Source organism: Beta vulgaris, chromosome 7 (genome assembly GCF_026745355.1).
Source record: "Beta vulgaris subsp. vulgaris cultivar EL10 chromosome 7, EL10.2, whole genome shotgun sequence".
Taxonomy (NCBI): domain Eukaryota; kingdom Viridiplantae; phylum Streptophyta; class Magnoliopsida; order Caryophyllales; family Amaranthaceae; genus Beta; species Beta vulgaris.
In genome coordinates, this window is record NC_079208.1 from 54704346 (window position 1) to 54755496 (window position 51151).

A 51151-nucleotide genomic window follows, 5' to 3' on the forward strand; every position below is an offset into this window, starting at 1 on the left:
TTATAAAAGCCTTTTTAATAAATAATAAGCCTTTTTAGTAAATAAAACCGTTTTAAAAACTAAAACTTTTTATAAAAATATAAATATTAACTTACTAAAACTACGAAGTATTACACATACAATCTATGCTGTCGATCATACCCGAAAATTCACGTTGTTCACCGAATCTGAGTAGTCTAGCTAAATCATCGGGAGTAGGGCATTTCATGTACTCATCACCAAATTGGTTGATATATAACCCCCTTTGTGAATTTCATTGATGCTATTCGAGTTGTGCTTTCACTAATTCGCATATACTCGTCAAGCGAGTCCGTCGCTACCCCGTACGGAAGCATCCAAATAGCAGTTGTACACTTTTGTAGGAGCGACAAACCTAAATGTCCCGTACAATCTCTTTTTTGAGTGAACCATACATCATTTGCAACGACACTTTCCATAATCCGAAGAAACACACTTCTCAAAATATTGTATCTACTTCATTTTTTATTATTATTTTTTTTTACTATTTTATCCTCAATTTTTACACAAACTTTCCAAAGTATTCCTACCTTCTTTTAAAAAATGTATGCTCCTATTTATTGCTTTGCACCATTCCAAGAAAACTTTATGCTTTTTTATTTTTTTGAAGGAAAAGGAAAATAAAGGGAGTAGTTTCAAGAAAAAAGTACTTTATAATTATAATTTTTTTTTTTTTTTTGAGAATTCTACTTGTACTACTCCATCTAATCTCCTTAATTCTCGTGAAAAAAAAGTAGGCACTATATTATGGGACAGAGGGAGTAGAAAACTAGGTTGTTGGTAGTAAGAGATACGTTATTGTAGAAGATAACTTATCTAAAAGAGACTTAGGGCGTGGGCGTGTTTGGCACAAGGTTTTTTAAGTAGCTTTAAGTGTCTCGACTAGGTCAAAACGCTAATTAAAAAAAATAGTAGTGTTTGGTAAGGTAGTGGTGTAAATAGCTTTTAGTGGTACAAGTAGTGTTTTAGCAGTGTTTGTCAAAAGTTACAAGTTGTAGCTTTTCGGCTAACATTTAATGGTGTATAATCTATATATTCAAGTTTTGTTTGATTTTTTTAACTAGTTATATGTGAACAAGTACTTTAACGACTTCTTTTACCGAACATCAATATCTTATAACGCTACTTGGACAGATAACAACTACACACCAACCATTGACATTTACCAGTTGCTCTCATAGTTAAAAGCTACCACCACAATTGCGGTTATCAAACACGCCTTTAAGAGAATGATCTTCTTTCAAGCAATCATGAAGTCTACTTTAAAGATATACACAGTTTGTGACGCTTTGAGTTATGCAAAATGACTCCAACTTTGACCTTAAAGCCGATCAAATAGTGTCCTTTGCAACTTCATGAAAAATTTCATTAGTAAGACGAAGCCTTTGAATATTCATGATACACATGTCACATGTACAGATGTACTCCACATTAGTGTATGATATTATAATTCGCAAGGTGCCAGGGTCAAGTCAAAGACCTAATAGAAGTAGCATGCATGCATGTGGTCTGTGGACTAAATGCATATATACTCCTTTGATTTCATGCATGCATTATATTGCATAGCGACATGGTAAATTGGGTATTTTGCTAAATGTAAGTCTATTTTTTCCTACTCATCCTCTCTCTATATATTTCTTATGTATTTATATTCATATACATTTTCTTACTCTCTCTCACTCTCCCACTCTCATACATCCTCACTCTGTCACTCTCCCACTCTCATACTTTCTCACACTATCTCATCATCCAAGGATTTCTCCGACCTCTTTTTCAGTCACTCTCTCTCATTACATATTGAAGGAGGTTGAATGACATCATCACACCGCCACTCCTTCGACAACTTCTCCTACATCCTTTCCGTTTACAATACGTGCAACTTTCCGAAAATTGAAAATGCTAAAAATTGAAAATGCCGAAAAAGTGGTAAGACGCCTAAAATAGGTGCCCAACCACAGATACATGCATTTGACCACAGGTACAGGCGTCTGACCACAAGAACAGGCGCCTAAAATAGATGCTTGTATCTGTGGTTGGGCGCCTATTTTAGGCGTCTGACCACAGGTTCGTGCGCCTATTTTAGGCGCCTATTCTTGTGGTTGGGAGTCTATTTTAGACACCTAGGTGCTTTTTCGGCATTTTGAAGTCAATTTCTTGTAAATTTTACTCTACTATGAGATGTTCTATAAAGCTAAATAAAATCGGCCAAAAGGGAGAGTGAAATAAAAAAGATTACACTAAACCCCATGTATCGTAAGTTTCCACTTTTGCCCCTAGACCCCGACTCGCTGACCGGTCAGCGAGACCCCCGTGCTAAGTTTTTCGAAGCTGTTTAAGACATTCTACCAATTTTATTTGAAATTTTTATAGCTACATTAGTATTTTCCCGTTATATAACGAGATGGTAAAAAAAAAGTTGAAGTCGTTGGAAAATGTGAACTTATCGGAAATTTTTTAAATCTCGTAGTCCTTCAATGGAGGAAATGGAAGGGATGAGAGAGAGAGAGAGTGAAAGATGAGAGGGAATGGAAGAGGTGAGGAGGAATGGAGGGAGGGATGGAAAAGGTAATGAGTGAGGAAATGGGGAATGAAGGGGAAAGATAAAGAAAGACCCTTGTATTTATATACAAAAATATAGGGCGTTAGTAGAAAAAAAAACAAGACGGTATTTAGCAATCTAATAAATTGGTGATGCACTGATGATGCATGCACTGTAAGTCTGTAACCATTCTTTTTACGATTTCACGCACTAGTTGTCTAGTTGAGTACCAAGTGAATTCCAGTTAATCATGGACAAAACTTTATTCCAATCACTCATTTCTTATTAAAATCCTATAAGAAAAAAAAAATTAAGACTAAAAATAACTGAATTTTATTATATCAACTATACATGTGGAACTGCAAATTTTATAAATCCGGATGTACTGTGTGCATGGTACACCTAAAGTTATTTTTTTTTACTCAATACTCATTTAAAATGATTCAAATTAACAAAATGTATTAAAAAGAAGAGTACAAAATGTATCAAATGAGCAAAAAATAATCTTGGGGTGTATCATGTACATGGTACGCCCAAATATGTGATGAATGAATTCTATGTAGAGCTAATCGAGACACTACATGCACATAATTATACCTAATAAACTCCTTTCTTATGTATAAGCTTGATAAATTGAGCAAGCAACTTTAGTGAATTTACCATTTCTGATTTAGTGAATCATATGTTCATATTGTAGTCATTACATGTTCTCATATGTCTTCTAAGCATAAGTCAAGTATTTTACTGTGCTACACCAAATGATCTCGGCATTCCAATTTCATTTCAATTTGTCCGTTATTATTCATGGTTACCTTTATGTGAATAAGTTTGCTAGTGACTAAAGATACCCCTGTAATTTGTTGATTAATTTTAATAAATATAACTCGGGATTTATTTGGTTCATCATATGAAATTAAAAAATCTCATACATTTTGAATATAGATATGAATTAGGTTCCTCTATTAAATTCATGGAAATTGAATAACTGTACAATTTTGGCCAAATCCCAAAGGCCAACCAAGTCCAACTTGGCCAAGAACTGATTGAAAATTATCATAAGCTTTATGCTAAACTTTCCTAACACTAGGCATCGTTTGGTTCACATGGGAAGTAATTTCCCATGGGAATTTATATTTCATGGGAAATTCTTTCCCTTGTTAATTTCCTAGGAATTAGACAAAATTGTTTGGTTGACACCATAGGAAATTGCATTTCCTAGGAAATTACTCACCAAGGGGGGCTTGGTGAGTTATTTCCCATGTTTCATAGGAAATTCTATTTCCCTTGGAATTTGTATTTCCTATGCTTTTCTCATTTCCCTCCAACCAAACACAACACCCATAATGTATTTCCTAGGAATTTGTATTTCCAAGGAAAATAGCTTCCAACCAAACAACACCTAGGAAACTTATAGTTCACTAGAATTCCCAACACGGTAAGTGAACTATATGTTAAACATATATAATTGGGCTATGGACCAAAACATCTATATCAAGCCCACAATTGAAGCTTTATGCTAAACTTTCCCAACACTAAGAAACTTTCTTACACTAGAACTCTAAATACACTAGAATTCTAAATACTTTATTATAAGAGTGGACTGTGGTAGCTGGGTACCACCTCTAAGGCTGTTCAGATTGCGGTATAGATCACCAAACCGCAACGGCGCAACTCAATTACTCAAACATTTTTTTCGCAGTTTGGGTTGGTTTGCGGTTTCAAAATTGCAGTTTGGGTTATGATTTCAAGCACACCGCAGTTTGCGGTTTGGATTGGGTTTTAATTATTGTAGACTAAAACCGGCTGTAAACCGCAATTTTATATGTTTTTTTAAAAATTATTTTTTAAATATACTTGATAAGGTGGTATATAAGTACACAACTAAAAAAAGAAGTTTGAGGTAAAGAATTTGTACAATTTTGATAAATTATTATTTATGTTTAATTTTGAAATCAACTTCATATTTTATTTGGACTCTTTATATTTATTAACAATTTTTTTTACTCTTAGATTACAAAGCTCATGTCGCGGAGGAAAAAATGGTTAAACCGCAAACAAAATTGCACCAAACTGTTTTACGCGTTTGGGTTGGTTTGGGCAAAAGTGTGGTGCGATTTGGGTTGGAAAAATATCAAACCGTATATTTGCGGTTTGGGTTATGAGTTACATCCCAAACCGCGAACACCCTAACCACCTCTACCACGCACCCTTGATTTCTTCTAGGAGCATATAGTACTTCGTCTGTGTTTGAGATGTAATATTTGTCTTGTAAGTGATTACCACATGTTGGGGATTAAATTTCAGAGGTAGTATTAATATTTCCTCCATAACATAAGAACGGTAATAAATAAGTATCATTTGTGAAGTATAAATTATACATTTGCTGTGTTTATTTTGTCAGGGACGAAGTATATATCCCTGGTTAGTTGGTTTTACAAGTTCACAAACATGTCATTAAACACAGATTGTAATCCCGATGGGCGATCCCATAACACTTTGAATGAGCGGAATGTAAAAGAGGATCGTATTTGATGAGCAAAATAAGGCTATGTTCAGTTCACCTTATTTTTGCTGATTTCAGATCTAATCAGATCAGATCAGATCAGAAAAAATTAGTTCAGATCAGATCAGTTCAGATAATGTTTGTATTTAAAAATCATTATATCTTTCATTACATATTAGTAAAAATTATAGTAATTGAATATTAATAAAGTACTCATTGAGATGAATCAAACAAGACCCCACATGACTATATTTTTTCTTATATATTGAGAAAAATCTAAAAGATAAGATCTTGTTATCAGATCAGATCAGATCAGATCAGAAAAGATAAGTTCAGATCAGATCAGATAAGTTCAGATCAGAAAATTTCAGGTGAACTAAAAATAGCCTAAAAGGTGGATAAAAGTTAAATGGAAAACGAAGTATATATTTGTGATCCAGAAAAATAAATTGATGCGAGTCCAAATCTGATTAAATTTATTTCCGTCAAAAAGAAAAAATACATTATTGTACATTTGTACTCATTTTACAAGTTGACTAGCAAACTGTTCTTCTTCGTATAAGTATCAACTTAACGGTAAAAGCATGATCACTTAGGTTGAAACATGGCAAGTGGAGAGTGGGAAACTGAAAAGGACTTATGCATGGAGGACGAGGAGAAAAAGATAGCAGTCCACCTAACTCCAATAATTTCAGTTATGTGGTAACACCTTTTGTGCCCATAGTCCTTACAACATACAACCACTTCATACATTGAATTCGAATCATTTGTCATCACATCTAGTCTGGGGATGGACATGAAGGGTCTGGGCCGGGTTCGGCCTGACTCTAAACCCGGATTTTGATTTTTTTGTTGGATTTAGATCCAAACTCGGACCCTAAGGGTCTAAAAAACAAGATCCAAACTCTTAGGATCTTCAAGGTCTAGTGTTTGAGTCTAGAATCTAGCGTATTTCTTTTATTTTTTGTCCAATTTACAATATCATTTATATTTCTTACTTTTTCGATAGTGCCTATGATTTGTAGGGTTTAGGGTCCAAATGACATTGAAATTTTAGGTTAAATATGAATGTTTTTCTCTAAAACACAATAGACAAAAAGAATATTAAATAATTTTAAGGTCCAAGTGTAGGGTCTGAGTAGGGTGTGGGTATAGAATATTAAATATATAAAACCACTGATCCATATGGTTTGGTGTTTTCTTTCTTACAAACAATTGATATAAATATATTTAGGGGTCCTTGTATTTTGGAGGTCCTATTCTGTCGCTCATACTACATGCCAAGAACCGCTCCTGGATCTCACACACAACAGATCAATCTCACAAGGACCTCCTTATTATTTTATTATATTTCCCTAATCTATGCTATTTATATGCATGCACCGATGAAAGAAAGATCATGTGAGAAGGGAAAACTTAGGAGGAGATCGAAAGAAAGAAAATGAAGAAGCAAAATAATTATATGAGATATGTATTAAATCGATGTATATATATTAAAACTGATAATATATGCCCATAGCACATTCCCATAATCTTATTCCATAAAATGATAAATTATGCAAGTTTTTGTCTATAAACTAATAAGTTTTTGCCATAAATTGATAAATATATGCCTATAAACTAATACAAAAATGTTATAAACTAAGTCTCGTAATAATCATTAAAATTAATGACTTGAACCTATCTCAGCCGAGACGCTTTGTTAGGCTATGTTCAGTTCACCTTATTTTTGCTTATTTCAAATCTAATCAGATCAGATCAGATCAGATCAGAAAAAATAAGTTCAGATCAGATCAGATCAGAAAAAATAAGTTCAGATCAGATCAGATCAGAAAAAATAAGTTCAGATCAGATCAGATCAGTTCAGATCATATCATGCTTATATTTAAAAACTCATTATTATTAAATATCTTTCACTACATATTAATAAAAATTATAATAATTGAATATTAATAAAGTACTCATTGAGACGAATCAAACAAGACCCCACATGACTATATTTTTTCTTATATATTGAGAAAAATCTAAAAGATTATCTCTAATTGTGAATAGTGTCAAGATTCTAAGTGAGAAAGATAAAAAAATACAAAGGGAGTATTATTATTTACTAGTACATTTGTTCAAAAGAATTATTATTGTTGTTGTACTTATTAATTATTAATATTGGTAATTATTATTAATCTTGTTGTTACCATTATAAATGTCATTGTTTATTATACCAAGTTATTTTGTTGTTATTAAATAATAGAAAATTAAAAGCCACGTGTTAAGAACATAAGATTGATGCAAAAATAAGAAATATATAAAATATGATATCTCAAATTCATGACAACGAAACTACTAAGTTCAGATTACATTTCAAAATAAGCTAAGTGTGAGATACAAATTGTAAATTTAGATTCGGTATACCTCTTCCTACCGAATTTCAAATCTCTCTAGCTATTTGAAGTTGCACGATATTTATTTATTTTTTGCTCAAGTCATAGTTGTTTGTATATCTTATTCTATTTTATATGGAAAAAAAAGAGTTGAGTTTGCCGACTTCTCAAGTGTGAAACTTTTTTTTAAGGGAAAGTGTGAAATAACATTGTATAAGTGCTCTTATAAAATAATGACTTGAGTTATATAATTATTTTTAGTAATAATAATATATTATGATTATAATTATTATTGCTGTGCTTATAATAATGATAATAATAATTATTATTATTAATAAAAGTTGTGTAAAAGTTGTAATAGAAATAAAATGATAATAATAGTAATACTATAAAGAAGATCTTATAATGTATTGCATAATAATGATTTACAAAGTAATATATATAGTAATAATATATTTTATATAAGATAAGATCTTGTAAATCAGATCAGTTCAGATCAGATCAGATCAGATCAGATCAGATCAGATCAGAAAAAATAAGTTCAGATCAGATCAGAAAAAATAAGTTCAGATCAGATCAGATCAGATAAGTTCAGGTGAATCAAACATAGCCTTAGTTTATTCTTTGTGTCATTAATTATGAAAATTAAAGTTTAAATATTGTTTAATTCTTTATTAAAGTAACCTCTAAATTTCAACATTCTTTCCTTCGCCTCTTTTTCACCAGAAAGAAAAGTATGAACGCCTTGAGATTTGAATTTGGCACACCAAACCAACCTCTAAAAGGGTACGTTGTGTGACTTGTGTCACCCATGTGGGATGAAGTTACACAACACCTAATATTGCTTACATTTTCAACATCTTTGCAAGTAATTCATATAGCTAGGACTCCATAAGCAGAATTTGGAACATGTTTCCTTTTTTTTTAACATTAGGAAAATTTGCATACAGCCTAATGCTAATACAATCAAACAGACATAAACTAACAATAACAAAAGCTCTACCAACTCTTACATACTCTAGGAAGAAAAAACTAACTACTCCATATCCAGTCCAAAAGTAGTTTGTCTTGAGCGATGACGGGTGAGGTTGGATGATATGTCTTAATGAAAAAGACCTGATATGAGAGCGAGGGAGCCTGTTGTGATATGAAACTCTGATGATTTTCTGAGAGAGACTGTTGCACTAGAGCCAGTGGACCCAATGTCCACTAGACGCTAAATCCCAAGGTCCATGAAGAGAAACAACCTCTTGGAATTCTATGGAATCAACGAACAAGGAAGTCACGTCCATTGGTGACTTCTGATCCTGCTGCGAGGGTAGTACCCAGAGTTTAGTCGCATTAGACTGAAACTCGAAAGAGGTGGAGGTTTTAACGTGCTCCAAATCAAAATGGAGGGTCTCCCACAAGATGCATTTTTTAGGTGTGATGGCACATGAAGTCATCACGAGAAATTGGGGCGAGTTAGATTTATGAACCTCGCCCCACTTATAAATCCAAAGATATATCCAACTTCACAATCTCCAACCTAGAAGAACGGCGCACAACAGATCTAAATTGAGAACCTCTTCTCATCTTAACCAACAATGAAAATCCTAAAGCGGCATCACTAGTGGAAAAAAGCCCATTTGATGCGGTCAAAAATTGGAATTACCGATGCGGTTTGGGCCGCATCAGATGGACCCGCAACAGCTAACAAAAAAACTGATGTTGTCCAAAATCGCATCAATATGTTAATAATTTGATGGCGGTTTTCAAGAATGACCGTATCAGATTTTTTTACTTTTTGAAAAAAAAAAAGTTCAGCAGCGAAATTAAACTACAGCAACGAAAATCTAAAATAAAGTAAATGAAATTATACAAACGTCACACCAGAAACTAATTAAATGAAATTAAATGAATTTTATACAAACAAAGTTAGTGGTTTTAATTTATACAAACGAAATTAAATGAAAAAAAGAAAGTAATTAATCAAATCTAAAAATACAGAGTATAACTAATTAACAGAAAAACAAGAAACGAAAAATGAGAATTAAACGAAATTAAACCTAGGTCTAGAATTATATGTAATTACATGATAATAATCACCACAAAAAGTAACAAAATCAACTAAAAAACGAAAAAAAATCGTGATGTGTGGGTGGTGGTTGGCGTTTCGAGGAGGTGAAGACTAGATCTGGGCGCCGTTGAAGACTAGGACACGGTCGTTTCCCTTCGTGGTTGGTGGCGTTGGCGGTGTGTCGTTAGGGTTTCGTGGCTTGGCATTGGCGGTGGCGTTGGCGTTAGTGTTTCAGAACGACAGAGGAGAGAGGAGGATGTGTGGTGGTGGTGTTTGAGAACGAGGGAACGAAAGAGGAGAGAGGATAGAGGAGAGAAGAGTGAGGAGTGAGGGAGAGGAGTGAGGCACCGTCAATGAGAGAGAGGAGGTTTAGCGTTGAGTGAGGATGAGGGTTGAGTGAGGAGGGTTATGTGGGCTAGGGTTGTAAGGGAGGGAAATGGGTCGCGTTTTTTTAAGAAAATCTGATGCGGTCTTAAGAACCGCATTAGATTATTAAAAACCGCATCAAGTTTATTAATTTGATGCGGTCCACAAGAGGACCGCATAAGATTTTCCTTCCAGCTTTCCTTCCCATTTTTTAATTTGATTTTCTGATGCGGTTTTATGCAAATCACATCTGTTACTAAGTGACAGATCAGATGAGGTTTTTTCTACTAGTGCATAAACCTCACAACCAACTCCAGGATCATTAGCTCTATTCACAAGTTTTCCTAGATCCTTCTTTGTCATAGAAAACCAAAAGCCTTGCACTACCCAGCAATCACTACTGACGAACATCCAAGCACATCCAAACACAAAAAAGGCAAGGAATATTGGATATGGAAGTTATCGAAATAACACTAAAACATAAAACGAACAGCAAACAAACTAAAAACTAAAATAATAAATTCATAGTAGCACTCGACACCGACGCGGGGAAGGGGAAAAGTGACCGCACAGGGGACAAACGTAACAGGGGAGGGGTGGCTAAGCCCGACGCGGAACACAACGGGAAAAGGGGGAGGGAATCCCTACTAACTAACCAGGAGAGGGGGGAGGGATGCCCGACGAAGAACACAACAGGGGAGGGGAAACTGTAGACCTTGTCTGCGACGAGGAAAGCAAGACCAAGCAGACAATGAAGGAACACGCTAACTTCCACAACCTCCAAATGCTGCACACTCAGCTCACAAGGGAAGGGAAGGGGTAAAACTAACATGGGGAGGCGAAGCTCTGCCAGGAGCAGCCTTGCAACGACGAACTAAAGAATGACAACGACAGAAAAAACAATAACACAAACACTATACTACAAGGAAAACGACAGAAACTACAACAAACTAAACGAAGAAAGAGCCTGAAGTAGGCTCGCCGACAATCTTAGCGGCCATCAGCGAGCCTGCGACGGGAGAAGTTAGAGTTTGTTTTAGGGTTTTGGTGATGGGTGGCGAGAGATAGTAGGCGTCAAGTTTCTTTATCAAGCTCATCAACTTTTTGGCATTCTTGGAACAGGTTTCTTGTTACCACTTAAATGTATGCTTGTTTAATTATATTTGAGACAACAACATATTTAGGGCTTAAACTATTCAATAACATTATTTTTTGAGAGTGTTAGATTTTATTTTTGTTGAACTAAACTTATTTGAACTTATAAGATCTTATCAGTCTTTATGAGACCTTATCTAGACTTATTTTTTCTGATAAGGATTGAAAATAAGGTGAACATAACATGCCCTTAATCTCGTTTTACTTAAACTCCCTCCATCCCATAGTATACTATACAATGTTTGTTTCTCAATTTTTATGGAAATTAAGGTAAGTGTAATATGAAATGATAAGCAATTGATGTTGAAGGAAAAAAAGCTAATTTTAAGAGAGAATAATGGGTGAAATAACATTAAATTATATATATGATTAATTCAACCCTTAGATCGGATAAACAAAGAAAACAACTGATTCCAAGAGCAAGTAAATAATGGTCGCACGATTTTTATGAAAATCAAGGAAATAAACGTAAATTTTTTTTAAAAAACATTGTAAAACTCTTAAAAAGAAATACAAACACTGTACTATGGGAAAGAGGGATATAAGAATTACCCCATCTCTTCCAAAAGAAAAAAAGCCTACCCCATCCTGCTGAGAACCAATGACTAATTTGCATTTAATGTTCTTTTCATTTTCTTTTATTTTTTAATCCAATCTATTTTTTTAAATGTCATGTGTAAAAGTACTTGAAATGATAAATAGTCCTCCATGTTTAATTTTTTGTACCAAAATTTTATTAATGTTGTAGGGTTTTGTACTTAATAGTCATTAAATGAGAAAGAGAAGGTGTGGTTCACATAAAATTAAGACCAACGTACATTAAGGTAAACATCGTCAAGCAACAACTAACAATCTCAATAAATAAAATAAAAGTTCAATAACAATAAACGTATGCTAATGAGTCGATCACTCAATTTCATAACCCCAAATAGAGATGGCCAACAGTGTGGGCTAATCCAACCCATTCAGCTCAGCCCACCTCGTGGGTCGTGTGGGCCGGACAAGTAAAAAGCCCGGTCCAGCCCAGCTCGAACCGTGAAATTGGTGGGTGGGCCGTGAGACAGATTTCTTGAGCCCAGCCCACTATTAAAACCGTCCAGCCCGGACCATGAAACCGGTCCATCCCGACCCATGAACCAGACCAACCCAATCCAAGTAAATATTGAACCAAATTGTGTATATTTTAATCAAATTGTATATATTTTAATCAAATTGCATATATTATAATTCAATCAAATTTAAAAATAATGAAATTATTCAATAATATTAATATTTGTATATATTTTTAATTCATTTTAAAGATTTTATGTAACAATAATGAATAATTTCAATGATTAAATAATTTTGAAAAAAAAATTATCATGCCGGCCCGTTAGCCCGGTCCAGCCCATCAGACACACGAACCGTGAAAACCGGTAACAAACCGGTGTGGGCCAAGATTTTTTAGCCCGCGGACTAGCCCGTCCAACCCATGAATTTCACGGTCTGGTCCTGGGCCGTGAAATCTCAGCCCGGCCCACGGTTCGGCCCGCGCAGCCCGCACCAGTGGCCATCACTAACCCCAAATTACTGATCACGAAATTTCAAATATAAATAAATGTATGCTGATAGTTAGTCTAGTACTCGATTTCACAACTCCAAATTACCAATCCCAAAACTTATTACAGTTATGTTAAACTAAAAATCTTGGAGACCCAAATATCGTTTGCTATGATTGTGAAGACAAAAAGGAACATGATCCCATGGATACGGAACGATTTACCATGTTCTCATTTCATTTTGAGGACTTTTTTTGTTTTCGTGTACTTCTCTACCTTACTAGCGTTTTTTTGCCCAGGCGTCAATAATTTATTCATTTCGAGTAGGTCTTAAAACACTTGAAATAATCTTTGTTTAAGTTTAACAAAGTAAAAAGATGGGGGCTATGAATCACAGGATCGAGTAGAAATATAAAATTGTAGAAGCACATGAACACATGCACTAATTATAGGACCAGCTTGACTTGAGTAATTGTTACTGCAAGGAAGCTTCACCTAATTATTAGCGCAGTATCTCCTCAACAACTAACGTTACAGATTGCCGACACTCCAAGCCAAGGTTAGATAATTATGAACAATCTGACATACACATTTTTTAGGTGTACTACTAATAATCAATTGCATAGAGTAAGGTTTTTTTTTTTTAAGGCTGAACTGAATATGCAAATGAAATAGGTTGGGAGATTGGATGAATTGAATCGAATTGAACGAAAGTAAACTGATTGTGAGATGAAAATAGCTAAACTAAGCTAAGCCGAATTGAGTTGGGATAAATTGAAATTGTACCCCAAAAAAATAGAGTCTAAAAAACTAAGATAAATAGAGTAACTTTATTTATTTAATTTATTTAATTTATTTTAGAACGAAGGTGATATTCTTAGATTCATGGTTGATTTTCGTTCCTAGATATATAAGTATCATTTTGCAATTCCAAAATGATATTGACAGTTTCTATTGCATTAGCATTATGTCATGACGACACAACGAAGCCTTATGAAAGTCAGTGGTACCAATAAAAAGTTCAATGTCCACTTAATGATGTATGGAGCCCGAGTTTTATGACTTTTATTTTGATAATTCATCTTTATGGACTGTCCAAAATTTCAGTGCCCAAAAAACAAAATAAAAGAAAGAAAGTAATACTATCATACTCTCAAGTCCTAAGCCATATCATATTTTCTTATATGTACTCGATCCACAAATGATATACTCCATAAACCTAATATGGATCCATTATTTCTAAAGAATTATTAGTTGATCCTCAAGAAATTGGGATGATGCGGTCCATCCTTTCTTTCTCTCGGTCTCACCCAACAAGATACGGCTCAGCCAAAAAACGTGAGCGCCCTTGCACGAGCAAGGCGGGATGGAACCGCAGTCCTTTTTCGTATATCTTGATCTTCTTTAAATAAATTAACCAAGATGTTCTAATTGAAAAGTTAGTTTTAGTACTTACATAAATATGTACATTTTTGTTGATTAGCAATTTGTTTTAAAAGATATATTTTCTCTGTTCCATAATAAGTGAAACATTTCTCTAAAAAAACTCTCACATACAAAAGAGAGAAGTATTTCACTTATTATAAAGCAGAGGAAGTATATAATTCAATGATATGGAGTAATTCGTGTTCCACCAAAAGCCAAAAATCTATACCTAATCTGCATCAACGGCTCAATGCATGCATATCTACTTTAGGCATAGAAAAAGGAATCAAACAAATACAGAAATACTTATATTTATATGAAAAGGCACGCTCATTTATATAAATGATAATATTTTTCTTTTTCTAGCTAGCATCCATATATAAATGCTTCAATAATTTAGATAGTAGTTTATCTTTTCTTCTTTTCCCCCCACCTTTTTTAGCCTTTTCATTGACAATAAAAAAAATTATAAAGGACGATAGAGATGAATGAGTGGCTCACATGCAACCCAAACGCAACCCTATCCAATCAAAAGCCAAATTAAAGCAAATTTAATCCATTACGTCTTTCCTTTTTTTCCTCGCACTATTATTACTTTGATCAGTTTGCTTTTTCATAATCTTTAACGCACATAGGATTCTGCTTTCTCCGTTTCATAATACTTCCTATACTTTACATTATGGGAAATTTCGTATTACTTGTTATACTTTCTTTTTTGGATAATAAATTCTCTCTATCTCTCCTCTCACATGGGTCATTTATCTTTTTACTCTCTACCTCTCTCTTCTCCAAAACTTGCCTAAGAGTCCGTGAATTAAAAAGTGTAGGTATAACATGTGTATGGTTCCTCTGTTTTGTTAGATGAAATGTTTGCCTTAATAGTAGATTTAAATAATCAAATATTGTATATAAAGAACAGCAATAGTACTTCATCTGTTTCGTTTTAAATGCAATAAAGTAATATTTTATACTTTACAAAAATACCCTTTTGTTGTATTTAAAAGGGAATAAAAGAAGTATTAGATAAGTTAAAAAAAATTAATAACATACATTAAGAAAATTATATAAAAAGGAAGAAGCAGAAGACAATGAGTGGGTATAGTATAGTATTATTATCTTCAATAAGAATTTACAAATTATTCAAAAAGTGCAACCCACTATTTACCTCTAATAAGCAATAACGCAAAAAAAAAGATAATGGTATAAGAATAATGAAAGAGCGAGTAAAAATTACAGGTAACTAGCTAGACTATGAAATTATGAATAAAGCAAAAGAAGTGGGCAGTACAAACTATAAAGTATTTAGAGGAGATTAATCTATCCACCTATTAGAAAATAGACGAATTATTAATATCTATTTCTAATAGATAGATTACCCGTTGAGTAGACAAAGTTTTTTCCGTATTTAAGGAGCGATGGTAATAGCTAATAATGAATTACTTCATATAGCAACATCAACTTGACAGCTACTAGATTGCTGTATTTTAACAGCAGCAGCACCAAAATTAAAGGCATTAGGATTATTACTATTACCTTTATTACCAAAAGTAATATAAGAAGGACAATTAGCATTAAAATGATATTTACCAGAGATCCAAGTTCCAACCTTCCATTTAACTCTACCATTAATCTTAATATTCATAAGAACCAATCCAGCATTTTGATCTTGTTGTAAAGACATGCCTAAATAAGGTGCAATAGGAACAGAATTACCATAAAGAAAAGGTGACCAAATGGTAATATCTTTATGACCTTGGTAAGTGAATGGTAATCTTGTTGGTAAAGTAATTTGTTGGTTATGGTAAGAAGCATACACATCAAGACGTTCGTAGTAAACACCTATACGACCATTTGGGTTGCGAGAGGAAAGTGTGACTTGAAATGTTGCGGTTAAGAGATTTGGTGCTGTTACGTTGAAAGCATAGATGGTTGTGTCTTGAAGAATGAAGCGTGGTTTGGTTGGACGGAGGACTAGCCATATGATGAATATTGCTAAGAGAACTAGCACTATTAAGGTTAAGATGCCGCCGATTATACATCGGAATCCGTCTTTACGATCGTCGTCGTCGTGGCCGCAATCTTTTGAGGTCATTTTTGAGGAGGAGGAGGAGGAGAAGGAGGAGGAGAAGAAGGTTTTGTGGGAGGTGGGGAGGATGGAGATATATAACAGATGGGAGATGAGATGAGAGTAGTTTGTGTTGTGGAGTAGGGTGGAGTGGGCTAAAGAGTGTTATTATGCGTTAGGTGAAGTGAATGCCTCATTCATATTGCTTTTTGGGGAATGTGGATATCACTATATGATCTATATCAAGGCATGTGAGGGATAAAAATGAGGTTGGGATTTTGGTGCTATCATAAAAAAAAAATATCATCTACTCTATTCGTTCTTTTAATTTTTGGGTAAGAAGAAGTGGCCCAGACTTTGCTCAGGTCTTAATGGGTCAGATACTTGAGAGTAAGGGGAAGGGTAAAAGAAATCCCTACCCTCAAAGTGTCTTTAGTGGGGATTGAACCCCCAACCTTGAGGTTGAAAGTATACTCTTTTTCCCACTAGACCAAGTAAAAATGTAAGATTTTAACCACAAAGTATCATCTACTCTATTCGTTCTTTTAACATTTTGATAAGTGCATAAAAATAATCACGTGTTGTAATTAAAAAAAAAAAAAGGTAGTATATAGGGGTGTGTTTCTAATATTTGGTCTAGGAGAAAGAGCTTTATTTTTAGATTATGAATTTAATTAGTATGTTAAATTGGTGATATGCGTATTTTATAATGACTTATTTTTATTTGGTAAAGAGAGATGTGTTAATAAAACTTTTTTTTGCATAGATTAAATCGTCGACCTAACTTGACTTTGTGTTTGGAGGGATTGCTTTGCAAATAAAATTGTTACCTAATTAATAAAACTAACTACAAACCACATAGTAGAAGAGAGGAGGATGTGCTTGTTGAAGCTAATTCATCGAAGTGAGCTAACTAGCCTCACCGGTTTTAACAAAAGTAATAATATATAATGAAGTATATATAATTAAGGATTGTAACGTGTAAAGTGATGTTGCTTGAAACACTTGAGGTAGTAATAACTATCAATTAAGGTTTGATCTACTGATAAAGATTTGGTCTTATAATTTGAGGTCTCCCTTATCATCCCCCTCTCTTCAAGGAATCTGACTTGCAAACTTAGCTGATTGTACTAGTGCGAGATGCCAATTTAATAGAGTTTCTTTATCTTATCAACTTTTTTTAAAAAAATGCTAGGGTAATTAGTAATTAGCCGACAATAATAGAAACGCGTTTATATAGAAATCAAATTAGTAGTGATTAGTGAGTGAAGGTATAATTAGTCATTCAAGTCTAGATGTCACCATGTGAGTGCGGAGGTGGAAGATGTTAGGCATGTGGACATGACCTTATTAACATCCAAGCTTATTTTGTCATACTATATTCGTCTTACATCTATATGTAATATGTGTATGACAATACAAGTGACAAGTGGATGCGGGCCGGGTTATATTTCATATTTTAATATCTCTAATAAACGACATTAGTCCCTTCTATTAATTGAGTTTTTGTTGACAAAATGTTTACACCGCCCATCAACTTTTGTGGGCCGCTCCTTATGCTTTGCCAATGGTTGAGTGTTTTGAGTGCGAGGTGACTCTGCCTAATATCATCTACTTTCAACGAATATTACCATTTTATTGTCTTCAGTGTCTTTTTTTTTCCCCTAATACAAAGCCAGGAAGTTAATTAATTTAAAAAAAATTATTTAGGGGGTATCACCTACTGTCTCTCCTATCACGATGTCTTGGTGTAGTGGTTAAAATTGAGGTGTTGTGAACGAAGGTCACAGGTTCAAATCTTCCCTTTTCTTCTTTATATTTTATACTGCCATATGACTACAAAGGAAGTGACTCTTTGCCTTATATAGTCGCTGATTCATTCGGAGAGGCTGGTGAGTTTTTATTTTAAATTGTCTGCTTTCAAGATTCAACGGAAAGCAAGGAGAAAAGAAGGAACATGACGTAGGAAGGTTGGCGGATAAGTTCGATAAGGAAGCGCGACAAAAAAGCCTGAAATGATTTGCACTAAACTGGCCAACGGAGTCCGATTGCTTATTGTGATATCTTTTCGGAAGCGGAACGGCCCAACGAGTCAAACTCACCGCTATGCTGTGATCTATAGGCTTTTTAAGCCATCCGAATTCGTTTAAGGCCCGAAATCAGCCTTTTAATTATTTTCGAATTTTATTATTTCCTTAATGTATTAGGGTTTTGTTTTACGTATTTAAACATTATTAGGTCAATGTTTGGAGACAGTTTTTGACTTTTAATAATATCACAGAGTTCATACTCTTTTATGGTGGATTCCGGAGTTTTTACATATTTATCGCCTGTAAATAATCTGTCTGTTCTTGATCGAGATTAGCGCTTGCTTTTCTCCATAATTTCCGACTGCGTCAGAACAACTAAGTTGGTGCAAGATTTATAAGACTAGTGTTGAATTAGAGTGAGATGGAATGTGGTTGCCAGGAAAATTTAAACTTGGGTTTGTCTATCGCCTATTTCAATAATTTGTGTTCTTGATATTGTTAATTGATTTTAGTATGATACCTCCTTTAAATTTATAGGTAGATTGAACTCTCTCCTTACTGGTTGATCAAACCCTTTTTTAGTTCTAATGCCATCTTCATCCCATAAAAGAAAAGAACCAAAACCAATAGTGAATGAAAGATTCGAATTTGATAAAGAATGGTGAATATAGCGGAAGAAGTAAGGCAAACATTAACGCAGTTTTTTTTTTACCACCTGACTTTGCCGTTAGATAAAAAAACGCTATAGGTGCATTTTCTTATGCTGCAAACCATAAATGCTTGCAATAATCTCAAAAAAAGAAAAGAATATAAACAAAAGTTGGATGACATCGTCCTTTAACTTAGTTGTTATCTCTCTGTAAAAACTCAGTTCTAAAATAGCTGTTCCATATTTTTGCTATATTTTATGGCCATATTTGGTTAATGGTTTTTTCATTGACTTATGGCTTTTCGCTTTTCGCTTTTTAATTTAGTCAAACAACCAAAAGAAGTGTGTGGTTAGCTTTTCAGCCAAAATGAAAGCTGCCTGAAACAGCTTTTTGGATTGGCTTTTGGCTTATTGTCCCGCAAACTTTCTAATAAACAACCAATAACCACAATTAATTTTGCCAAACACTACTTTTGCAAACAACTGGCTTAAACAACCAACTTAAAAAGCCAATACATACAGTCAATACTTCCAACCAGTCAAACAAGCTAACTAAACCAGCCAATAATCGATTGCCAAACAACTCCTTTAACTAATAAGGGTTAAAAATGGATGAGCGAGTGCGGTCTCCAAATCAAGTCTTTGTTTGGTTGACAAGCAAATTTTTGGAAGGGAAAGCTCTTTGGAAGTGAAAAATTGCAAAATTATTTAGTTGACAAGCAAATTTTTGGAAGTGAAAAATTGCAAAATTATCTAGTTGACAAGCAAATTTTTGGAAGTGAAAGTTCTTTGGAAGTGAAAAATTGCAAAATTATTTAGTTGACATAACATGTAAACCGACACTTAGATCCTGTTTGGCAAAACATTTAAGTCACCTTAAATGTGTAGGTGTTAAAAGTTTAAATCACCTAAGATAAATAATCGTATTTCGGTAAGAGGCTAAATTTTATTTAAGCTCAAAAATTGACTGAAATTGAGTTGCTATCATATATATCATCTCAATTTAAGGTACTGAAATTTTTAGCTATTTTATCCGTTTAGCTTTTTTCAACTACCTTATCAGTTTCAGCTCTATTTCAACTTATATTCTCAGCCTTAATATCCACAAATTTACATACATTAACTTACCTATTCCTTTAGGCAATTAGAACTTGTCATATTCAATTAATTAGGCAACATTTTGCACTTGTCATATAAAATTTTCTTGACCTTGAAATTCCTAAGAATTTATACTTCCTACATTAAGCCAAACACCCACTTACAAGGATGCAACAAAGATTGTGGGACAGATAAAAGAAAATGAAGCAATGATTTTAGTGTAGAACGACTGAACGAGTATATATAATTCTATTCTATAACGTCGGAGTTCGCAGCATTCACTAAAAAAAGTTGCTTAGATAAATGGTAGAGATGAGATGATAAAGCAGAGATATAGTTAAGATAATTAAAAAAAGTAAAGCACTTAAAAGAAAAGTTCTACACTGGTGTAGTGGTGTTTCTAAAAGCCGGGCAAATGGGAATTTACAAATGCCTAATGTCTAACATGCATAACAAGTCAATGATCCCACTTGTTTAATGGTATCATTGGATGATTAGTGAGTTGTATGTGGTGAGTCTTGACTCTTTAGGAGTGAGTGCATTTGATTAGCAATAATGAAGTGGAGATCTATAATTAGAAGACGTTACTAATGAGTATCATAATACTTCTAGTACTACTACTACTATAGAATATAGATGACTATCAGTGTATCAAATACGTAATGTAAGACAGACATGGATGATGAGATGATGTTGCACTCAATCTTCACTTTTCCTCATTATTTATATACCTATTCATGATCATTCATTATATTGGTAGAATCGTGTGGAATTGGAAGAAATTATTGTCTACCCAAACTATCCACTACATAAAATATTAGTGAGATAAAGTGAAATTTAACCCAACTACTTTTTTTCTGTTATTTTTTTGTCTTGAGGAATTTTGTTTTCGACGAGTGGACTAATCTTCTATGAGAGTTTGTATGGGTATCTCAAAGGGCAACATCTTTCTCAGTTGAGATTTTTTTCACACCCAAGATTCGAACCCGAGATCTTGGTTAAGAAGCGAGAGGGCCTTAACCACTCACATCAACCCCAGTTGGTTATTACTCCTCTGAGTAAATGTATCAACCTTGAAGTTAACTAAGATGAATGATTGGGTTCTCCCTCATATCAATTACTCTCTCCGTCCCATAATATAGTGTCTACTTCATTTTTAATGGGTCAAACTTTAAATTTTTTTTACTGAATATTCTCATTTGTATATATAAAAAACATATTCATGTGGGATCTTGTTAGATTCGTCTCAATGTGTAGTTTCATAATATCAACTTTTTATATTTTTTATTAATACGGAATAGAAAATATTAAAGGTCAAAGTTACATTTTGAAAACCGTGTAAAAAAAACAAAGACTATATTATAGGACGGAGGAAGTAATATGAAGCACTTTTTAAAGGGATGTAAAGCTCTTAACATCATGCATAAATACAGGGAAATTTAAATAAAAAAATATATCAACCAATTGTGGGTAATATACCCCGATACTTGGTGAATTCCAACTCAGTAGTACAAAAATAATTTTTCAATTATCTATATATAGTAGGTAGATTATCCACTGGGTAGATGTAGGTATGTAGCATTCTCCTAAAGGTCGAGGCCAGAGAAAATTTCTATTCTACAATACTAGAAACTATAAGGGGGTTGATTGATTTCCATACCAGTTCTCATAGACCGATAAGAATCATCATAGCCCGTGCTGCTAAAGAACCGTTGACTGAGTCATGCTGGTTCTATCAGGATACCTTAATGGTACTCCTACCCTGGGCTATTCTCATATAGGCCTTGGGCTGATCCAGTTACTATCTAATGCGCCTATGAGCCTAAAGATAAGTATTTTGAAATAGGATAGAATTGTATCAAACCAATAGGAGCAGAGTCCTACCTCTGCTAGGACACTGCCAGCTAGCTCCTATAAATACCTCATGAACTGAGTCATAAGGTACGTTTACAATCATTATTATACTCCACTTGAGAGATTCCGATTTACCCATTACTGACTTAGGCATCAGAGGGGCGTTCCTCGAATCAACCCCCGAGATTAGTTTATGTGCTCTGTTTTGCAGGATGTCCGGCTTACATATGCAGAGGATACCGGTTCACCACCTACTATTTATTCCATACCGGAACAGAAACAAATCAAATTTTGTTCGGATCAAGGAGTTCTTAAGAATTAAGGGAAAGATAGTGTGGTGTATGGAAAGTGTAAAAACTATGGGGATAGTATAGAAAAACTTTGTCAAGGGTTTTGTTCTAACTGCTTAGTGCTTATAATTAGCATTTTTGAGGTCGTCTAGAGAGTTTATTATCAACTTCGCTAAAGATAATCTGTAAATCATATTCAGCTAATTATTCATGTGGTTTCTGTTATTCAATGATTGATAGATACTATACTCTGTATGTATATTTATGTGATTTTATAATCGCACAACAGAATGCAGCTGAACAAAAACTCAATCTCACTTCTCACACCACTCACAGCGCCAAAGTCAGCAATGCATGCTAGACTGCTAGCTAACAACACGCACAATATGTTTCTGGCTTTGATTGAGTATCCCTTAATACAGAAATGAAGGAAGAATTTTGCTAAGCACTTAAAAATGGCAAGAAAAGAAATGTATTGTGTACAGTAAATTGAATGATGTCAAAAGAAATGCCAGTACTCTTAAATTTCTTAGGCGCCTTCCTTTATTTTCATGCTTAGAATATACATTATGGAAATTATTTATACATGATCAAGACTATATTAAGGTTCATTGCCCTTTGATAATGGTCATTCGCGATGCAGGATCTGTAAGTTCAGTGACCCATACTAGCTGAATTGTAACCACTATCCCCACAAATCATCATCATCATCATCATCATCATCACTTGTTGTTGTGCTTCTCGAACTTTCAGATTCGTCTCCAAGAGTCAAAACATCATCTTCATGTTGTTGTGTAGGTTCAGATTCGTCTCCAATAATAGTCAATACATCATCTTCATGTTGTTGTGTAGGTTCAGAATCGTTACTATAGATGTCTACCTCATCAGTAGCTTCCTTAGAGATATCTAATTCTTCTGATTTTTCGATGCTAGACAGTACCTCAGAATTAATAGAATGAAGATAATCTGATAATGTTTGCATTTCTTTCTTGCCAAGGCTATATTCATTACTTAGCTCCTCCACCTTCTTCTTTGAGGATTCCAACAAGATTTGTGTGGATTGTAACTCATCCTTCGCCATACAAAGTTGATGTTCTACCGTTTGTAGCTTCATCAATTGTGTTACCTTCTCATTTGGAGATTCCAATTGACTCTTAGTTAACTCCAACTCGAGTTTGATGGAAGAATATTCGTCTTCTACCTTTCCTTTGTCAATGATTATAGCTTCATTCTCCTTCATACAAGAGGAAATCTCATGCTCGAGCTCTTCTATGTTGTTCTTTGAGGATTCTAGCTCGACCTTAATGGATTCTAACTCCGATTTTACTCCATAAATATGATCCTCCACACCTTGGTATGTTCTTTGCAACTCTTCACTTTCCTTCTTGCATGTAGAAAATTCTTCCTCGAGCTCAATGGCTCTTTCTTTGGAAAGATCCAATGTGATTATGGTAGATTGTAGCTCCAAGCTACTCAAAGAAATTTGATCTCGTACCTTACCTTCTTCTTCTTCCATGCTTTCAATATCCTTTATACAAGCGGAAATTTGATCTTGGATCACTTGCAAATCTTTCTTAGATAGCTCTAATTGGAACTTGTTAGATTGTAGTATAGACTCCATTGAAGAAAGTTGGCCACACGCTTCCTGCAACTTCATTTCAGTATCCTGTTGGACTGTTTTACAATCCACAAGTTGTTGTTTGAGGTCCACGACCTCCGTTTTCGATACTTCAAGACTAGCCTTGGCAGATAAAGCCTCAGCCTGGGTAGAAACAAGTTGTTTCTCGAGTTCCCTTACCTTGCATAATTTCAGTTCCATGTCTCGTCTGATATTTTCACGAGCTGAAATTTGTTCTTTGAGCCTCTCTATCTCCTTTTTCGAGGCTTCTAAACTGGATTTTCGAAATGATACCTCTTGTTTGGTAGAAGACAGTTGATCCTCGAGTTCTTTAATTTTTTCGTCAATTGCATTGGATCTGTCTGTGGATAGATCTGATCCCATGTTGACGATGTTCTTCGTATAAACAAAAAGATTTCTTACCCTTCTTTTTAACAGAGTGTAATTGGTAACAAGTAAAAATAGATCAAAGTTTGAAGGTGAATTCAATAACAACACTAAAAGGTTGAAATTTAGGCTATAATTAATAGGTTAAATTGTAGCATGTAGGTCTGTTGAGGACAATGGAAATAGAGTAATTTATGTAGAGATAGATGTAAAGTTAATTACAACATTGAGGAGAAGAGATTAACCACTTCTAAAGTTACCCAGCCACATGCATTATTCTTTCTGATAACGTAACTAGTTTGAAATGCCAAAGAATAAATTTTGTACTACAGACTTGCATGATAGGAATTAGGAAACTTGATCATATGGAAGCTTAGCACCTGAGGAAATGTGATTAAACATATTCCTAACTTCATCAGAGAGAGAAGTCCCTAACTATTTTCTATAGTTATGGTTACTGCTAATTGTTTCCTTTCTCGTATGCTTGTAAATGGCTATGCACGCAGGCGGTACACTGTACACTACCTTGTTTTTCTGATCAAATCTTCTAACTAACGAAAGCATTTTCATAGAGTTTTGTGTTTGTCTAATCATATTACTGTTTACTTACTAAGAATGTCTTGGCCTAATGGTTAAGATTGAGTTGTTGTGAACGATAGGTCACAACTTCGAATTTCCCCTTCGAATCTTTGTACTTTGTACGACCTTCGTGGCGCATATGGATAAAAAAAATATATTACTGTTTACTTGGGATGTAAAGATTAACTTCATGGTGTACACATCATTGCTGCCTGAATAGTGTTCCATGGTTCGCCTCCACGAGCAAGGCAGCAGGAACTTTTATCTGCAAGCAGGCCAGTATACTGTATAAGGAGTTTGTGTAGATTGAGTATTTGTCAAGCGAAGGAAAATGCAATTTTCTGTCTAAAAAAGAGAAATATATTTCCACCGGGTCCCTTCAGTTGTTAATAGACTCTAATAGACATAACAATCACACCACTTAAGGTTTCATGAACTTGATATTTAACAAGAGCTGCATAATATGATGAGAGGCATCCTCCATTGCATCTATTTGAAATCATGGAAAGTGAAGTTAAAACAAGGCATATAACATATTGGAAATCCTTCATTATTATCAAGTCGTACTTGGTCTAGTGGTTTGGTTTTGAATAGGTACACACTAGAGGCACTTTGAGTGTAAGAATTTCCCTTTACCATTCCCCCTTACCGAGTTGACCTGTGCAAGGTTCCGGTTCAGTTAAGGCGTCTTCTCTCTTACCTTTTAATTAAAAATACCCTTCATTATTATTAAAAAAAAACCTACAGATTAGTGTCATGAAGTTACCATTCCTTTATTTACGCTTCTAATATGGAACATTTTACTTCAGCATCTAGTAAGAGGAAAAAGGTAGTGATATCACATATCAGTGAACCACTACTACTTTTTTCCCAAGTTTATTTTTTCATCTTTCGCTTGTATATTTTCTTGCTTTGGCTATTAAAAATGTTTGCCGACTTTTGAGCAAAATTGGCGTTTAGAGATTGAACAGTCACAGGAATGCTCCTAATTTCAATTAGGGTTTTGTGTTGCAATTGCATGTGGGGGTCTTGGGGAATTTTGTCTTCCGTTACATGTGCGATTTATGTGTGAGATAGATCTTCAGTTACATGTAACATTCCTGTGTATTATCCGTGGGATGATTGATGGACTGCTGAGTGCTGACTACTTACTGGTATAAGTTCAACTGAAATGAGGATGAAAGATGGGGGTAGTTATTGGACAGGGTAGCCCAATGGTTAAAGGATTAGGGTCAATTTTACAGGATTTTATTAGACAAGGTTTTATCGGACAGTGTCATTATTGGATAGAGTCATTATAGGGTCAACAAAGAAACCTAATAATTTTAAAAAATAAAATAAGTTTTGTAAAAATAATTACATATTCGGATTCACATTCATTTATACTTACTTTTGGCTTTCTTTGTTCCTTGTTTTTCTTGCTCGTTTACCGACCCGTCCATTATCGGCCCTCTACCCATTTGGCCCAGCCCGCTACCGACCTTTTATGAAGCGACCCTCTTATGACCCTCCCCACTTCCGACCCGCACTGACCCTAACCCGACCCACCCAATAACCAGGTCTAGGAATTAGTAGACAGAGGAATGTGATCTTAGGGACATTGTAGAGATTTGAGGGATTACTTTAGCAAGTAAAGGTTATATATAGGCTTCTTTTCGATCTTACTGCTTCATCGCCATTCTCTTACATTTCGCGTTGTTCAACTCCAACAAAATCAAACCAGAAGTATGACTTCAAAATTCAACAAAACCCGATTAGGCAGATTCGACATCAATGTTCCATTTTCATCCCTTGAACATGATAACTAAAATGATAACTAAAATGGAACGAACCGACGGAGGGAGTACATGCTGGCTTATGCCTAAAATATGCTTGATCCCGCTGATTCAACAAAGAATTTGTTTTGAAGGAAGAAGACATAAATAAACAACACTCAGAATGATTCCACCTAAAAGACCCCCTAATGTTTAAGACAAGTCCGTTAATTTGACAGGCTGACACCACAAATTTTCCATTAATAACTCAAAACTCAGAAGTACTTGATAGCACTGAGATCAATTTACACACATATTGACCGTAGAAGGAAGTGGGAAACCATCACTAGGATTAACTTAACCGCCACTTGCACACTCATCCAGCTTAGTTGACATGAACAGTGTAAAGAGCCCTAATTATCAATTCTAGCTCTTTCCAGCTACTTCAGCACTCACCAGAGCATTACCAAGCATCCTCATTCTTCTCATCAAGCAATAACAAAATCCCCCAAATTCCAATACGAACAATAAGCAACGCAAGGGACTCGACAGTCGACTATTCTCATTTGCTAACGACCTAACATGAAAGTTATACGATACAAATACAGACTAGCAGAGAAACTCATCCAACTTGAGCAAATTATTTCCTTCATACATGATCCAAAATTCACAATTGCTTCACACTTTACACATAACATTCCAACCCAAGAGACAGGCACGCACAAACACAAAAACCAGCTTCTAACAAAGAGAACACTGGTAAATCTTACATTTTAGGAAGGTGGGAACAGAGTAGGTGTCGTTACCAAACAAAAGCTGAAGGGGAGCATCGTAGAAGGCAGAACATATGTGTGCTTAACATCCAGTTCATCCATGAATCATGATTAGCAGCTAATTGCCTCAATATTCTCCCTCGGAGCCTATTTGCATTAGTTATATTCGGATAACCTATTCCATACATTCAGTAGGTATGTGATTAATTGTTCCATAAAGTTTCCAGGACATCGTGAAATGTGTACTCTGACCACTTATTCCATACAGTTCACTAGGTATGTGATTAATTGTTCCATAAAGTTTCCAAGACATCAGGATACCACTACCAAGTCCACTAATACCATAAAGTTTGAGGCTCACAATCAAAACCTCAAAGGCAACATTTTCGAAGGCAAGACAAATGTTGGCAAAACCTCCAGTTTTACCCATAAAGCATGCTTAGTGTTACCAGCTAGCTAGTTGCATCACAATTCCTACCAGACACTAATTGCTTCAAAGAAATTCTATACAATTCACTAGTATGTAATTTTTTTTTTTGAGGGGATCACTAGTATGTAATTGATTCTTCCATAAAGTTTCCAAGACATCAGGACATGTAAAAACTCCTCTACCAAGTCTGAGATATTAGTGCCACGATAACCCTAGGCACATTGAAGCACCCACCTTCAAATTCGCTGTTGTACGTGACGTTGCTAATTCTGTCCCATCCCTCCAACGCTCCAATTTTGGTTTATCTATTCTATACTCTCTTGTTCTCACCCTATACATCCCCTCTCTACTGTAATTTGTATCTCTTTCATTTCTCATGAGCTAGTGTGTCCTGCCTCTCCCATTCCCTACACCGCTACACGAAACTAGAACTTAAGGAAAATCAAACTTTTCCCAAAAACAACATACTCCACTAATCAGACTAATGTCAAGGCCCACACACTACAATGTAAAACAAAACATAATCACTCGACTCGAGCTTAATTCTTTCATTTCGAGGGAGAAAAAAACAAATTCCTATAATAGTTAAGGTATCAAATAAAATATTAACTATTTCATCATCCCTAACTATTCCACTGCAAATGGAAGCGTATTAACTATTCCATTATCCCTGCAAATGAAAATGTATTGCCTGAGTATACAATGATCTGTACTCCACCAAAGAAGGACTATTGCTATGCAACTCATCCAGCATAACAAAAGGAGGTAAAAGCAGATTCATCTAGCAACATAATTGTGACACTCACATCACTAAGAATCAAATTAAATGAACAAGTTACAATAATTCACCAACATGAAGCCGCCATTGCCAATTCCCACTAAGAAACAAAAAACATGATCGAGAAATCAAATTCTTTTAACTCTTGAAAACTAAAAAATGCGCTTCATTTTCCGATTCCAAGGTACATTATACAATCCTTTATTTTTACTTCACATCCCAAATTCTCCAGCCAACAAACAATGACAACACCATGATAACTTCAAACACTGTGTTACTTACGACGAGTCACGCAAATGAAAAACTAAAACTAATTGAGCCACAAATTAGGGTTTTTCTTCTTTTTCTGGGATTTCGGAGGCATAACATAACCAATTAACCATAATCTATACATTTCATAAAAAAAAGTTCTCTAATTATATCTACAGAAAGATTAACAGCATTAACAACATAACACGAAAAACAATCAAAATGTTCTCTCTTTCTGTGACCATAAAGAAATCACCTGGAAAACAGAATATCAGATTCCAACAGCACATCGCCTAGGCCCATTAGATAAACTTCCTCTCGAAGAATTCGACAAAAATCCAACACTCAAATCGTCGCAAAAAACCCTAAGAAATCGTCGTCTAGCTCTCCAACCCCCAGCTTTAAACCTAACCAACGCAATCACTTGAACATCGAAATTCACACTACCTCTAGAACGATCTCCATTAATTCTACTGACTAAATTAGAATCAATATAAGCAGACGACGCAACAAGATGAGCATCCATAGAAGTGAGATTCTTCGTCCCTTGATCAAACGGCGGAAGTTGATTTTGAGTAATCAACGAGTTTCTATAAAACAAACGAGCGTCGATTTCGTCGTAGTAAACATGGAGTTTGTGATTAGGGTTTGACACAGAGAATCGAAGAGTCCACGAACCAGAGATCTGAGAAGGAGAATTGGAGACGTTGAGGGAGGAGAGAGAAAGTGAGTCGACAGTGAAAGAAGGGATACGAGGGCGGAGTACGAGCCATACGATTAAGAGAATGACGCCGAAGATGATAAAAACAGCGATAAGTGCGGCGAAGAAACGACGGAAGAAGGTGGCGCGTGGTGGTGGTGGATAGTAAGGTGGTGGCGCGTTGTAGTTGTAAGGGTTGTGGTTTGGGTAATAGTAGTTTGATTGTTGTGGTGGTGGTTGTTGGTGTTGTGGGTAACCGTTTTGTGGTGGGGCTGGGTAACCGGTGGCAGGACGAGATGGGTCGGTCATCGGGAAAAAAGTGACGGTTTGTGTGTTATAGTAAGAGTGAGAAGATTTTGATGTATATGAAATCTAAGGTTTATACTGTGTTGTTTGTTGATTCTTTTTTAGGAGTAGTTTTCTTCTATGCGAAGATGCTAGACTATATACTTTGCTTGGGATTTATTCTAAATCTGTCGTTTTTTAAGTTAACTTAAAAAGAGAAATACGCGGATTTCATTGGACTGAACTCATGGGCCTTAAAGTAAAACACAACTTGTTCTTCCACTCACTTTCTTGCTAAAATATGTCAACTAACCTTTACCTTCACCTTTTAGATTTAGGCCATGTTTAATTCACATTTTTGTATTTGTTAGAAAAGATAAGTTTTTCCTTTTAAAAAAAGAAAAGATAAGTTTTGATGAGTATTAATAAGATCTAGTAAGTTCTAATAAAAATCGGATGAATTCAGTTTAGCAAAAATAAAATATGACTTTTTCGCAAAATAAAGTCTAATAAATTTATATAAGCTTAGATAAGGTCTAATACGTTCGGATTAACTAAAATAAGTTGAATAGAAGACACCTCTTAGACCTTAAAGGATAATTATTGTTGTAGATGTCATATGATGATTTAAGTTTGACATTATTATTTAGTAACCCAACAATACATAAATTCCTTGTTCATTTGAATTTTCTTGATGGTTGTTTGATGAGCTTGTCGTCATCAGAAAATCGCTAAAAGAAGAGGCTTAACCAAGTTGTGCCTCGCATGCATTTTATTACTTAAAACAACCACCATGGCATATTATATGCCCATATATCACCACTCTCCCCAAAATTTCAGCTCTTGTCACTGAATACAACAATACCCCTCAACCTTAACCAAAAGGAATACTACATACAATCTCTGCACTCCTAGCTTTGGCCTCAATATCTCTTTGTGCATTGGCAACCCTTTACCAGGACGCCAATGTCTTCATTTACTACCATCAATTTCTCATCTCTTCTTCTTCTGTCGACTTCTTTTGCCCTCATTTATCTAGATGAGCAAAAGCTGATCCTGAGAGCTAGGTATCTGTTACCATCAACGCATCATTGCCTTTCAGATGGCTCGGATATCGAGATTCAAGCATCATGAAGTCAGGCTTCCTATCAAGATCACAGGGGATTATAGGTGGAAACACAATTCACATACCTTGCGATGACATGTAATTTTGTCGGGGTTAATGTTCCGGCTAATCTTACCGTGGGTGGCCCAACACCATGCAAGGTGCACTGAGATAGCAATCTCAGGAATTAGGTGTTTTCAATAAGCTTAAAAACCTATGACATCAATAAGGTTGTTCCAATGAACCAATTAAAGCAAGACCCTATATAGTTGAATACTGAAACAATAATTTTGATTTCTCATTAAGTCTTAAGAGAAGAAGGAATGACAACGTTTCCAAGGAGAATAATTCAGGCGCTCATATATGTGCTATACAGTACAGCATACTGGTACAATTGACAGAAACAAAAAAAAATAACCTTATTGAATCCGTGTCACCACTATGTACAACAACATGCTGCATCCAAAGAATGGTAAAAAAGAAGCAGGGTTTTTTTTTTTTTGGTTTCTCTTCAAAAAATCCACAAAGAGGACCACGTATTTGTTTTCCTAGAGGAGAAAAATAAAAGACCAAGAAGAATGATAGCTATGGAGTATGGACAGAATACTGCTGAACACGATATCGGTAATTTACCAGCACAAACGTGGAACTAAATCATGAACCACGAGAAGAGTCCTCAATCATCATGCCTTTAAGACTTCGAGCCAACCAAATGGCCGTTTCCCTTGGCGAAACCTTATCTTTGCCAAAGGGCTTCAATACAACGGCAAGCTCATCTAGTCTACTTTGCTCCAATAACTCAGCGGAAAGTTCAAGTAGTCCTTCAAGGGCCTCTGCCCTCTGTCTAAAAGACTTAACATCCATAACTTCCTTAAATGGGGAGTCCCCCTCTTTCGGACCAGACTGAGGCTTCACTTGCAGTGAAGTATCAGAGATTGCCACAGTTGCCTCCGAGCTTTTAACATCACTTCTCGAGGATTCATAACCCTCAGAAAAGCCAGATCTCATAGGAGAATCTGATCTTGGAGTCATAGTCCGTGAGCAATTTGAGGGTTTTGAAGAAATCGGAGCATTCATGTTGCTCTCATCCCTCTCATCTCTGATTACATTAACGAGCGTGCCAACATCCATCTTTCTCTCAACAGTATCACTGAATTGCTGCTCACTTCCATCCCGGAAACTACTACGCCGAGGGACATGTACAACCTCCTCAAAAACCGCGGGTAAACTGGGAGCAGGAGCTTGTTCTGGTGGTATATTTTGGAAGATGAACTCGTTATCTTTCTGGATGTTCTTTTTGGCTGAAGATACAGATGCATTTGAAGCTGTTTTGTCTCCCTCAGTTGACAAGAATTCCTTTACTGTGAACTTGTCATCACCTTGTGATGGAGACACGGGATTTGAGCATAGCGTATGATCAGATCTACCACTTGACCTGCTGGGAGAAGAGTAATCCTTACATGCCGAGATTTCCACATGACTCCTATACGGGACCTTCAACGATGCATTAGCTTCAGTACCCACATTGCTAGAAGGACCAGAACCCACGTCCAACATTTCCTGAGAACTCCTACATTGACGATTCGAGAATGCAGGTGCTTCAATACCCACATTACTAGAACCAATATTCTGATATTCAGGCTTGCTGAGTCCATAAATGTCTCCTGATAAGTTCTTGTCTGTCCCAGATGGAGAGCCGGAAGAAAAGGAAAATGTCTCAACAAAGCATAATTCAGCTTCAGCATCATGTTGATGACCATTTCCAGAAACACATTCTGTCATCTCAGGATACATATGGGTCGAATATGCATCGCCAGGCCGATGTGATTCTTCTTCAACACGCTTTCCTATCACATTGTCACAAACAGCCTTACCAGAGCTATTTCCAGGGATCTCGGGGAACAAGTAGGAAGCAGAATCATTGCTTGGCTGATGCAAATCATACCGTTGGCCCTGAGTGACTGAATCGTGATAATTAGAACTACTTTCAGGCATCTTATGATGCAAAATGGACGCAGAAGCACTGCTTGGCCGATGCAATTCGAAATGTTCAGTGTCAGTCACTGCGGTCTGATGACAGGTAGCATTGCCAGGATTACATTCAGGCATCTTAAGGTTTGAAATGGATGCAGAAGCACTGCTTGGCCGATGAGATCCAAGCTGTTTAGAGTGGCTCACTACTTCACAATCATGGGTAGTCTGCTCCAATGAGCTCCGGAAAGGAGTTGTTGCATCATCAAATAGTTCAAAAGCTTGCATGGACACAGAAGAAGATACAGAATTGCTGCTATCAGTCCTTGTGGCTCTTCGAGGTACCTTTGGACCTCCCCCTGAATTCTGTTTTACCCCTTGTGGAGCATGAGTTGGGGGGCTCTTGCTCAGCAAAACAACACTCTCAGACTCCTGAGCCATATCACCAAGACCTACCTTTGTGGAGTCATTTTCCCTGTTCGGAACATCAACACTTGCTTGCTTTATCCTCGCTGGAAAGGAAGACCGTCTTACAACATTGGGAGGAGGAGTTTTTTGCCTTGACCTACCAGCAATTCCATCTTCAACAATTTGTTTAATAGGTCCAGGTGAAGGAACATCTTCATGTCTGGGCTTAGTCTTAGGCGAGGATTCAATAATAGGTAACTGTCAAAACAACAGCCACTTAGTATCAGGCTATCAGCAGATTAAGCAATAAAACAAACATTAATATTATTAAGGAAAATTTACTCAACATTACCCAAAGTCTTAACCAAAAACAATAAAGAAAACTATTAGTAACATAAAATAATCCTAAAAATTTAGCAGCTAAACTATATAGCCCACATCTCATTGCAAATTTCACGTCTCTTGTTCTCTATTTTGTTTTTTCTTTGTTTATACTTCATTTTCCTGGTAAGATGCAACTTGCAAGTAATTATTTTGTTACAGAAATTTCCATTTTCAAGCAAGAATCAAGATGTAGGACATTTTATGGTTTGTCATTAAAAGCTTAAAGTTATTCACAGATAACGTATGGTTCAGGTTCTTAAATGTTTTTAGTCATAGTTCAGGTTATTTGAGCGATTTTCTCTATTTAAGTCATTCATTATCAACCTGATGCTTCAGAGAAGACGATCCATGAACTCTTTTTGCTGAATCAGGACTGATCCTTGCCGGCACAACTGCTTGAAAATCAGAAGCAGGCTTGACAGTAGGAGGAACAATGGTGGGCTTACATACTTTAGGTGATGCTTCAATGTTAGCTCTTTGCACAGCTCTTCCTCTGTTGCTTCGCATAGGAGAACTGTTCTCCCTAGTTTTACCTTCCCTGAAAGCCATTAGCATATTTTTTAAGGTCTTCGGTTGCTTTACCTCACTGTTGGATTTTGGCACATTATTAGCAGATTTTATGACCTCTTCCTGCATACTGACCACACACTCTGCAGCACATTGCTCTTCATTAGTTTGAGTTGAATTCTCATAATCTACATCATCATCAGATGCCATATCTGTTTCAGTGGCCTTATTCTCGCAGTAAACCATGACTGAAATGTTCTTCTCAGTTGAAACAGAACTATCTTTATCACTGCAAGAACTGCTACTGATTTGGCTCTCAATCATTGGTTTTCGTGTTTCACGAACTGTAGACATTGGTTTCCCCAGATATGTAGAAGTGGAGGACCGGTATTGGTAGACATAAGGCTGTAAGTAAGGGTTCTTCAGAATGTCGGATGCCTGTTCAATTCAATTGAATTAATAAAAAAAAAAGCTCCAAGAGCCAAACATAAACTACTTGTGTACATATAGAATAAAGTTCAAGTTAGAAGAACTCTTACATGAGAACGTGACAACAGTGAAATAGTAATCCATTTTAGTAAAAGTATAATCCTTTTGAAACAATATTACATGGTTATCTTTTGTCCTGAAATGTAATACTTTTGGAAGATTGACTCCGCAAGAGAAAAATGGTTACAATTTAGCCAAAATGAATTACATGTGGTTAAAAAAGATTACTACAAAGTGTACTCATGTTCTCATTTAAGGATGATATTCATTATGTATATATGTATATTTATATAAAAACAATCAAACTCCATACACTTGGGCGATGCTCAGGATTTTTGCGTAGCATTCCCTTGATTAGACTCTTCCTGCAAGTACAAAAATTCACAGACTCACTATGATTAAACTGTTAAAAAGTAGTTTGGAAATTCTACATATATACAAAAGGACAGAAGTGCTCAGTTGGAAAAAAATATAGAAAAGGACTATTGGCATTTTTTAACTCAGATGAGAATTTCTGTAGCCATATTCCTTTCAACAGTTTGGCAAGGACCATATAAAGTCTCAACTATATCATAAGCATCACAATTGTCTTCATTAATAGGGTTTTTCTGTTATCAGTTAGAAAAGTATTTATGTAAAATTATTATTCATTATGGTTCCGAATGAGTGATGAGGACTAAACAGTTGATGTCAGAAAAGAAGTGATACATTGATATTGACCTGTGGCTTGCCTTCTTTGCAAAATAAGATGGCTGAGAATGAGATAAGCACTGAGACTTGAACAATGGGTCAAAAATAAAACGAGCTCGCAGGAAATTTTTGAGAAAATTCACAATAGGTTATTCCTCAAGTGCAAAGCAGAAATCACGATAGGAAATGTAAGTCCAATCTTAAGTCAGTTGATGAAAAAATTCCACAAGTCTGAACACGATCCAGGAAAATCCCTCACAGCCATGATACTAGTGGGTAAGTACAAAATAAACATTGTTTCCCATTCAACAATGGCAAGAAACACAGAGACTTTGAGCACGCACTATATATATATTTATCCAAACAGTTCCTGGACAGAACCCCCCCCCCCCCCCTTTCCAAATAGAATACAGGAAATATGAGTATGAGCATGCACAGTATAATTCTCCAAATCTGTTTCAATTTTAATAATTTCTTGAAAATGGTAACACACACCCCCTCCCCAACACACACACACACACACACACACACGAAAAGTAGAATTAGGAAATTGTTCTTCAAACTTGGGGTTCTAAAGCTCATGCTTCCTCTGGAGAAAAAAGCAAAATCATGCCAGTATTATTTTTCTTTTCTACACGTGCAAAAAACATCCCTATGGAATTAGCATAATCCAATAACCATGCGAAAACTATAGCTAGAGAAATGTAGGTAGACTTACAGTGAAGGAGAGTAACATGAAGGCAAGGGACCCATAGATGATCGATTAATCTTGCTAATTAATCCTGCCATATCCTGGAATAAAGTACTTTCATTTAGCATCTTAAAACATAGAAGGAGAGCTTGAATGAATCATCTTAGCAGATGAACATTTGAAACATTAGGTATATAAAAAAGCAAATTAAATAAGCATTGCTGCAGTAAGCAAGATTGCGAACTCAATTAATAAGGTACTAGTTGTCTGGAAATCACAGACAACGAAACAAGTCTATAAACATAAAAAAAAAACGATAGCACACAAGTTTCTCAGAGATATAATGAATAAGATACCACAAGTTACAATTTTTGTGACACAAAGAAGCAAAAACAATATCAAACCCTTAATCCCCAAAGGTTTAAAGCCATAATTTTAAAAACTTAGCACATTCAATTCCCTGTGCTATCATGCTTACATGGTCTTTTTGCCCTCACCCCACATGGCCAGATGCAGAAATTTTATCCGCCCAAAAACACCACAGCAAGAATTGAAGGGGTGATATTCCCAAACATCAAATTCCTAATTATTGATATATAGTCACTTACAGATAGAAATATACAATCGACACTCTTCCAACTAAAACCAAAATGGAAAACAGACATATCTCCTTGCAAAACCAAAATTCTCAACGTTTCAGTAACTCTGAGAATAATGAAGTATGAACAAGTGGATATGCTTAGTTAGCCTCATGAAACTCACAAATGCTTTAAATGCCGGTCGATGAGCTGCGATTTCATACATACAGCAACCTGATAAACATAAGATAAATCAAGTCATTAGCTAAAAATCCATGTACTAAGGGCCAAAAAGAAAAAGACACACGCACCTAAGGACCAAATATCAGATTTAAAGCCATAAGGTATGTCTGCCAGAAGTTCAGGACACATATAATTTGGTGTTCCAACCACCTAAAGCACAGATAACATAAAATTAGCTTCAATTTCAAGTCTTCTCGTGGTAGCAAAGAACTCTAGGAAAGCATGTTGAAGAGTGGGGCTGGTATCAAACTCCTCTCTATGTACCCTATCTTCCCTTTTAATTTAAAAGAATTATAAGCAAAAACTGTCCTCCTTTCCCCATTGGTCTGCAAGTTCATCAATCTCCAGCCCATAGTGACAAATTGCCGTGCAACAGAGAAAGGAATACACAATAATAACTGTCCACTGAAGTACAGAGTTAAAGGCTGGTAATTAGTAAGAAACTTCCAATGTCCAGAGCTACTTACAGAAGAAGCTAAATCATCTGCCTTGAGAGTTTTAGCAAGCCCAAAATCACCTGCATTTCCTCACGAGATGGTTATCATCAAAAATCAAGGAGTACAATACGAGCACAAACCCGAGCATAAACCAGAGCACAAAGACGAATATTGACTCATTAGCAACTTAAAGCACCCACCAAGACGAATATCATGGTCCTTCGTCAGAAATATATTTGAACACTGCAAAAATGGTTATAGGAGAAATCAGTAGAAATTATAAGGCTGGTAAACATCCAGCAACAAAGAGGAAAATAAAAAGTCACTAATGTACATACTTTAAGGTCTCGATGGAGGACATAATTTGAATGTAGATATTCAACAGCCAACAGTAATTGTGTGAACCACTTGCAGAGTTTCTAATGAAAAGAAACAAAAGAAAAAAAACAGATTTATAAAAACAATAAAATTTCTATTTGATAAATAAAAATTCCGATATTCGAATCTCAAATAATGCATATAAAAACCATTACCTCTTCAGGAAAATAAGTACCATATGCCTTCTTCATCAACTCAGCCCTGATAATATTCAGACACGGCGAAAGAACCAGAATTCGTCATATACCCCATAGAAAACCATAACTTTCATAAAGCACAAAACTAATGCCAAATTGCAATTATATATACTCACATGTCTCCACCTTCACAGTAACCAGTAACAATGCAAACATAGCAGCCCTGCATTTATCAAATCATACTCTAAATCATCCAAGTATTTTCTAAATTAACATTGAAAAAGATACATTATCAAAATGATCATATATGTTGTAAATTAACACACTTAATCTTAACCTACCTTCTCAACCCAAGCTTCTTTAAATTCAACAATGTAGGGATGTTGAATACGTGCAATCAATGACATCTACAATGTAACCACTTGACAAAATTAGAAAAAATTATAAAAATTCGAGACATAATTCAATAATTCAAATCAACAATATAAACACAATTTGATTATCTACCTCTTGATGAGCGGATCGACGACATCGCTCAGTTTGTCGAGCAAGCCTAATCTTCTTTAGCACATATCTGCAGAAACTCAAAATTGAGCTCAATCAAGCAATAAAACTTTAATATTGATAAAAAATTCAAAAAACTAAAAGAGAGTCGAACTTTTTCTTCTCTTGCTTGTGATTGACAAGAATGGCGGCTCCAAATGCACCGCGACCAATTTGCTCCATGATCTCATAATGATCCATTCTTGACTCCATTTATAATCAATCTTAGATTCAAAAAAATTCAATTGAAGCTTCTAAAACAATTCGATTTCAAAAATGCAATTCCACGCAACATATCACAATTTGAAGTAGAGATTGTAGATCAATCTAACAACAATTACTGAATTCGAGCTGGAAAAAATCGCCGAAAACTTGAATTTGCTATTTCATCAAGATGCTAACGCAAAAAACTGACATTAATTTGAATAACTGAACCAAAAATCGAATTCCAAAGTGAATTGGAATTAGAATTTGCGCGAACCCTAAGAAAAATCTTGCAATTCCAGACAGTCGCTGCCTCAATGTCGATGTGCTTGCATTTCATTGCTCTTTTGGTCTTCTCTCTCTTAGAAGTTAGAAACACACTCTCTTTCTTCAATTGAAGCTCACTTAATTAAACAAAAAATGAAAAAGAGAGGATATTTTATTACTCACTCCCATTTTTATGTCACTGACTTTAAGACCAGGCAGTCACCACACCAGTGTATATTTATTGAAGTTCAACTGCACCTGATTACAACCAACATTAAGCATGTTAATCAGGGTTAAGACTTAAACGAAGGTGAATTTTGCAGGTCCCAACTCCCAACTACTACTAATTCTTTTCTTGCCCATAATAATGTATAGTTAGGTACTTATTAGGGCCTTCTTCTCATCTGCCCTATCCTCTAAGAAAGAATCAACTTTTACAATACCAGTATTACAATTTACAGAGAGTGAGCGACAGTCTGGTGGTTAGAGTTTCCCTTTCATTTTTAGGAAGTTCTGAGATTGATTCTCACCCTTGACAAGTTGGGATTTGCTTTATTCTATCCAACTGGTTAAGGTTTCTCCTTATCTTAAGGAGAAAAGGTATTCAATCAAAAAAAAAAAAGTATTACAATTTACAATTATACTTCACTTTCTTTTAGAGTATTCCCAATGGTGATGGGTTTGATCACCAAATTTCCCTACTTACTCATGTTTTGATCATTTCATGAACAAATGTATCACCTCCACCCCACTCATGAAAAAAAAAACCATCAAACTCCACTTTATCTCTCCTACTTTTCACTACCCCACCTTCACTATCTCTCTCCTATTTCTATTTCCTACTTCAATTGATAATATAATTTACATATTAAAAATAAAAATAAATCATCGTATGATTACTTAAAATTATAATAATTAAGTATCAAAAATTAATTATCATTATTGGGTTATTAGTATAAATTATAGAGAAAAATGATGTATAAATATTTTTAAAGCGAGAAAGGTGAGGAGGATAAGTGTTTTTTTTTTTTTGTTCTGAAATATATCAATATGGGTATCATTTTATAGAGGGGAAAAAAATATGAATTTTGGTTGTTTTTTTTTTTGAAATAGGGATTTTCTAGGAAATTCCGTGGAAATTTCCACAAAATTTCCCAAAATTACACAGCAGCAGCCACGTGGCAGCTTGCCACTGGCTGGCTGTGTGTAACAAAGCCACGTGGCAGCAGTCATGAGGTGATGAGTTTGTTCACCATGTGAACAATGACATGTTTTGTCATTTGGTGATGGGTTTTATGTCACGGGATGCATGTTTTTTTGTGTTCAACCCAAATTTTCTGATTTTGGTGATGGGTTTGATCACCATTGGGAGTGCTCTTAGGTTACCCATTTTTATATTTGTGGTAAAGTGTTACAACTTATATGAAGCTATATTTTGATACTAGAAATTAAAGATTTAATCACTTCATGTCTAGGTAAGATTCAATTATTTGGTGATTAAATGTATCAAAAATGTCACTTAGAAAAAGGTAGCTCTAAGTTTATAATATATACTATTATATTAAAAGACGTTATTTCTAAGCAAGGAACAATATCATGGTGTGCCTTCACTTGCAGTACTTTATTCTATGTAATCCACATGAATTAAAAAAAATAGAAAATGCATTATGTAAGATTCGATTTCGAAATCACAAACATATATACTAATGTCTTAATCACTAAACCAAGTGATACTTGCTTGATGTTATTATTTCAAAGTAATATTAATAAATAAAAGATATAATTACTCGAGGCATAGCCCAGACCTAAAAACTAGTTTAATTAAAAGATGAACACGCTTTAAAAGGAAAGATGATTTCCTTTGGTAGTCATATATATACATGTAGAGTAACTAATATGTCTTTAAGTCTATTATTGATGACAAAAGAAATTTCCATACAAGAAAACTCTCTTTGTTTTACACTTCTACATTGCCTTATGTATTATTCATAATTCATCTTAAGGTGTATGGCATACCATGATCAAAACACAAAAGAAACTTGAACATTTACGGAAAGAAAATTCCTTCTTCAAAATCTTCTTCTTAAAATATAGTACCACGTTATTATATTTTTCTTATATATAAGTTAAAAATATTATCAAGATTTAATAAGTTTGACTTTAAAAAGAGGGAATTATTAGAACTCACTAATATAGAGAGTGCTTATTTTTTATTTCTTAGGATCAAATAGTGTTCTTTGTTAATGAGCTTTTGCTTAGCTTTTAGCGTAAAGTCACTAGAAATACACTCTATTATATTATATCATATGTAGAAAGCACAAAGACTAATGCTAACTCTCTTAATTTTAAGTGTAATGTTTGCCTTTTTTTAAGTGAATGGATTGAAAATTAAATATCGCATCTAATAAAAAATTGAGGTACTATAATAATAGATGCTCATATAATAGGAGAAGAAGAATATTTTAAAGACAAAGTAATTTCCCAAGATTTTGGTTGGAACTGGCCACTAAGGTTAAAACTGATAATTGATTAAATCAAACGATTTCTTCAGTTGTACGCTCTAATTTATTCAACTTGATTGGATTATTTTTTGGATATAATGAAAGTTCTAATTATAAGGTCAAATAAGTGTTGACACCTTATTAAAATAAGTTCGGGCCATGTGAGGAACGTCGTGGCAAGACGTTCCTCCTTTTATCGCCCAATTTTTTTAAAAAAAAAAATTGTGGGCTGGGTGGTGGAAGAGGTGGTTGTTGGCGGTGGGAGGTAGAGGTAACGGGTGGTGGCTGGGGTAGTGGCCTAGTGGGTGGTGGAAAAAAGAGAGGAGTAAAATAGTCTACTAAAAGTAAACTCAAGGTGATTTTAAATAATTTTAGGATGATATTTAACAATCCCATAATTATAACCTGAATAATAGGAGATACTTTGTAGATACTCTTGATGCTTTAGGTATCTTTGCAAAGCTAATGAAGACATTAAGATAAAAATCAAATATGTACGTACTTATCAGTCATCTCATTCTTAAGAAGAGAGAGCTTGTTGTCGACTTGTCTGGTACCCTGGTTGTGTTGTTGCCATTACCCATGTGAGGTGCACATGCCTCGAGCTCTAACTATTAATCTATTATGCAATATTCTAGCTACATTATTAGGCATTTTCAGCCTTAATTCCCACTCACATCTTCATCACATGCATGCTTAGTACTTAGTAGTAATATCTTATCCGTACGTTTTGAGTTATTACTACGGCTTACTATCAACGACCTTCACTAGGTGCAAAAGGGCTTTTCCATTAGATTTACAAAGCATACATGGTCTGTGAGCTACTATATATGCTAGGCTGCTAGCTATTCTCCGAGAACTTCAACTTGTCTTTTGTCTCTTTACTCTATTAATATATATATACTTCACCCAAATCGTCTCATTCGTCTCTTCTACACATAGTACAGTGAGACTTATTGAACTTAATTAAAAGACAAAACCATTATTGAATGAAAATTGGTGAAATTTTGGTCAACATTATATTAAAATGAAAAAAAAAGGCAATTTTTGTAGAATTGTTCTTGTTCCTACATTGTTTTGAGGTGATGATCACACTCTAGTAACTAAACAAATAGCAAATAGCATGCATATGCTAGTGTATTTATTATAATATCATAATGGAGTATTCTAGTCGAAAAATGGATCGGAGGAGAGGACATGTCATTCACTTACAGAATATAAGATAATTTTGAATAATCCTAACTGTTATGACTTATAAAATGAATTTTGGGAAGAAACTTGGAGGAAATAAGCATGGATTTGGAAAGCGTCTAAAAATATAGAGTGCTAACTGCTAATGTGTTATAAATCATAACAATTAGAAATTTTGAGTTTCACAATTGCGTGAAGAGAGGTCCATTCGACCTATGTTGGAAGTTTGTATTTTTTTTTTGTTTTGACATCCACATGTTGGAAGTTTTTAAGGGTCAATAAGGATGTTGTAATCTTGAGCCAATTTACATTTAATAAAAAGTTTGTTGACTCACATAAATTAAACGAGGAGGGGAACGATGATTATGGACTAACAAGTAAGTCTGGTGAGACACTGCAATTATGTTTTTCACTTGTCAAGATTCGAATCCAAATTTATAAAATCTAAGGTAAGAGCTTTCCTAAATCAGTCAATCTTTATTTGGTGCGCTAATCCATTAATTCTTAGTTTTATGATGGAATTAATAATGTGCTTATGTACGTATTTGTATATGGTCAAACTCATATTACATGTACAACTTTACAATATACTCCCTTTGTCTATATTTACTTGTTATTTTATTATTGTAGGCACGAGAATTTACTAAAGGTAAAAATGTGTGGTGGGATCACAACTTTATAGAAAAATGCCAAATACTTGAGAGTTATTGGTAAGAATTAAGATAACAAAAATAAAGGAAAATATTGATTTTTTTGGTGGATCATGTAATAAAGAAATATAACAAGTAAAAAGATATACTCATTTATGAAAAAAAATATAGCAAATACATATAAACAGACAGAGTATATATATATACAATAAAAAGTATGTACCATAGTACATAGACGGTAGAACATGTGTCCATCTTTATTATAGGCAAGTGCCGCAATGCATCAGTCATCCATGAGTAACAGGTGTTGACCTAGTGGTGTAGCCATATACACCTCCTATCCCAATTCCCAAGGATCCTATGATCAAGTCTTAACTCTAATAATATTATATTTTCCTTTATTTTCCTCAACTTATCAAAGCTTCTCCCTTACCTTTAAAAAAAAGCATCAATTGTCTAGATATACCAATACTTTATCCGTTCTATAATAAGTGAAACATAGGAATTGGGCAAATGATTTGATAAACATCACTTTCAAAAGCCAAAAAGTCATAGAATACCCCTTTCATTATCAAAAGGAGGAGAGAGCAAAACAAACTACACAAGTTTTTGATAGCTACTGTTATCATTTTGTCACTTTTTTTTTCCATTTAAGGTATGTTTCACTTATTTCAAAACGTTCTAAAATAATAAGTGTTTCACTTATTATAAAACGTACTCCCTCCGTCCCATAATATAAGTCCTGATTCTATTTTTACGCGGGAATTAAGGTAAAGTGGAATCTTGTTTTATTTTGGATAAAAATATTCATTTTTATTGGGAAATACTTACATTATTATATCTTTGTAACAAAAAATAAAAACTGAACATTAATGTTGCATGGTTTGATGTGTAGAGGAGTTTAATGGGGTAGAAAATTCCATTTTGTCATTAATTAAAGTGCATTGGAAGTTGAAATTATGAGGGCATTTTGAGAATAAATTATTTTCATGAGGGTATTTTGGGCATAATTATTGATTGAAAATAGAAATAGGACTTATATTTTGGAACACCTTATAAGGAAACAGGACTTATATTATGGGACGGAGGGAGTAAAATTATACACGATGTTTAGATGATAAAAGTTAAATAGGCAGTAGATTAAGAATTCAAGTCAGTAGTTGCAATTTGTCTCCAATATATTTGGTGCGATTTTAAAGCACACACATAGATACTCAGTAGTCAGTACTCTTTACGAAGTAGTAAGGGGGCGTTTGGTTCGTTGAGAGGAAAGGGAAAGGGTTTGAGAAAGGGTTACAAGAGGAATGGAAAGAGTTTCCCTTTGATTAAAAATGTTGTTTGGTTAGGAACATCAAAGAAATTGGAAAATTATTATTATTATTAAAATAATAATAACAAATAATAATAATAGATAATAATAATTAATATTAATAAAAATAATAATATTTATAATAATAGTTTTTAAATAATAATAAATAATAATAGTAATAATAATAAATAATTATTTAAAATAAAAATTATTATAATAATAAATAAATAAATAATATATAATAATAATAATAATAAATAATACAATAATAATAAATAATTATAACAATAAATTATAATAATAATATATGATAATAATAAATAATAATAATAAATAATAACAAATAATGATAAATAATAATAATTATAATTATTATTAAATAATAATCATAAATATAAAAATGAATAAATAATAATAATAAATAGTAATATTAATAATAATAAATAATAATAATAATAATTATTAAATAATAATAATAAATAATAATATTAATAATAATAATAAATATTAATAATGATAATGATAATAAAAATAAAAATAAAAAAATAAAATAAAAATAAAAATAAAAATAAAAATAAAAATAAAAATAAAAATAAAAATAAAAATAAAAATAAAAATAAAAAATAATAATAATAATAATAATAATAGTAATAATAATAATAATAATAATAATAATAATAATAATAATAATAATAATAATGTAGAGGGATATGGGGTAATCCCAAACCTTGGGGGGTGGTGGAGAATCAATCTAAGGGAAAGGAGGGTAATCCTAATAAGAAAAAGGGGTAAAGGGTTTGAAAAAACACACTAACCAAACACTTACAAAGGGAAACAAGGAACTCAATTCCCTTTCCCTTTCTTGAAAACCTCCAACCAAACGCCCCCTAAATATATAGTGGTCCAGCTGCTCTCTTGCAACACTACCTACCAAATTCAGAGTGCAATTCTACATACTCGCCATAAAAGTCGTCTCCATTTTATCTGTCAGTTTTCAATTATAATACTCCATCTGTCCTAAAATATAGTTCTCATTTTTATTTTGGGAGTCAAATTTTAAAAACTTTGACCAAATATTCTTCCTAATGTATACAAAAAAAACATATTCATGAGAGTTCTTGTTAGATTCGTCTCAATGTGTAAATTCGTAATATTAACTTTTTATATTTTTTACTAATAAGAAATAGAAGATATCGTAGGTCAAAGGTACGTCTTGGAGACTGTGTAAAATGAAATGGGAACTATATTTTGGGACGGAGGGAGTAGTAGGAGTATTACTGTATTAGTTACAGTCTCTGTTACTGTTGTATTTCTTCCTTATTCCTGATCATTAAATTATATCGAACTAGATGCGTGCATTAATTTTAAATAGTGTTTATATTCATTTAAAATGCAAAGTTGAAATGGAATTTTTAATTTTTTTTTTTGTAATTTTTTTTATTACATTAAAACATTAAAAATAATTTAGTATTTTTAAACGAGACACCATCTTCTCACCCTTTTCTTATATAATAAAGATTAATAGCTTTGAAAAGATTGTACATTAGGAAACTTAAAAATCACAACCACAGATCACATATCATTATCATGGATAATTGTGACAGCTAGCTTGCAAAACAATATCTCAGCAATGATTGGTTTTTAAGTAATAACAATAGCACGTTACTGTACAGATAATTTTCACACTAATGAACAAAAAGGCAGTTATATTTTGTTTCCTCTTTTTTCTTTAATACACTGTTTTATAACAGCGTTTACGTGACCCTTTACGTTCTTCATAATCAACTTCAATTATTGGCATCACTACTTTTTCTAATTTTGATTGCTTACTGCCGACACTTATGTTGATACTCCCTATTTAACACATAAATATGATACGATTTTGGCAACTGTAATTATGTGCATCACTGACTGCTACATGAGTTCTTTAAAGCAATATCAGTATCTGAATTGGGCTAAGGTTACATTGAAAAGCCTGTTTGTTTATGGGCTTAAGCTTAACCCATGTGGCCATGCATCTAAATTGGACTAAATAGGTTTATTTTCATCTTATACTAGTCGTCGTTTGATTTACACGGCAAGTCAAAATTTTTCATGAAATTGCATTCGTAGGAAATAAATCACTTGATTAAATTTATGGAAAATTGATTAAATTGTTTGGTTGACAATGGGCGAATTAAATTTTCATGAGAATTTCTACTTACCTAGAAGGGCCTAGGTAAGTAACTTCCTCCATTTTATGGGAACGCAAAATTACTAGGAATTTCTACTTCCTTCATTTTGATATTCTGTTGTCAACAACTCAAGAAATTTTCAATTTCAAGGAATTTCTATTTCCCATGTTTTCTTATATCAATCAAACAACCACCTAGTATTTCTTTTCACTTTCTAGAGTTGATTATTTTGTGAGTTGCGAATCCCTTTATTTATTTATTTTGAAATTTTTCAGTCGTATCACTATATATTATGAAACATTTGCAATGATAAATCCTTTTTCTTTTTTATTGATTTAAAATTATAACCCTATAATTAGTAATATTATACAATCGTGACAATAATAATGGTTAATTTGTTTTTTTTTTTTTTGAAAGGAACCCCAACGGGAACAATTATATTAAATCATCCAAAGCAAGCTTAACAATAGAGTACGGAAAATCCTCCTCCCACATACGCGAACCAATCTCTAACGGTTGCATATGAGCTAACTCATGAGCTACTCTATTACCGACTCGCTTAACAAAAGACCACAACTTGAAGGGATGAAGGAATTACAGAAAAAATATCATCTATAATTAAATTGAAACTACTAGAGCCCTTCTCCTGCTTTTGTAGAGCTTGCACAACTCGTTGACAATCACTTTCAATAATCACCTTCTGTAGCCCCAAAGATTTAGCCATTACCACGCCTTCAAGGACAGCGCGAGCTTCAGCAATAGGCGCCTCCCAGTTTGCACGCATCTGGACAGCAGCGCAGCTCAAAATGGAGCCCTCCATATCGCGGCATACAACCCCCAGACCCGAAAGTCCCCCACCAGCCTGCCCCGCATCGACATTGATCTTCAGCCAGCCATCGCTCGGGGCTTGCCATTTCACCTGACTCGTGACAGCCCCCACACTCTTACCTGCTGTCTTCACCACGTCAATAGCCTCGCGAGCCTCTGCACATGTTTTAGCGGCATATGCTGCAGTTTGATTAGGGGGCGACATCTCACCCTCGATCGACATCTTGCATCTCGCCCCCCACACCGCCCAACAGGTGGTCAGAAAGAGACACATTTCTCCGTCATCCATCAACTTAAAACAGTACGCAAACCACTCTGCTACAGACAAGCATCCCCGAGGCACACATTGACGAATCTCACTACTTGCCCATATACCTTGGGCCAAGGGACAGAAGGCTAAAGAATGAAGAGCTGAATCTTCCGCCACCCCACACACCCCACACAATGCACTAATTGCAGGGACTCGTCTATGGAGACCGACCTTTGTCGGCAATGCGTCAAGACATGCCCGCCAAGCGAATAGTTTCACTCTTGGTAAAACCGTGGCACTCCATATAACCTTCCACACATCCATCACACTCGAGGGGCTTCTTCCATGCTACGCCAAACATCACTAGCCAATGCCCTATACGCCGATCGAACAGAATACATACCATTTTTCTCCAAATCCCAGCACAAACAATCTTCCGGCATTCTATGGCTAATGGGGATATTCAAGATACGCTCAACCTCAAACGGCAAAAAAGAGTAGATAACAACTCTTCGTTCCACATTTTCGTAATAGGATTTATCAACGCCCCACTTCAATTGCCTCATTCGCTTCACCCCTTGGCGATATGATTTTACGGGTTTGGGTTCCCGGCATCCAAGGGTCAGACCACACCTTAATACTCGCTCCATTACCAACTCGCCATCGCATTCCACGTCTAACCACCCACCGTGCCTCCCAGATCCCACGCCACGTGTAACTCGGCGACCCACCTAGCTCTGCTTCCAAGAAAGAGGAATTAGGATAATAGCGTGCCTTATATATTTGCTCGATTAAACTCCCTTGACCCATAGCAAGTCTCCAGGCTTGTTTCCCAAGTAAGGCCCAGTTGAACAATTTCATGTCCCGAAAACCAATACCGCCCTCTCCTTTTGGCCTGCATAACTTTTTCCATGCTACCCAATGAATCTTCCGCTCCCCGTTTTTTTGCCCCCACCAAAACTGCGAAATAAGGGACTTGATCTCGTCACAAAAAGAAGATGGAAACTTAAAAACACTCATCGCGTAGGTAGGGAGAGATTGGGCCACCGCCTTTATCATGACCTCCCTGCCAGCTTTTGATAGAACCATCCCCTTCCATCCCTGTAGCTTCTTCCATAGCTTTTCTTTCACCCCCTTTGTTATCACTTTCTTTGAGTGCCCCACCACCGTCGGCAATCCCAAATACCGATCATGAATGTCAACAATCCTGACTTCCAGTGAACCTGCAATGGCCCCCCTCCTCTGCTCCGGGACTCCCCGACTAAAAGAAATGGTGGTTTTATCAAAATTCACCTTCTGTCCTGAAGATAACTCATAAGTACTCAAAGCTTGCTTAATAGCTTCTGAATCCTGCAAAGATGCTCGAGAAAAAATAATACAATCATCCGCAAACAGTAAGTGATTCACAGAAGGGGCCGTAGGGGCTAACTTAATGCCTCGTAATGAATTATTCTCCTCCGCTCTACGCAGCAAATGCGAAAACACCTCAGCACAGAGTATAAAGAGATAAGGGGAGAGGGGGTCTCCCTGACGAATCCCTCTGTTCGGTGTGAAGTCCTCTGTTGGCCGCCCGTTTATTAACACCGAGAAAGTGACAGAGCGGACACAGTCTAGCACTCTCTCCCTCCAACCCGTATCGAAACCAAAACTAATCAGCGCCGCGTCTAAAAAATCCCATTCGATCCTGTCATAGGCCTTGGACATATCCAGTTTCAACGCCATGGCCCCCTCCCTGCTGTTAAGATGTTTCATATGATGGAACATCTCAAAAGCAACCAGAATGTTGTCTGTAATTAGTCGACCAGGAGTGAAAGCACTCTGATTAACAGACACAATTTTATCAAGGAACACCTTCAATCTATTTGCCAACACCTTGGACACCAGCTTATACACCACATTACACAAAGATATCGGCCGAAAATCGGCCATGCTCTCTACGTCATTTTTTTTGGGGATAAGAGTAATAAAAGTTCTATTCAGAAATGTCGGGATTGGCCCACCCCTCAAAATAGTAAGGACCATATCAGTCACCGAAGGTCCCACAATATGCCAATATGACTGGTAAAACATCGGACACATACCATCAGGTCCTGGAGCTTTAATAGGATGCATCTGACTAAGCGCAAAACGCACCTCCTCTTCCCGAAACTCCTCTCGCAAGCTCGCATTCATTTCCTCCGTGACCCGCGCCTGAAAATGCTGCAACGCCTCCTCTATCATCGGGGGATTAGAAGACGTAAACATATGTCGGAAATAATTTACAGCCACACGCCCAATATTCTCATCCCCCTCCTGTTCCACCCCCGACTCATCTTTTATTTTACGAATCGTATTTTTCCTCTTTCGACCAGAAGCTCGTTGATGAAAAAACTTTGAATTCCGATCCCCCTCCGCCAACCAAAGCACACGAGACCTTTGTTTCCAGAAACTTTCCTCCAGAGCTAATAACTCCGCAATCTCTCTAAGAATTTTTTTGCGTTGAGCCATTTCCTGTATCGACAAACCACCCTTGTTCAATTTTTGGAGAGCCTTTCTTTTTTTTCGCAGCTTCCTAAATGACGGCCCGAATTTCTCATTACCCCACTCCTTCAGATCTGCGGCACACAGCTCGAGCTTCGAGGCTAAAGACTCGCCCCCCATCCACGCATTCTCTACTACCGTCGCACACTCATCCTCCTTTGCCCAGAATTGCTCGAACCTAAATGGTTTCTCACCTAGACCCGACCTCAACTCCCGTTTCTGTAACATTAGTTTAATGGGGGCATGGTCTGACCATTCCCTCTCCAGATGAACAAGATGGCCCTCGGGAAATGCATTCAACCAAGCCACCGTCACTAAAGCTCTATCCAGTCTGCACTGTACATTCTCGTATGTTTCCCTCCCATTATCATACGTAAAAGTATATCCTGTGAAAGGGACATCTTGCAAACCACAATCATCCACAGCCTCTCGAAAATTATTCATTTGCCACTCTGCACGATCATTTCCCCCCTTTTTCTCACTCCAAGCCAGGATCTCATTAAAATCGCCTAACGCAAGCCATGGAAGCTCAGACTGAGTCGCTAACAACCTAAGCAAACTCCAAGAGAGGTGACGATTTTGAACTTCAGGCCAACCATAAAAACCCGTACACCGCCAGATCACCTCCCCAAACCCCTCCCGCACCTCGACATCTATATGATGAACCGACATACTCAGCAAAACTACATCTAACTCCTTCCTCCATAGCAAACCCAAACCACCAGAGCGACCTACTGAATCAACTGCTATCCAATTAAAATCACCTAGTCTACTTCGAACTCTACCAAACTCAACACTACTCAGCTTCGTCTCTGCTAAGAAAACCAAAGACGGGGACTCCCTCCGAATCAAATTCCGGAGGCTAGAAACTGCAGAGGGATTGCCAAGCCCCCTACAGTTATAGCTAAGAATACTCATTGGGCTCGGCGGGTCTGCTCCATGTCAGACCTCGCCAAACGCCATCCTTCAATCTCATCACTCATACACACCTTTTTTGAACTCACTTCCGAAACTCCAGTAGCATCTAACTCTTCCCAGCTTCGTTTCAGTCCCTCTCCCCCATCCGTCTCCACTCCTTCCATTTTGTCCACCTTCAGCCTCGCCAGTTTCCTCCACTTTCGGCCACCCCCCTTCACAGCTCCCATACTACACCCCTCCTGCATCTTCTTAGCCTCA

The 51151-nt window shown here is 35.4% G+C and overlaps 4 protein-coding genes across 7 annotated transcripts; all 4 read right to left on the minus strand.

Moving 5' to 3' along the window:
• Positions 1 to 15070: 15070 nt before the first annotated feature.
• Positions 15071 to 16266, minus strand: LOC104899843 (NDR1/HIN1-like protein 1). The gene has a single exon (XM_010687123.4). The coding sequence runs from the start codon at positions 16071 to 16073 to the stop codon at positions 15423 to 15425; it is 651 nt and encodes a 216-aa protein (XP_010685425.2). The 5' UTR covers positions 16074 to 16266; the 3' UTR covers positions 15071 to 15422.
• Positions 16267 to 28406: 12140 nt separating this feature from the next.
• Positions 28407 to 29699, minus strand: LOC104899844 (NDR1/HIN1-like protein 10). The gene has a single exon (XM_010687124.3). It carries the CDS (start codon positions 29542 to 29544, stop codon positions 28807 to 28809), a length of 738 nt encoding a protein of 245 aa, XP_010685426.2. The 5' UTR covers positions 29545 to 29699; the 3' UTR covers positions 28407 to 28806.
• A 1195-nt stretch (positions 29700 to 30894) lies between these two features.
• Positions 30895 to 38903, minus strand: LOC104899845 (serine/threonine-protein kinase Nek5). 4 transcript variants are annotated; one of them, XM_010687125.4, is made up of 14 exons: positions 38197 to 38903; positions 38046 to 38112; positions 37880 to 37945; positions 37715 to 37761; positions 37557 to 37602; positions 37362 to 37442; positions 37224 to 37266; positions 37054 to 37103; positions 36655 to 36736; positions 36528 to 36577; positions 35793 to 35866; positions 34698 to 34749; positions 33713 to 34333; positions 30895 to 33262 (listed from the first exon to the last, which is right to left on the minus strand). In XM_010687125.4, exons 1-14 carry the CDS (start codon positions 38292 to 38294, stop codon positions 31280 to 31282), a joined length of 3360 nt encoding a protein of 1119 aa, XP_010685427.2. In that variant the 5' UTR covers positions 38295 to 38903; the 3' UTR covers positions 30895 to 31279. The 4 variants fall into 4 exon arrangements, with proteins under 4 accessions (XP_010685427.2, XP_048504310.1, XP_048504312.1 ...); XM_048648353.1 differs by lacking the exons at positions 36655 to 36736; positions 37362 to 37442; positions 37557 to 37602; ... (2 more) ...; positions 38046 to 38112; positions 38197 to 38903 and having other exon boundaries at positions 37224 to 37265; XM_048648355.1 differs by lacking the exons at positions 37054 to 37103; positions 37224 to 37266; positions 37362 to 37442; ... (3 more) ...; positions 38046 to 38112; positions 38197 to 38903 and adding an exon at positions 35093 to 35154.
• Positions 38904 to 46936: 8033 nt separating this feature from the next.
• LOC130589575 (uncharacterized) lies at positions 46937 to 47779 on the minus strand. Its single transcript, XM_057390882.1, has one exon. The coding sequence runs from the start codon at positions 47777 to 47779 to the stop codon at positions 46937 to 46939; it is 843 nt and encodes a 280-aa protein (XP_057246865.1).
• Between the last annotated feature and the right edge of the window lie 3372 nt (positions 47780 to 51151).

What these genes read in the sequence shown, in the direction of transcription:
- LOC104899844 (XM_010687124.3), bottom strand. Translation starts at nt 29,544, where the DNA reads ATGACCGACCCATCTCGTCCTGCCACCGGTTACCCAGCCCCACCACAA.
- LOC130589575 (XM_057390882.1), bottom strand. Translation starts at nt 47,779, where the DNA reads ATGGATGTGTGGAAGGTTATATGGAGTGCCACGGTTTTACCAAGAGTG.
- LOC104899845 (XM_010687125.4), bottom strand. Translation starts at nt 38,294, where the DNA reads ATGGAGTCAAGAATGGATCATTATGAGATCATGGAGCAAATTGGTCGC. An exon ending in TACTGTGAAGGTGGAGACAT is followed by an intron (nt 37,603 to 37,714) that starts GTGAGTATATAT and finishes GAATATTATCAG; the next exon opens with GGCTGAGTTGATGAAGAAGG. An exon ending in CGTCTTCTCTGAAGCATCAG is followed by an intron (nt 33,263 to 33,712) that starts GTTGATAATGAA and finishes TTGTTTTGACAG; the next exon opens with TTACCTATTATTGAATCCTC.
- LOC104899843 (XM_010687123.4), bottom strand. Translation starts at nt 16,073, where the DNA reads ATGACCTCAAAAGATTGCGGCCACGACGACGACGATCGTAAAGACGGA.